This window comes from Cucumis melo, chromosome 5 (assembly GCF_025177605.1).
Source record: "Cucumis melo cultivar AY chromosome 5, USDA_Cmelo_AY_1.0, whole genome shotgun sequence".
Classification (NCBI taxonomy): Eukaryota; Viridiplantae; Streptophyta; class Magnoliopsida; order Cucurbitales; family Cucurbitaceae; genus Cucumis; species Cucumis melo.
In genome coordinates this window covers 22,892,574-22,959,132 of record NC_066861.1, presented here as the reverse complement: position 1 = coordinate 22,959,132, position 66,559 = coordinate 22,892,574, and the positions used below count along the sequence as shown (strand labels likewise).

The following is a 66,559-nucleotide window of genomic DNA, read 5'->3' as shown; positions in this document are numbered from 1 at the left end:
TTCTCTTTGCTATTTGTGAATCCTATCTCTCAATAATCTCAAGGTAACAAATAATGTTTTTTAAAAACTTAGGTAATATTTCTCCTATAAGCTATTTATACTGTGAAAGCTCTTCAGATAATTTGCATTATTATTATCATTAATATACGTTACAGCTAACACCCATTTCTCTCTATTATTGAACGTTCTTAAAAACAAAAAGGGTTAAAATTTGACTTTGTTTACCTTGTCTCTCAATTTTTTTTAATGAGATTAGTTATTTTTACTTTTTATTTCTAAATCAGAAGAATTTGTCAAAGTAAAAAGGATATCTCATATTTTCCATTTTGATAAAGGAAAAGTTAAGGTTATAAAGAAATGATTGTGTCAATGAGAAACCGACTTTTAAATGGTTACTATTTATTTAAAAGATCCTTCTTCTTTAACATTTATAAAAATATAAAGACCACCAAAGCTTAATAGAAATTAAAAATGGAGAACATACAATAAATTTCTATATAGTAAAATATATCAAATGTTTGCACAAAATCTAGGTTTAATTTCCACTCAACTATGAAAACTAAAATTGAAAGGTATCTTTGTGGCCATTAGGTTTGTTTAGTATCAATTAATATAGGTGAAAGTAAGTGGGAGTGAGAGATTCAAATCTTACTTATTTGTTAATCAATATACGTATCAAGAGGTCGGTAGATTAGTGTCATTAACATATTTATATTTATCTAGCTTGAAATGAGTTGAGGGGACTCTAAGAACTCTAAAATTTAAATAAAAACAAAACTTAAAATTTAAATTAAAAACAAAACAAAAAAAAGTAACATTGTAAAACCATTATAAGAACTATATATGAAAAATAAATTCAAAACTCAGAAGTTATAAATAAATTTAAAGATGAGAAAAAGTTAAGTAAGCATATTAGTTGAATATCAAAAGAATGAGAAATAGAGCTAGTAAATTCACTTTACTAAAAATATATTGAATAAATTGGATAATTAATAAGATTTTCTCTTATTCTTTCTTTCATATACAGTAAACAAATCAAAATGTATAAACGAACAATAAGTGGAATTTAATTTTGGAATGCAATCCTTCTTAATAAAATATAAATCAATTATCATTAAATTTTTCTATAATATTCTTAGGAGATTGATTTTGACGTTGCAACAACCGTCCTCCCAAATTATTTCCTTATAATATGGTCATCCCAAATCCCAAAGTTGGGTTGCAAAGTTTGCTGTTGCTACGGTTTATTAGACTAAAAAAATTAATTTAACCCCCCAATAGACACCCAAAGCCTTAGAAGGAAGTAATTGTAATCACAAATGATCAATATAATCTTCTTTACCCGGTACACGACTTCTTTACAATCCGTCCACGTTGGACGGTCAACAAGTCCAACCTGACGTGGAAGTCGTGTACGTCCTTCGAAATTTCCAAAATCACCCTATTTTTTACAATAGTTTTGTAACGACCCAACTTCTTATACTGAGCCGAAGCCATTACTAAATGTAAATAACATAATTAAAGTTATAAAGTTTGGCTAAAATGAATAAAACCTCAAAATTTTATTTATTTAAAAACCAAATCAGGGTAATGTGCGAAATGTAAACAAACATTAAAATCCTACTCGGGCTCTAGCTACTTTTAAAGAAACGAAATAGTAAATAAAGAATAATGAAAACTCAAGTACTAAAAGTTTAAACGGGGTGTAAAACGGAAGCAGAAATCCCTATGGCTCGCCACTGTCACTTCTGGTCGCCCGCCAGCTTGCCCTTGCCCTTACCCCTGCTTCTACCTGAAAAATACGACATGGAAAGAGTGAGTACAAATACGACATGGAAAGAGTGAGTACAAAATACTTAGTAAGGGACCCACTACTAGTCCCACTAGGTGTCTGTTAACTTTATATTAGAGTCCTAAAAATGGTACCCAAAACTGGCACGTTCTCGAACACGTGCAACATGCGCTCCCGTAAAAACGGAATTTGGTCTTCGGTGTCCCGAGGGAGCACCTAGGACATACTGGTCTGTAGTGAACCCGGAGGAAACACTAAGACAATCAGGCTGCAAGGATCCTGTCGAATCACTCGTATCATATCTATATCCATGCCAGACTGGTGGTCCCGTCGGACTATGCAGTCCTAAATAGGTGGTGATCCCGAAGGACACCCATGTAGGTACGACTCTAATAGGCTAAGCTAACAGGTACTCTAACCATAGCATACATACACATAGCATCATCACGTAATCATATCAGTCTAATCATCATATCACATCTCCTCACTATATCCAAACATAAAGCCATAACCGGCCACGTCATTACATTATACCATGTCATCACATCAAATCACATCATTAGTCACATCATGCCCTCATTAATTAACATATCGTTATGCAGTCTAGTCCTCAAGTGCATAACTAGGAATGCATGCGGTCTCATGATTCTAGTCGTAGAGCTAGTAGTAGAAATCTCTTATCTGGAGATTTGCTCGACGAGTCCTAACATCAAGAAAAATGTGCTTTCCAACCAGCGAGGTCCTAAATGTTTAATAACGCCAATTTTCATGATTAATTCACCAAACGACCCATGATCCAAAAATGTAGTTGAGATGACTTACCCTAGGTCGAGGTTGCAACGCTTGAGCCCTTACTGAAGAAATCCGACGCTCCAAAGTCAATTGGTTCAAGATGTTCCTTAAGAGAAATAATTTAATTTAATCCAAATTAAATTATCTAGGTTAAAAATTCAAGTCTTGGCTGGGTATGCTAAAAACCCATTTGACTTACCAAAAACTTACCAACAATAGGTGGGGGAAAGGACCAAAAAGCAAGGTCGCTCCAAAAAGGCTTGGCAGCTCGGCTGGAAGGAAGGAGACGCGGCGCGGCTCGGCTTAGGCGCAGGCGTGGCTCGACTTGGGCGCAGGCGCTACGCGCGTGCGGCTTGGCTGGCGGTGCAGACGCGGGTCACTCAGATCGCGGGGCGGAGACGCGACCGGGTCGGGTTTACGTGTGACGAGGCACAGCGCGGGTTTTCGGACTCGGGCGGATCAACGGGGTTCACGGGTCGGTGCGGATTCGACTAGGTTGTGGGTCGGTGCGGATCGACTGGGTTGGCTTCGCCGACTTCGACAGGTAGCGCTCGACGTGGCTGAGCAAGCGGCTTGGCGGTAAGGGGTTGGCTTCGCCGACTTCGACGGTTGGCGCGAGGGCGATCCGGCTAACTTCGCGGCTGGCGCTCAACGGCGTACGTGGCTGCAGGTCGATAGCTACCCTTGGCGAGACGACTCGACGCCTGCGGACGGCTGGAGACGAAAGCGACGCTCGACGTGCGGTGGCGCACGGTGCGGTCACGACAACAATTGCGGCACTTCGTAAGGGAGGCGGCGGCGGCTAGGGTTTCCAAAATATTTAGGTTGCTCTCTCTTTTTTTATTTTGAAAAAAGAAGATAGGTTTTACTTTTTGGTGCACGAGTCCCAAGGCTCATTTATAAAAAGAACCCAATAATAAATTCCCTTTTTCTTTTCCCTTCAATTAATTCAAAACCAACAAATCTTCTCTCTCTTCAACTAAAACTTCCAATATCTTAAATTTTCAAAATCATCCAATCACAACACTCCCTTTCGTAAATATATATATATTCTTTTCCAAATAAAATATCACATTAACTTAACTCAATTATTTTATCTTCAACAAACAACCTTACCAAATTTAATTATCCAATTAGAGAAATTATTTTATCCTCGGACTTAAATAATTACTCCACCAAAAATTTCATTAATAACAACGTCCAAGGTTTCAATAACTATGCTTAAGATGACAAAATTAAATTCCAAATTGTTGGGACATTACAAGTTTGCCCTACCACTCTACTTTTGCAATTTCTTTTCAACTCACCCTATTTTTGTCAATAATTTAAAAAATAACTATATTTCCTAACATAAGCCGGAAAACTAGGTTTGTTTTAAAAAAAAATTAAGTTTTTATTTTTTTTAATTATTTAGTAATTCTTGATGTTTTTAAAACGTCAAGAAAAAGTATCTTACTTGACGTTTAAAAACTGTCAAGAAATTTGAAAAATTACTCATCTCCGTCTTTTCATAAAAATTCTGGACGTTTTAAAACGTCAAGAATTTAATTGATATCACTTGACGATTTTAAAACGTCAACGATAAGTACATATCATTTAAAGTTTAAAAAACATCAAGAATGTCGAATTTATAAAAATTCTTGACGTTTTAAAAAGTCAAGAATTTAATAGATAATACTTGACGGTTTTAAAATGTCAAAAAAAAATGGTTTCAAAACCATCAAGAAAACTGAAAATTGACTACCCTCCGCCTTTTCATAAAACTTTTTTACGGTTTTTCTTTTAAATCATCCATTTCTTGAGGTTTTTTTAAAAAACCGTCGAGAAATTAAATTGCAACTGTCAAGAATGATCTTTTTTCTAGTAGTGATAAAAAAAAAAAAAACTTAACTCTTTACAATTTTAGATATATTATAATTCGTCTTTTAATACTTTAATGATATATTTAACATTGGCAACACAATTTTAAAAAAAAATGGTGTAAAATAATGAAGATAATAGCAAATAAATTTTTTTGCTATGATTTTTCTTTTTGTTCAAAGGGAGGATTCGAAATAAATTTCAAAATTCCGAAGTCACAATCACACTTTTTTTAAGCTCTCATTTGTTCTCTCTTTCAATTTTATCTTTGTTTTTGTTTTGATTTAAGAGGTGGCTTAAAGAAGATGTTATGGATCATTTTTCATTGCAATTACCTCTACTGCCTTCCTTCCGAGGCTTTGGGTATCTATTTGGGGTTAATTATGTTTTTTTTTTTAGTTTAATAAATCGATGCAACAGCAAACCGGATTTGGGATGGCCATATTAATAGAGAACAATTTGGGAGAAGGTTGCAACAGTAAAATCAATATCCTAAGAATATTAGAATTAAGGAAAAAATATTATAGGCAAATTTAGTGATAATTGATTTTTGTAATTGCATTCCTAAATTAAATTTCAAGATCTTTTCATTTGAATAAGTGGATTTTTCATTATAAATTATTAACTTGGTTTCTATGCTCATCTTCTTATTTTCTTCCTCATGGTGTTCTGAATCCAAGGTTTTTGTTCATTATTCCATTCTCTTTCACTAAAATCTTGTATTATCCTTTATTCTTTTTTTTTTCTCTCTCTTTTGATTTTGACATCTTGTTATATTTTTAAGGAATATTCTCTCGTCATTATATTCAATATAACGATCTTGATTGTTTTGTTCATTGCAAGTTTTAAACAATTTTAAAAAAATTTAACTCGAAACTTTTGGCCATAGAACTATATTTTTGGTATTGTCGACCACCAGTTATAAGTATCGTTTGGAGCAAGTCAGCGATTAGTGCTTACATGCCATGTGCCATTGACTCACTTGTGCTTTCTATTTCTCACATGCTTCTTCTAGCTCTATGTTTTATAATCTCATTTTTTTAAAAAATTATTTCAAATAAATATCAAAGACCTCAATTTAGCCTTGCGAAGATAACTGCAAACTAGCCATTCGCTTACAAGCTGTGGGAGCTCTAATGATTTGGCTGTAATTAGGAGATCTAATAATTTGGCTTAATTACAACAACTTTTGCAACTTTTGCATCCACCATGGGATTTCTAATTACAAATGTTTTAACTATTACTTCTTTGTTGACAGATGTACGCACAATTGGAAGTATGGTTTGTGAATAGCTTAAACCCGGTCTAGCACGTTGAGAGATATATAGATTTAGCTTCAGAAGCACCATCAATTATCGAGAGTAATCGGCCGCCCTCAGGATGGCCTTTGATTGGAGTTACAAAATTTGATAGTGTTGTGTTACACTATAGACCTAATCTCCCACCTGTCTTCTATGGGATCTCTTTTAGTGCTTTTTCTAACGAAAAGGTTGGAATAGTTGGACAGACTGGGTCTGAAAAATCAGCTTAATGCTTTATTTCGTATTGTTGAACTAGAAATAAGAAGAACATTCATTGATTGTTTGGATCCAGCAAAATTTGGATTGTGTGATTTTGAGAAAAGTTGTTGGGATTATACCACAATCACTTGTTCTTTTTTCAGGTAAAGAATATGATCATATTTAATCATCTTGGTTTCCAAGGTCCTCTTTGGTAAGTCTGATTGGGTTTTTATAAATTTAGTTTGTCTAAAAAACCTCCTTTCACCTAGGAATTGGCTTAGATATATTCTTTTTATTGATGTTTTTGAAAAATTAGGACAAGTTTTGAAAATTAAAATAGAAAGGTAATTTTTAAAACTTTGCTTATATGTTTAGAACTTGGCTAAGAATTCAATTCTTGGATAAAATTCATGGTAAGAAATGAAGAGGAAAGAGACTTAATTTTCAAAAACCAAACACTAAGGAAAGCTAGATGATTAAATATGATCACATCCTTTACCTGAAAAAAGAACAAGTGATTGTGGTTTAATCCCAACTTCTCTCAAATCCCACAATCCAAAATTTACTGTATCCAAACCATCAATGGAATATTATCCTGTTTCTATAGCTAGTTCAACAATATGAAATAAAGTATTAATTATGCTTGGATTTTCCAGCCCCAGTTCGTTCAAATTATTCATTAAAAGCGACCCTGTAACGCCCCAAAAATTCGAGGTAAAAATTTTCTCGTTTTATGTAAATTATTCGGAAATCTAAAATGTTGGTGTAAGTTGATATAATAATAATATAATATTAATTATATTATTATTATTAATATTTATTTTATTTATTATAATATTAATATTATAATAATTATTATTATTTAATATTATAGTAATATTATTATTTTAAAACAATAACATTATTATTACATAATATTAATTTATTTTTATTTAATATTAATATTATTATATATTATTATTTTACTTTATATTATTATTATTAATATTATATAAGTATTAAGAGTTATATATATATATAAAAAATTATTTTTAAACCTAACCCTAAACCGCGTGACACAGACCCCCCCATCCATTTTTTTCCTTCGTTTTTTAATTCCCCGCGCGCCGCCTTGTCTCTTCCTCTTCATTCTCTTCTCCTTCCGACCGTGTCCGCCACCACCTCTCTTCCATCCTCTCCGTCTCCGTCCTCTGTCCCTATCTCCATCTCCGTCGGCGTTCTTAGCTTCGCCGGACGTTCGCTGCAGCCACCATCCGCAAGTCGCGCCGCCTGCCGTCCACCTACAGCCGACGTTTCTCTCTCTCTCTCTTCGTTTCTGCCACCGCCGGCATCCTCTCCGTTCTCATCTCGTGTTTCCGACGCCGACAGAACACAGAGGGGAGCGCCGTCGTCGCCGGAAGGGGGAAGGAATACACGAGCCGTGAAGTGAAGCCGACCCGAGAACCCATTTCCAAGCTGACCTGACCCGAGACCATTTCCAGCCGAGCCGCGAGCCGCAAGCAAATCCAGCCGAGCCAAGTAGCGATCCGAGCCAAGCCGCGAGCCGCGAGTCGAGCCGCGAGCCGAGGCAAGCCGAAGACCAAGCCGAGTCAAGCCACGAGCCGAGCCGCGAGCCGAGACAAGCCGAAGACCGAGCCGAGCCGAGTTGAGCCGAGCCGAGCCGAGGCCAAGCCGAGCCGAGCCGAGTTGAGCCGAGTTGTGAGCCGAGGCCAAGCCGAGCCGAGCCGAGAGTGAGCCGAGCCGAGCCGAGCCACCTAAGCCTTCCTCCCTCCACTTCGGGTCACGGTGAGTCTTCGGTAAGGATTGTTTTGATGAATTCCCTAATGTTACCACATCCGATTCGAGTTTGAATGTTGGAATAAGATATGGCCCTACTTTTCTCCCTTGAAGGTAGTAAGGAGTTGACGCTTAAGTTCTCGGATCTCGCGGCAGGCTTGTTTGGAGATAGCTTTCCTTTCCTTGGGTAAGTCAACGGGTGTCGTTTCGGACCTTTTAAAAACGACTTCTACTAGAGTCATCAACTAAAACCTTTGTGTTTTCGTTTAGGTTGATCCGTTGAGCGTGGATTCGATCGAGGGGCATAACCGAGTATTCAAGTAAGGGTTTTCCTACTACTGGACCTCGGATCGAGGCTGAAAACGTAGTAATCCACAGGGGATTACACGTTAGTGACTGTACTGAATAACTGTATGTGTGTTGACTGCTAAGCACTGTTATTATATTTTGTCTGATGTAAAGGTACAGTGACTGCTAATTGTAGATTGGGATTTTATGTTGATGGACCTTGAAGTTACGGTTCAGTATGTAGTAATCATTGGTCTGGATGTTGATCATGGAGTTTGGACGGGGAAGGACAGTGAGTCCGGTTTTGGTTAGTTAGTTGATTGGGTCTAGGGTTTTCCCTAATGGTGTGCGAACTGGTGATGCGTATAGCAACTGAGGGTGTAATTATTTAAACCTTTACTATCTGACTGACAAGCCTATGGCGGAATTGTAATATGAATGTCGTTGGGGTGTGACTGTTGTAGACGGTTAGTGTGGACTAAGGGGTAACGGTTAGCTTCATCTATGGGGTAGTATGCCTTACTGAAATGTGCATCCTTCGGGAGCACTAGACTGATGTGTGCATCCTTCGGGAGCACTAGACTGATATGTGCATCCTTCGGGAGCACTAGACTGATGTGTGCATCCTTCGGGAGCACTAGACTGATGTGTGCATCCTTCGGGAGCACTAGACTGATGTGTGCATCCTTCGGGAGCACTAGACTGATGTGTGCATCCTTCGGGAGCACTAGACTGATGTGTGCATCCTTCGGGAGCACTAGACTGATGTGTGCATCCTTCGGGAGCACTAGACTGATATGTGCATCCTTCGGGAGCACTAGACTGATATGTGCGTTCTACGGAACCACTAGACTGTTATGTAGGGTACCCCCGAATAGGAAGTTAACTGTTGTCCCCTAACGGGCCCAGTAGTGGGTCCCTTACTGGGTATGTTTATACTCACCCTTTTCTCTTCTTTAACTTTTCAGGTAAGGGCACAGCGAGGGGCAGACCGACGAGAGGCAGGAAGGACGCGTGAAGGCCATATGGACGCGTCTGGTTTTCTTATCGCTTCCGCTATGTATTTTGTCAGAATATTTGACTTGTGGTTTTGAACTGATAACTTGAGTTTTTATTTGAGACTTTTATGATTGATTTAAAATAGGGCCCGAAACTGTCTTTTTGTAATGTTTCTAATGCTTTTAATGAATCGTAACTGGTCCGTTTTAAATTTTATGTTGAATGGTCGAGTTTTGGTATTTGGTAGTGACCTCAGCTTAGTCCGGAAAGTTGGGTCGTTACAGACCCCATGAATGACGGGTGGGAGCTCGGGTCTCTATAACGTAATACAAAACTATCAAATTTATTACTCCAAACGAAGGCCATCCCAAGGGCAACCAATTACTCTCGATAATTGATGGTGCTTTCGAAGCTAAATCTATATGCCTCCCAATGCGTCGACTGAGTTTAAACTATTTTCAACCATGTACTTCCAAGTGTGAGTATATCTATCAACAAAGAAGTAATAGTTAAAACATTTGTAATTAGAAGTCCCATGGTGGATGCAAATGCTTGTTGGTTTTTCTCTTTGCTATTCCCCATCACTGCAAAAGTTGATGTAAGCCAAATCATTAGAGCTCCCACAGTTTGTAAGTGAATGGCTAGCCGTTGGTTTCTAGTTATCATCACAAGGCTAAATCTAATGTTATTGTCTATAGATTTTCCCTTGGTTTCAACAATTTTCTATTATAAGCTTTTTATACATGAATGGTTGGCATATCGTTGAGAGCTTTGGTAACTTGTGCGTAAAAGAGAGAGATGATCGATCTACTTATCGAGTCTAGTTGTTGTACTTCTCGAGATGTCTTTACGTAAAAAAGAAAAACAGAAAATAGGTCTAAATTAACAGTTGTGAATTGACAAATAAATATAAGCAGAAAAGTGTAAATAATTAATAGAGAATCAACACAAAAAAGATTTGAAAACCGTACCAAAGTCTAGGCTTCTTTTAAAGTACTTAAAGTCCATCACTTTCTTGAATCTTTTCAATATGAGACAACTACGCTTCAAATATTTTATCAAAACTCAACAATGAGTACCACTAGGCACTACGGATTATCTAAAAAAAATGCATCAAAGAATGTAAGAATAATAATAAAATAGAAAATGCATATTATTTGCTTGGTAGTATAAATAGACTACATAAAAGCATAACATAAGAGGAAAGGTTGCCCACAACGATAAAGTGCTCAAAGTTCCAATCAAGATAAAAGTACAAGGGAACTGTGAAATTTGCTTCCAAAAAAAAAAAAAAAACACAGATGGAGATTATGGAACGATCCTATCAATTTCCCACCTATCCTTCAAAATGGATTGACGATCCTCACAAGAGGATTGGTGTTGAAGAACAACATTGGAGCTTCTATAATAGACAAAAGCATTTGGTCGTGCAATGTTTTTGTTACATGTAGACTCGACATGACAAACCGTATATAAGATACTAGTCTCCACAATTAAAAGTTGTTTAAGCTTACATATGTTATAAATTAGAAAGTGAAAAGGTATATAATGTATTGAGTAAGCTTTTGTGTTTGTGTTGGAAATGAAAAAAAAAAAAACAAATAGATAAAAAAAGAAAAAGAGTAGTTACTACGAGTAGTACTTTTAAAGCTAATAATTAAACGTCTCATAAAAGTATATACACGTACCAGACGAAATAACAAGACAACATATATCGCGTTTTTATATAAAGTTTGATTTCGTCCTAAGCTGCGTTGACCGATCCATTTCTTTAACCACATGTTCTCAAGAATTTCAAGAGTAATCGAAACAACCAAGTATAGGAGTATAATGAAAATCCATACACCTCCTAATGGCTTCATGTATATAAAAGGAACAAAAAAAAAAAAAGGAATTAGAGAAGGCAATAAATTGATGAATGTATATACACAAACTAAACTAGATAATGTGGAACCAAAAGAAAAGGAATTAGAGAAGGCAATAAATTGATGAATGTATATACACAAACTAAAACTAGATAATGTGGAACCAAAAGAAAAGGAATTACAAAAAGGCAATAAATTGATGAATGTATGCAAACTAAAATTGGATAATGTGTGATTGGTGATTTAAAAGAAAGTACGTACCTAAGTATAATATTCCAATCGAGAAGGCTTGTTTCTAATCTTGCACGATCAGAGTAGTTTTTTGTTGCGTAGTAAGGTATTATGATGGAATAACATCTGTAGAATCATTTTTGATATCGTTATTAGCATGTGGAAGTTCTGATGATGAATTTTAGTACCATTGGTTTCTCCGACTTGCAAAACTTCATTACTTTCTTTGGATAGTACTCCTACATTTTTCATTAGCGTTTGGAACAATTTTCCTTTTTCTCTTAGTTCTTCGTACGTTCCTTCCTCTCCATCATGCCTTCGCATGAAGGAGGATAATTTTGTCAAATTGAGATAGAAAAGGTAGTTAGTTGGTCACAACAACTCTAGTCTTCCCTCTTAATTCTCCATTAATGCATTTTTAAAAACCTGTCACAATCACACTGAATCATTTTTTTCCTTCTCTTATCTTATTAGGTTTTGTCACAATCCATTGGAGCAATGAAGCCATATTTACGCCAATTCATTGATGTATAGACTTTTTTGTAGGTTTGGTAGAATTTTTTTTTTTGTTTAAATGTAGTAAAAGTAAATCTTTTTTTTTTTTGCAAGTTAAATTAGTGAGTTTCTTACCCTTTTTCTTGGCTTGCAACTAGTATATTATTTTTTTCACTTTGACTTTTTTTGCTTTTTTCAACTTCTGCCAATCTATGAAGTATCGTAAGTTTCATTATTATCTAATTTTAACATTTACGAATAGTGATAGACTAAATTAAAAACTATAAGATGATAAGATACAAAACTAAAACTTCTCAATTTAAGCCATTAAAGATTTATTTATTTGTTGTATGTCAATGATGATGTTTTCTTGTGCTATTGTTTACAGTGAAAAACAAGGATTATTTGGATCAATATATTGTCTACTTGATTTTTTGGGTTGAATTTGATAGAAGATGAACTACAAAAGATCTTTGATAGCAACACTTCTCAATCCTCATGGTAACAAAGTTTTGAAACTTATTTATTTTGCAATTGCATTTTATATATTATTTGGATTTTTGTAGTCACTTTCTGATGTAAATTTTTAGATTGTTTGTTATTTGTTACATTGTTTGTTGTTTCTCAAAACATTGGTTGCAACTTTTGTTCTTTGAATAACTTTTAGAATAATATTAACTTAATTTATCATGAACTCTATTAAGGATCAAGTAATGAGTTAATATGTTGCATACAAAACAATAATTGTATAACCTATGTAGTTTGCTATTCATTATTAGGACTTCCAAACTGGCAAAAAAGAAGAAGCCTCTGTAGAGGGTAATCAAGATATGGGGTGAGGATTTAGTAAAAGAAAAAAGTGTGCTTTATATTTTGTAACGTAACTTAACTATTTTGTCTTAGGAATCATGTTAACATGTACTTTAGCATGCTTTGACTATCCTGTAGTGGTAGCCATTGAAAAGCTATTTTGTACGATCCGCTTAGACATATGTTTTAGGAATCATGTAGACATGTACTTAGGAACTAGATAATTTGGTGTTGACTATTCTGCAGTTATGCTAGTTATTGAAAAGCTATTTTATTCAATCCGCTTCGATATATGTTATAGGAATCACATTCACTTCATAATGAACACACTTCAACAACATAAAACACATACACACTTCAAGAATAATAACTTCTTAAGCTTAGCTAAATTCATCCCACAAACTAAGATAAATTACATACACACTTCAACAACACTTCATGATCAACAAAACACTTTAAGAACACTTCATAATCAACAACATTTTTTTATCAACACACTTCAACAACACTTCATGATGAACAACACACTTCAACATTTTTTTTTATCAACAACACACTTCAATAACATAAAGCACATACTTAGCTACATACACACTTCAAGATCAACAACACAAATCAACAACACACTTCAACAACATTATTGTATCTACAACACACATCAACAACACACTTCAACAACACTATTTTATCAACAACACACTTCAACAACACTTCATGATCAACAATACACTTTAACAACATAGAGCACATACTTAGCTAAATTACATACACACTTCAACATCAACAACACACTTTAACAACATAGAGCACATACTTAGCTAAATTACTTACACACTTCACATCAAAACACACATCAACAACATTTTTTTTATCAACACACTTCAACAACACTTCATGATCAACAACACGCTTCAACAACATAGAGCACATACTTAGCTAAATTACATACACACTTCACGATCAACAAAACACTTCAACAACATTTTTTTTATCAACAACACACTTAAATAACACTTCATGATCAACAACACACTTCAACAATATAGAGCACATACACACTTCAAGAATAATAACTTCCAAGCTTAGCTAAATTAAGCCCACAAACTTAGGTAAATTACATACACACTTGAATAACACTTCATGATCAACAACATTCATGATCAACAACACACTTCAACAATATTTTTTTTATCAACACACTTCAACAACACTTCATGATCAACAACACATATCAACCACACACTTCAACAACATAGAGCACATACTTAGCTAAATTACATACACACTTCAACAACACATCAGTGCAAATACCGAATTCAATCCATAAACTTACCTACATTACATACACACTTCAAGAACACATAATCGCAAACACCAAATTCAGCCCACATACTTAACAAAACTCAAAGCTAAAACACCTACAAGCATATTGATGGCTAAAAGTAAGAAAATTGATCGAACGATGCACTAGCACAAAGTACAAAAGGAGAGAAAACCAATATTTTGAATGAAAATAGATTATGAAGTGTTGGGATTTGAAGTAGAATGCTGAGAACAACTTTTAGCGTTTGGCAAGTAAAACAGAGTGTCTCATCTTAACAAAAAGTGTATTCAAGTTACATATACTAAATCAATAGAGATAATTTGATGAACTTCAAAAACTGCATTTTAGTAATTCTAAGATAACCTTACCTCATTGATATTGAACATGGCAACCGTATTTTCCTCCAGCACTGTATTTTCCATGGTAGCTCGAACACAAAAATATGTGACAAAAATATGTGACAAAATATGTGACAATGGCATTTGTCGATACAAATACTTTACTTTCTTGAGGATCGTAAAACAAACAACCTCTTGATTCCTTTGGATAACCTACAAATAGACATAATTTTGAACAATGTTCCAATTTTTTAGGATTTTGCACCAACACGTGTATCGGGCATCCCCAAATTCTAAAGTGACGTAAACTACCTTTACGCCCTTTCCGTAGCTCATAAGATGTTTCTGAAACACTTTTAGAGGTAATGTTATTCAAAATATAGATAGCTGTCTCAAAAGCATATCCCCAAAAAGAATCCGATAACTAAGCAAAACTCATTATAGAGCGAACCATGTCCAACAACGTTTGGTTTCTTCTTTCTGATACACTGTTCTGCTAAGGCGTACTAGGTGTAGAGAGTTGTGACTAGATTCCATATTATCAAATAGTCTTGGAATCGTAAATCCATATACTCTCAACCTCGATCTGATCGAAGTATCTTTATTGTTGTATTTAATCCATTCTCAACTACAACTTTATATTTTTTAAATCGTTGTCAGTCGGCTTCACGTCGTCTTTCGATCTAAGCTAGAAGGTAGTCCGGGAAGGGGTGTGACATTACATCCTCGAATCTCCTTGGACTAGACTAAAAATCCACTTTCAAACCTTTAAACTTCAAATTTAGATACTTAACCCCATGAGCTTCCAAGTTAGTTCAAATTCAACGCATCTTTTATGTAGATATGCTTTTTTAATCAATATTCATACCTTAGAGGTTTAGATTCATTAACAATCTCAATATGAAACTAACAAATAAATAACTTAGAAACTTACCCAAATTCATTTAAAATAACCTCAACCGTGTTGACCAATGACCCTAAATGCTTTAGTCTAGGCTAAACATTCCACCCTTGAACCTTAAACTTCACATTAAACTCTTAACAAGATGAGGATCCAAACTTAGTGTATACTTAATGGGTCTTGTATATTAATATGCTCTTAGTTGCAATATCAATAATATGAGAGATTTAGATCATTTAATAACAAACTCAACATCAAAGTAACAAGTCAATAACTTAAGAGATTACCTACACTTGTCCGAAACGAACTTTAAGTGCTGTGAACAATGCTTCGTAATTCTCTAAAGTCCCTAATTTTCCATTCAAACATTATGAGTAATATCTAGTTCATGCTAAAACTAAATGAGTATTTAAGGACTATGAGAGAACTCATTAAATTTACCCAAACCTTAATGATACCTTGTCGAAATAGCCTTAACCACACATTAACGACTTTCTAAATTCAAATTTAGTACCTAAAACCATTTTATGTTTCAAAGCTTATAGAAGTAATACCCAAGCGAACTCTAAAGTTAATGGAATGCCCATTTTCAACCCTTAACATTTAACTATAGGACTCGAGTATCATGGGTAATTCAATTTTAACACTTAAACTTAATGGACATTCAAGAACTCTAGGAAAACTCAACGTAATTACTCCAAACTTTCCAAGAACTTAACAACGTAATCTAAACTTCAATGTTCAATACCAAAACTGCCATCAAACTTCAAAATCTATCATCCAACACCATGGGTTATTCAATATTATCGCCAAAATTAGATGGGTACTCAAGACCCACTCCACAAAGCTTAAAATCCTACTCAAGTTGTGCCAAAACGCCTAATTTCGACCTTTCGAATAGCTGAACAATGACTCAAGCTTTTCTAAAACTTGAATCTAGCATCGAAAAGTAATGGGTAATGTTAAACTCAAGTTTAAACTTAATGGGTATTCAAAATCATCTAAAAAGATAACCCCGAACCATAAAGATCATACTTTAAATGGTTTATTTGAATTAAGAACAGATACGAAAAGTGGCTAAAATCTCCAAATACTCCACATCTAACAACAAAATGTAACGGGTATTGCAAAATCAAAGCCGGAACTTAATAGGTATATGAAAATCTTCAACAAACCCAACTAAAATAAAGAAAAATTACCCGAAATCTGAGATTCGACGAAAAAGAGTTGGAAGAAACAATGTTAGTGGCGATTCAGCTCGTGGAATGACAACAAAAGTTAATTACATGTTGAACATCTTCGAAGATGACGAAACCCATGGAGAACAAATAAAGCAACATCGATCAAGGTCGTCGGCTTCAAAACAACGTGAACAACGACGAAGCGAGTTACGTCGTTGTTGGCTAACGTTGCAACCCAAGTGCGAGGAAGATGGAAGAGTGTCGGTGTGTCAAGTTTTCTAGAGAAAAAATGGAGGGTGAGTTTGATGTAGAAGAAAGATGTAGAAGAAGGATGGAGAAGAAGAAGACAACTTCTGTTTTTTTTTTTTAAAAAAAAAGTAACACTAATAATATAAGAAAGACCATCTTGCCCCTCACTTCAAATTAAACTTACCTTTTTGCTCTTAGTTTCCTACTTTCAAACATTCAATTTCCAAACTAAATTTGTTCCAATTTCCTTATTAAAACAATTCAACCTTAAAGAATTGGCAATTAGATTTAAACTTGTTTTCACAACTTAGGAAATATTAATATAAATAAAAGAAGAATGGAACGAGGGTTTACAAGTTACTACCTCCTTTTTAAGAATTTCGTCCTCGAAATTCGATTGAAGTGATCAAATGAAAAGTTGTAGGCATCGAGTCCTCATTGCCTGATCACTTTCCCATGTTACTTCCTTAGCAGTATGGTTCCTCCAAAGAACCTTGACTAACGGTATGACTTGGTTTTCTTAGCACTTGTTTCTTCTTATCAAGAATTGGCTTAGGTTCCTCTTCGTAGGACAAGTTCTCTTTCAAAAGGACCAGTTGTGCCTCAAGAGTATGAGAGGGATCAAGAAAGTACTTATGCCACATTGACCATGAAACACATCATAGATCCTTGAAAGTTCCATAAGCAGCGCTAAACGATATGTGAATGGTCCAACACATTCCAATATCTCACAAGATCCAAGACCTTTTTCTACCAAGCAAAACTTCCCAAAGAAGATTAAGAGAAAACTTTAACACTGACTTCAAATTTATATAAATAACTCCTTTGGCAATAATGGGTTGTGTTTAGTATGTCTCTAATAACCTTTATTGTCTCTTTGGGGACTAGTATCAATTCTTAGACACTTCATTTCCTCACCCTTACTTAACACATAAAAATATTGTTACAATTTCCACTCTAGTAATTGAATTGGATTCAATAGTCCGGTTGCTTTTGTCTAAACAGTTTAACCTGTTGACAAAACAAACATCTTAAGACATACTCAGCTATCTTGCGCTTCCTTCCAAGACACCAATGGTGTTGTTTTAAACTTCGATACACCTTGGTGCTTCCAAATGCATAGCCTAAGCAAAAGTGGTAAGTTTTCTCTTATATTTCATTGTTTACCTATAATTTACCATAAACACATGATCAAATATATCTTATCATTGCTCCATGACCTCCTAAGTTATAGCCTAATTGGAAGTCTTGATTCACTAAGTCTCTTATTTGCTTAAACCTTCAGTATTCTTATCATGAGCCTTTACTCTTGTTAATAAGATTCAATCTTACTCGAACTATACATGCAACCTCTCTGAGAGTCGCTATCAACTGCGCATTACAATTATTAATTGCAAAACATAAAAAGTTGATGACATCCAAGAAGCTTGCAATGAACTATCTTTTAATTTAAAGCATCAGTTACTACATTTGTTTTTTCCTAGATGGTAATCCAATGCATAGTCCATAAACTTCAATAACTTTACCATCTTCATTGTCTTATACTTGAATCCTTTTGATCCAAAGGTACTTTAAACTCTTGTGATCTGTCAAGATACGACACTTCTCTACATATAAAATTGTGTTGCCACTTTTTTAATAATAACACTATTGAGGCTATTCTCACATCATGAGTTGCATAGTTACACTCATGCTTCTTCGATTATTTGGAAGCATAAGTTATCACCTTACCTTTGTACATTAGAGCACAAACTAAACCTTGATGAGAAGCATCACAATAAGATTTAAACACAACATAAGGTATCAGAAGTGTAAAATAGTCATGGGAAACAAGTCGTCTCCCCAATTCCTAAAAACTTTGCTCACAATCTTCATCCACTTAAATTATGAGTCCTACTTGGCCTTGGTTAATAAAAGAGCTAACTTTGAAATTCCTTTTATAAAATGCTGGTAACATCCAATTAAACCAAGAAAACCACATATTTTAGTAATTGTCATGGGTTGCTTCCACTTACATATTATTTTAGCTTCCCGAGGATCCACTAGGACACCTTCGGTTGTAGCAACATGACCAAGGAATGTTATTTGTCTACGGCAAAATCTACGTGGACTGAACTTTACATACTTTTTATTGTCTTGTAACGTCAACGACAATATTCTAAGATGTATTATCATGCTTTTCTTTCCCCTTAGAATAAGTAATACATCTATAATGAGCACAATTGACAATTTACTCTAGCTTGAAATACTCGGTTCATTAAGTCTACAAAGGCAGTTGGTGCATTAGTCAAACCAACCATATTTCAAGAAATTAACAATGCTCATATTTCATTTTAAACATCATCTTTGTTACTTGGCTCCTTACTCTTTAATTGATGATATCTTGCTCTCAACTATTTTAAAGAACACTAAGGTGTCCTTTAGCTGATCGAACAAATCATCAATACATGGCAAAATGTACTTAATAAAGACGGTTACCTTGTCCAACTATCATTAATTATTACTTACCCTTAGGATGCCGTTTTCTTCTTAACAACTCAAGACTAGTGCATCCAAAGAGAAACATTGGGCTACATAGAACCCTTAATCATAAGTTTCTACATTGAGCCTTTAACTTCCTCAGTTTCGTTGGAGTCCGCTTGTATGGTGCGAAGGGATTTGTGTTATACCAATACTAACTCCATGAAGAAATCGATTCTCTCTATAGATAGTAATCCTCGTATTCTGTTTGGAAATACATTCTCAATACCTTTGTACCATAGAAATGTTCTCAAATTTTAGCTCTTGATTTGGGTATTTATTACATAAGCCAAGTAGGCAATACAACCCTTTCTTAAACTACCTCGCTCTTACCACGGAAATAACATACGCGAGAAATCTTTCCATTGCCTTTAAACTCACTTCAACGTCACCTTGTTACTTAAACACTTGATCTTTTATGATATAAACCTATAGTGGTGTGATACATTGACAAGAAATCTATTCCAATAGACTCATCAAATTCCAGGGTTAACCAGCCATTAGCCCCTTCAGATGATAAGTTCGCAAGATTAGCTATTCAAGCACCCCTTGAGATTCATTTCTCTACCTTATTCTCAAACAAGTTCTTTGCAACTTGTATAGCCGTAGTTATAAGTTCAACAACATCATCCATTCAGTACTAACAGTAGCAGCATATGAACCTCCGTTCTTAAACTATACTTAAAACTTTTTCATTTGTTCACCTCGTCTTTTATAACTAAAATAGAATATTTGGACGATTAGATGTGCTTCTTTCCATATTTTGCCATAAACACAGTTTCCTGTTAAAGCTTCCAAAATTCATTTCGCTTCCTATTTTCGAATGACCACTGATCGGGTTCTTACGGATAACTCTTTAAGATTCTTTGTAACTAATTAATCTACCATCAGACATAACGTAGAGAAACGCCATCAGTTCTTCGCTCCTCTTTACAACAAGAGAGTGGCAGGTCAAGCCTTCATTTCATTTAGACAACTCATGGTTCCATGTTCTTTCCAACACACTAGTCTACCACTAAGGCTTAACTTAGTATAACGCCATCAACACTTTGCCCCTTTTTACAGTAAGAGAATGGCAAGTTCCACTCGCTTGTCTTATGTCGAATGTTGTTGTTCCTAGACTCTTTAAAAGCTCAAATCCTTAGTTTTTAAGACTGGCTCACATAATTCTCATGCCAACAACAATATTCTGAGTTAAATGAGATATCATCAGCTCACCAAAATTCTTTTTCCGCCTGAGGGTAACTAATGTCGCTTTAACTTCCTCAACTGCATGTCTAAACTATCAAGAGCATCACGAGTTTTCTTAGTAGGTTGCTTGGATCGTATGCCACAATTGTGTATGTTACAATGTAACTTACTTATTCGATTCAAACTCTTGCTAACTCTTGAATGCAAAGGCTCTTGATTTTCCTAACTCTTGCACATAACCCTTAGGTTTCCCAAAACCATGCTCTGATACCAAAATTGTCGCACCCTGTTCTAAATTTTCCCCTCTAACCTAGATCGTGGTGTGAATCTACTCCTTAAACTCATTCCTTTCATAAATAGGATTAAGAAAACCTATTTCAAGAAATTCTATAGAAATTTCGACACAGTCTCCTCTGAAAAACGAACTAACCATACCTGAAAATAGAAGAAAGACACACTTCTAACCTTTTCAAAAACTCAAATATCATCGAGTGTGTCTCACTATACACTCATCCAACATAATCCAGAGTCCCAAACAAAGTTTATATTCAACTACGAATTAGTTGCAAAGGAAATACAATCTAATAAGAGACATTACATACTCAAATTCTCATCGTGACTATCGCTTCTTCTAATCACCCGGTAATGCAATAGAATACATAAAGAATATACATACTACAAAATGAGATACTACAAACACTGACAGGAAAGCACAACCAATGCTTGGTCCTTGACCATTACCTGGAGGGGAGAAAACATTGAAAACATGAGTTGAAACTCAATGAATGACAATTTTGTTTATTTTTCTTAAAAACTTATAAAACATATATTTAACTATTTAGTTATAAAATCAACATCGAAATGATAATTAAAACATTAGAATCATATATTACCATAAACCATAAGTAAGGCCAACAAACCTATATCCAAACTAACTATGGCAAGGCATCTAAATATACGGCCAAAGATAGCTCGCACATGACCAAAAATCATACGACCAAAACTAGCTCAAGCATATTTAGTACCTGCCACGATAACCTCTATCCAATCCAATCCAACCAATCAAACCCAACCATAATAGCATACTAAGCATACGGCCCAGGGATAGCTCACACGTGCTCCATATCCACTAGGAAACGCGCGGCCAAATGGAGCTCACGCATACTCAGCACCTACCACGGTAACAACATCCCACTCCTATGTGCACATAGAGCCACCCAACATGGGTTAAGCTAGGCCTAAAGCCATATCACAATCCTCCATCCATATCCTCACTTAGGCTCAGGTTCTCGGATCTCCGATCACAGCCTCTTTCAACCCTGAAATCCTCTGAAAACCATAGGTGGCGCTACAGAAACACATTCTCGTAGCCTTAAGGGTAATCACCAACATTCATAATATCACATATTTTATGTTTAACAACCAAACATGGTCGGGAACACATTTCATAAAGCCATTTTAAATCCTTAGCAACTAAAAACGTGTTATAAGAATAACCTTTCATTCAAAACATCCACGTTTAATAACAGATCAAGTATTCCTTAAATCAGTTGCCGTATAAATCATGATTAATAAATTCGAGTTCAAACATGCTTTCGAAATATAAGAGTTCATGGAAAACAGAAAGACATATTTGAAAAAATTTCTAGCAGATGGTTCATAAAGTAATTATATTCGAAGTTCTCACAATCATGACATATTATAGGACATATATACATTGATAAGGAAATACTTGAAAATAAGCCACTCACAGTCAATAACTCGATCCCCTAAGATTATACGTTTTCCCCCATCAATTTGGCCTGAAACAACATTCAACGTCACATCATTGTTTTCACTTAGCAAGACAACACAATAATCTCTAAAAATACTTCTTTAAGAGCATTCAAGCTATTTTACATTTGTTGAGTCCTTACATGTAAACCCAATATTTTCTTGGTTTAATTTCTTTAAATGTGGAAAAAAAAGAGAGAAAAAAATGGAAATTAAGTGTGTTTGTATATATATAATTGTTTTATTAAGTAAAATAAAGAAAAAAGAAAAGAAAGGATAAAAGGAAAAAAAGAGAAGAAATTTTTCATTTTTCTTTTCTTCTTCTTCTCTTCCCTTGACCGCCAAACTTTTTCTTCAAAAAGTTCTCATCCATCTTCCATTTTTCCTTCTTCAATTTACAGGGAAAATTTAAGAGAGAGTTTGGAAGGAAGAAGAAGAGGAATTTTACTAGAGTTTTGAGGTTGAAGAAAAGAAGGAGAACTCAAGCAAAGTGTATCCATGGCAGAATCTTGGTTCATTCTGCACATCACTGTTTTTTAATTGAGTTTGAACTCTTCAAAAAGAATTAAGAGGCGAGGTTTACATTTACTGAAATTTAACTCATTTTCAAACGAATTGTATGAAGAAAGTTGGAGCAAATTCTGATATTCATTGGGTGCTTTTTGACAAAGAAAACAGGGTAGTTGGTTTTCACGTAAAATTAGGAGGTCTCTTGTTTTTCTTGTATTGTAGAGTGTACCGATGAAGTTAGGATCTCTATTTAGTATGGTTGTTATTCGATTTACTACAATGTTCATGAAGAAATCTTGAACCAAAAATGACTAAAAATAAGTTAAATCGTAGGGAAAAGTTAAAGAGGTCGTGTGCTCGTGATTCTGAAAGTTGTTCTGTTTCGAGGGTTATCTGAGTTTATTCACAAGGAATTAGATTTATATATCTTTAGGTAAGTTTTAGAGGACCTCAAAATGAAGATTTTGACATAAAGAACACTCATTTTGGTTAAGTATTGAGGGAGTTATAGTCATTTGAAGGTTATGTTAGAAATCTGGAAATTTCAGAGAGTTGTTGAAATAGGATTTTATTTCTTAAGCTTTGTTTTCGTGAGCGACATCTTTAGTGCGACATGTTATGTATATCTTTAGAAAACCAAAATGTTTAGAGTTCTAATACTCGGTTGGGTTGTTGGCAGGCCGAGAAGAACTAAACGAAGCTTATAGACCAAGGATCTAACCCAAGATTGTGAGTGACAAAACCAATTTTGAAATATTTTCCATAACTGTTATTTATGATTGAATGCGATGAATGTTTATTTCCGAAGCCATGAAAGGTATTTGAATTTCATGACTATTTTCAAGTATACGTTTGGAAACTAGATTTCTTAATGAAATTTATGCTAGCACGTGGATATTAAATGTTTGGAAAGTATTTAAACCACAATGTTTTAAGCAAAGCATGAATTAGTAAGAAGTTTTGTTTTAAGAACTACAGTTTTCCACGAAAGAGCTGAGTAAAGTTTGAGCTCTGTGTAAGATTTATAAGCAGGCATGTTTTAATATTTTTAGATGATTTATGAAATTTTCATTAACTACATGACTAAGATCTTAAGCATGAGGCTAGAGATTACCGTGTGCACACTGGTTAGATTCCGTTGTTGACACTGAGTGTACTCCGTAACAACATGCTGTCGTGACTGTTGGGCGGGCGCCACTACGACAAAGACAATGGGAGTGCTAGGTGGGTCCCACTACATCGTAGAGCTTGTAAGCCTTGTTGTACTAGGTGTACCCTACACAACGTAGATTTGTCATGTTAGTTAAAATATTTTGTTATACTTGATATGCCTTGCTAGATTTCAATGATGTATATGCTGAGTATTTGAGAAAGCTATTCTTACTACTATACATTTACATTTACGACTTGTATAAACAGATTTATATGTGTAAAGCTTTCACGTGTTCTTATCTTTAAATTTATAGTTTTAAACTGAGTCACTCACTAAGCTTTATAGTTCACCCTTTCCAAAATGTTTTACCCATTTTCCAGGTAGAGATCGAGTTTCTAGTGCCTGATAGACTGCCTTAGTCTGCCGAAGCTCCGTTATCGATTACCAGTACGTGTTTCGAGTTGGGCATAGAGTCTGTTGTGTTATGATGCATATACAACCTTGTATGTTATAGATACTCCACAGTTTGTATAAGCTTTAGGAGCTGCAGTTGTGTAAATTTATGTTGGTTATATTTTGATTAAGGTGTCTTTAGGTTTACTCGTGAAATCAGTAAATTTCGAGGTACACTTCATGTATGTGTATGATTAGTCTAGGATTCACTACGTTGTGTACATGTATAATAGTTTATATACTAGATTCGCAAGTTCATCTGATTAAAGTTTTAAGCAGAGTCGACAGATACAGGTAAAGAAAATCATTATCGATCGGCTTCACGCTGTCTTTCGGTCTAAGCTAGCAGGTAGTCCGAGAGGGGGTGTGACATTACATCCTCGAATCTCCTTGGACTAGACTAAAAATCCACTTTCAAACCTTTAAACTTCAAATTTAGATACTTAACCCCATGAGCTTCCAAGTTAGTTCAAATTCAACACATCTTTTATGTAGATATGATTTTTTAATCAATATTCATACTTTAGAGGTTTAGATCCATTAATAATCTCAATATGAAATTAACAAATAAATAACTTAGAAACTTACCTAAATTCATTTAAAATAACCTCAACCGTGTTGACCAATGCTTCCAAGTTTTGAATTGAACTTTCCCCTAAATGCTTTAGTCTAGGCTAAACATTCCACCCTTGAACCTTAAACTTCACATTAAACTCTTAACAAGATGAGGATCCAAACTTAGTGTATACTTAATTGGTCTTGTATATTAATATGCTCTTAGTTGCAATATCAATAATATGAGAGATTTAGATCATTTAATAACAAACTCAACATGAAAGTAACAAGTCAATAACTTAAGAGATTATCCCCACTTGTCCTAAACGATCTTAAGTGCTGTGAACAATGCTTCATAGTTCTCTAAAGTCCCCAATTTTCCATTCAAACATTATGGGTAATATCAAGTTCATGCTAAAACTAAATTGGTATTTAAGGACTATGAGAGAACTCATTAAATTTACCTAAACCTTAATGATACCTTGTCAAAATAGCCTTGACCGCACATTAACGGCTTTCTAAATTCAAATTTAGTACCTAAAACAATTTTATGTTTCAAAGCTTATAGAAGTAATGCCCAAGTGAACTCTAAAGTTAATGGAATGCCCATTTTCAACCCTTAACATTCAACTATAGGACTCGAGTATCATGGGTAATTCAATTTTAACATTTAAACTTAATGAGCATTCAAGAACTTTAAGAAAACTCAACGTAATTACTCCAAACTTTCCAAGAACTTAACAATGTAATCTAAACTTCAATGTTTAGTACCAAAACTACCATCAAACTTCAAAATCTATCATCCAACACCATGAGTTACTGAATATTATTGCCAAAATTAGATGGGTATTCAAGACCCACTCCATAAAGCTTAGAATCTTACACAAGTTGTGCCAAAATGCCTAATTTCGACCTTTCGAATAGCTGAACAGTGACTCAAGCTCTTCTAAAACTTGAATCTAGCATCGAAAAGTAATGGGTAATGTTAAACTCAAGTCTAAACATAATGGGTATTCAAAACCATCCAAAAAGATAACCCCGAACCATAAAGATCATACTCTAAGTGGTTTATTTGAATGAAGAACGGATACAAAAAGTGGCTAAAATCTCCCAATACTCCACATCTAACAACAAAATGTAATGGGTATTGCAAAATCAAAGTTGAAACTTAATGGGTATATGAAAATCTTCGACAAACCCAACTAAAATAAAGAAAAATTACCCAAAATCTTAGATCCGACGAGAAGGAGTTGGAAGAAACAATGTTAGTGGCGATTCAGCTCGTGGAATGACAACAAAAGTTAATTACATGTTGAACATCTTCGAAGATGACGAAACCCATGGAGAACAGACAGAACAACACCGATCAAGGTCGTCGGCTTCAAAACAATGTGAACAGTGACGATGCGGTATGCTGGTCGTCATCAGCAACGGAGGAGCTTTGTCAGCGCCAGCGAGTTATGTCGTTGTGGCTAGCATCGCAACCCACGTGCATGGAAGATGGAAGAGCGTTGATGTGTCATGTTTTATAGAGAAAAAATGGAGGGTGAGTTTGATTTAGAAGAAGGATGGAGAAGAAGAAGACAACTTTTTTTTAAAAAAAATAAAAGTAACACTAATAATATAAGAAAGACCATCTTTCCCCTCACTTCAAATTAAACTTACCTTTTTGCTCTTAGTTTCCTTCTTTCAACATTCAAATTTTTCCAGTCTTATTCCAAACTAAATTTGTTCCAATTTCCTTATTAAAACAATTCAACCTTAAAAAATTGGCAATTAGATTTAAACTTGTTTTCACAACTTTGGAAATATTAATATAAATAAAAGAAGAATGGAACGAGGGCTTACATAACTTATATAAGTTTTTTCGAGTATAGCAGAACAGATTTGAATACCTTTATAGAAAATGAACGCTTCATTAATTTTAAAAGATATTTTAGACATTTGTTCAAAAATATAAGAGATAGATATTAAACTTCTTCTCATTTGAGGTACATACAAGATATTCTTAAGTATGACATATCTATCTTCAAAATACAACTTAAGATCTCCCACTGCTTCAGCTGAGACCATCTCTCCTGTTCCAACCTTGAGAGTGATCTCACCTTCTGAAAGCTTTTTCCAAGAACTATTTTCCTAAAATGAGAAATAAATATGGTTAGTGGCTCCTAAATCTAGTATCCAAATTGAATTTTCATATTCCTTTAAACATGTTTCAACAATTAGTAAATCATATTTACCTTGCGTCTCCTTCTTTGTCTTTTTCTCTACAAGGTACTTTAGGCAGTTCCTTAACAAGTGCCCGTTTTGGCCACAATGGTAATACTTACCTTTTTCTACATCTTTCTTTCCCTTGTTCTATTTGGGAGTCTTTCCCTTTTCCTTCTTCTTTATTTAAGCATTAGGTTTTGAGGGTTCAACTTTGGTTTTAGAGGATGATCCTCTTGAAAACTTCCTTTTTACGGTAGCAATATTTGCTTCCACTTGCTACCTCTTACCCATGGTAAGGTTTTGGAATCGCAGGAGCTCGTTTAGAAGGGTTGTCAGATTAAACTCTATCTTGTTCAGAGACGCATTTGTCTGAAATGGTATGAAGCTCTTCGAAAGAGACTCTAAGATAAAGCAAACTTGATTAGCCTCATCAATGGCACCACTATTTACTTCGGCGATGTTAAACTGCATCATCATGTCTAGGACATGTTCTCTAATTGAGGTCCCCTCGTTTATACGCTTAATGTAAATGCATTTGATTCCTCGTTCTTAGGGACCATTCTGGTTACACAAACATTGCCTTTAATGAATCCATAATCTCTTTAGCCGTGGCTAAGGATTCATGTTTCTTTGCCAAAACTTCAAACATGCTGGTAAGAATGTAGACACGAGCTTTTTCATTAGCCTTTACCCATCGATCATATACTTTTCAACTAGTTCGGTTAGAATTAGAGGTGGGGGTTTGAGGACATTCCTCCATTAAGACAAATCTTAAATTGTCAACCACTAATATTATGTTAAGATTTGATTTCCATGCCACATAATTATCGCCATTAAGTTTTTCGGAAGCTAAAAGTTGGACTATTGAGTTATTCATGCTGAAGAAACAAACATATTCTCTTTAGAAGAAAAACTATAATTCTCTATAAATCAATCTATTTTAGCAATTATTAATAATGTACCCTTCACTATTATGTTTTGCAACCATATTTCAAACATTTAGAATAACCTCCACCGAAGGGTAGTTGTTTATTCCTCCCTTGAACCAAGACAATCTTGACTAGATGCTAACTCTAGAATAACTTTTTCTTCTTTATAGCATTTAGTCATCGCTTGTTTGGTCGAGAATGTACTAACAACTTAGTAATTCTTGTAAGTGTAACCCGCTATTTTTGGGTCTCAGAGATTAAAATCAATATGCTCCGAAAGTGGAAAGTCAATATGAAAACCAATCTAAGAAAACCTATCCATCTTTGGAATTTGCAGTGTTCCGAATTCTATACTAAAGGGAACGTCGCTCCAAGGCAGACTTGCAGACGCATTATAAGAATCTCACGGTGCGACCTAATGGAAAAGATCGTAGGATGTGTTGTCACATATCCCTCATCCACTTACTATGAACTATTTCCCCTATCCACCTTGTTATTGATCCATGCAAACACTCTTCGAAGGGAGTCCGCTCCTATGCACGGCCCAAAGCCCTGCATAGACCTCACGGTGTGAACTCTTAGGGACGCTAGAGTTAAAAATACATTATTTTTCTCTAGTTGAATTGTTCTATAACGGTTTTAAGGGTTTTCTATTACTTTAGGATTATGTTTAGGCTAACTTAAACAAATCCTAAGTTTAGGTGAAACATTCGAGCGTAACTATTATACTAGATTTTAACCTACGATGTCTAGGTGATAAACCAGTTTTATTACCTCTGAACTCTCACGAATGCTCATAAAACTAGGTTAACTAGGCTCAAGAACTGAATATGATCTCCAGGTAGCAGGTGTTCCGTAAATCGTCAACTTAAGAACCTTCAACCTTAGTCATCTTATATGACTTGTTGACAAGATCGAATCGGGTGAGCCTCTTGTAACCAGTTTTTCAAGATATCTACCTAATTCTATGAAAAAGATGGGTGGTATGTTTGACCTAGGTGAACATGCAACTTATCTTTGTTATAGATTTTAAGAGTACTTGATTTTGTAACACTTATAGGAAAATGCCGCCAAGAAGAGGTGCTCATAGGGGTGGTCAAGGAGGCCAAGGAAGAGGAGTAGGATGTGTCCAACCTGAAGTACAGCCTGTAGCTTAAGCTACCGACCCTGCTACACAAGTTACTCATGTGGACCTCGCTGCTATGGAACAGAGGTTCAGGGATTTGATTATCTAGATGCGGGAGCAGCAGCAGCCTGCCCCGCCATCTCCTGCTCCGGCTCTAATTGTACACCAGGGCTTATCGAATTAGTTGTCAACAGAGGCCAAACATTTGAGGGATGTCAGAAAGTACAACCCCACGATATTCGATAGGCCTTTGGAGGACCCCACCAAGGCTCAGATGTGGTTGTCTTCTTTGGAGACCATCGGTATATGAAGTACCCTGAGGATCAGAAAGTTCAGTGCGCCGTTTTCATGTTGACAGACAGAGGCATTGCCTGGTGGAAGACGGTAGAGAGGATGCTAGGGGGTGACGTGGGTCAGATCACTTGGGAACAGTTCATGGATAGTTTCTATGCGAAATTCTTCTATGCCAGTTTGCGAGATGCCAAGTGGCAAGAGTTCCTGAACTTGGAGCAGGATGATAGAACAGTGGAGCAGTATGATGCGGAGTTTGATATGTTGTCCCATTTCGCACCTGAGATGGTAGCGACCGAGGCTGCCAGAGTTGATAAGTTTGTCAAAGGTCTCCGGCTAGATATCCAGGGTCTTGTTCGAGCCTTATAACGACTAAGGAGACTGTTGATTAAACCTAAATTGTCTGACCAACTAAACTTAAAAACTGAGTTGTTAGCTTGGATGATATTGTGATGTGACTATTGTAGACGGTTTAGTATGGACTGGGGGGTAACAGTTAGCATTATCGATGGGGTAGTGTAGCTTGCAAGCAAGGTGTCCTTCGGGATTCCTTGACTGATATGTGCATCCTTCAGGATCACTCAACTGATATGTGCATCATTTGGGATCACTAGACTAATTGATGTATCTGATGGGATCACTAGACTGATTGATGTGTGCATCCTACGGAGCCACTAGATTGTTTATGTAGGGTACTCCTTAATAGGAAGCTAACTGTATTACCCTAACGGGCCCAATAGTGGGTCCCTTACTGGGTATACTTTTATACTCACCCTTTTACTCTTTAACATTTTTAGGTAAGGGTAACGCGAGGGGCAGACCGGCGAGAGGCAAGAAGGATGCGTGAAGGCCATATGAACATGTCTACTTTTTGATGCTTTCGCTGAACGTATTTGTTATGTCTATTTCTTTTTAATTATTAAATGGAGTCATGGTTAGAACATCTGTTTTGCTGTTTTGTTTTGACGATTTCATGTACTATGGTTTTGGAACTTTTGGAAAGTGATCTAAAATAGGGTCCGAAACTGATTTTGTTATATTTTGAATGTTCTTAATGAATCGTAAACAGGTCTTTTATGAGTTTGTGTGATTTAATGTCGAGTCTTAGCAGTAAGTAGTAACCTCGGCTTAGTCTAGAAAGTTGAGTCGTTACAACATCTCTTATACATGTAATGATTGTGCAAGACACGCGAAGTTTTGCTAGCATGTTATTGTTCAACACTCTGACACTTACAAAAAATGCGAAATGTAAGAATTTATCATTTGATGACAATTTATCATTCAACTTCAAGGATGGATAGTGGGTGAATTTTAACCATTTTTCTCCATTTCTTTAACCATTTCAATATTTAATTGAAAAATATTTATGACCCATGGTAGTGGAAGAATTTGTATAGGTATGATAATAAATTCAAAGAAGCCTTTTAGAATTCTCTAACTCACACTTTCACCAATTTATTCAATATAAATGTATGTCGCCCCTTGCTTCCTTATAGCAACAAAAATGGAGATGGAAGTGCAATGAGACAAGAAATATGAGAAGATAAGATAAATAGTGAATTTAGAAAATCACAACATCAATTAGGAGAAAAGGAAAATGCAAGAAGACAATTTTTTTTTCGGTGTTGGAGATCTATAAAAATATTTTCTTTCATTTCTTTGTAAATATTTTTTTTCTTTTGTTATCTTTTAGTTATATAGATGAGTAAATGAAAAATTTTCTTCCATATTATTTTCTATTTTTTTTCCTTTTATTTTTCTAACTAAAATGAGAAAGAAAAATGACATAAGAACTTATGTTTTCTAGATCAACATTTTAAAATTTCTCATTTTTTTTTGGAGAATGTGTTTTTAAATTTAAAAATTAGTATTATTATATTACTTAACTCTCTTTTTCTTCTTTTTGTTTTATAACTTCTACTTCGTTCAATAATCTTCAGTAATATTAATTTAAAATTATTCTATAATTTAGAGATAAAATATTAAATTTTAAAAAAAGTAAATTAAATATTATCACATTTTAATTCATAACTAACCTTGAAACAAAGAGACTAAAAATATAGTTTGCATTCACTGTTTAATAGAAATTAATTTTTAAAATATTTCTATCATTAATTATAATTATCAATAAAACATTAATTCTAAATAGAAGCAAAAAAGGATGAGATGTAACGTGCGTGTGCGCATATTTAAAAATAATATTGTTTGGAGAACTTATTAAAAAAATAGTGCACTTTTAGAAATAATTTTAAAAAAACCAGAAGATTGTTGAACACTTGAGCAATATTTAAGAAAAAAAATAAATTCAATGGTAAGAAATGGGCGAGTCAGCTCATTTATTTTTCAATGTCTTGGCTCTTTTTTAATCATTTTCTTTAATTTAAGAAAATGTTAATTTTAATATTTAATTATTATATATATGTTATAAAAAAACTTAATTATATTACAAATACTATTAATATAAATAGACGGTCATAGTCATGTGTCAATCTATTTATTATCTAACACTCATGCCATGTGTCAAATAAACATAAATTTTTAGTTGCTATGTAATACACTTCATTTGAGAGAAATTGTAAAATTTGTAAATATTGCTCTATAATAATATTAATGTCGAAAAGAAAAAGGAAAATTTGATTCGGATATTTGTATGTAACAAATAGTACAACCAATATTTGATTATATACCCATTTTTACCAAATATTGTAAATATATAAATCTTTTTATTTTAATTTTTATAAAAAGGAAAAAGGAAAACTGATTGGCCCATTAATTTGGAAAAGAAAACTGATTGGCCATTAATTTGGTAGGACATCCTTCTATTTGTTATACTAAATTAATTGACTTTTGTAATGAAATTTGGTAATAATTGATTTTTGTAATGACAAATTTAGTAATAACTGATTTTTGTGATTTCATTTCAAAAGTAATAATTAAAGAGGATGGTAATTTAGAAGGAAGTGCTATAAATGAACAACTTTCGGGGAGGAACAATGAAGAAGAAAGAAAAAAAGAAGAAAATTAAAACAAGAGGTCAGTAAAAGAAAGATTGTTATCTACAATCGGAGGATAGTTCATGCTTTGTTGTTCTTGAGTTGCCTGCAACTCTTGAAGTAGCATATCTTCACAACTCATTCTGTGGTAAGCTAAAGCCTGGGCGAGGTTCAATAGTGTTGGGCTTGAAGTAAGTCTTTGATAAACACTGGGTGGAAGAGGTATCTCATTTTGTCCCCTACGACCCTTTTCTGTTGTCCCCATCACCGGTGAAAAGTTCTTGAATAAAACATAGTTTTATCACTTTCTAGATCATCTTTGGCTAGAGGACTTACTTTTAAATGTTTTCTTTGAATAAAAACCATATACTGAGTTCTAATCCTTAATGTAAATTTATTATAATGTATTTATTTATTTTTCTTCTCATAGTTTGTGAATGTTTTAGGCATAGTATAATCTACTCCACAGTGATTGGAAGATTATGAAAGAAACAAATAAATTATTTTTAAAACTTAAATTCTTTGTTTGTGTAATTGTATCAAATTTGGTAATAAGATAAATTATATATATATAGTTATGGTGTATTTTTATGTATTTATTTTACATATTTTATTTAGTTAGTAATATTTTTGTGTATTTATTGCAGTTAATTATATAATATTTTGGTTTAATTATCATACATATTTTGTGTAACTAATAATACTAACTAACAAGAGCATAACTTAATTGTACTATTGATATTAAGATAAGAGATTCAATTATTTTCACTTAATATATCATAAAAAAAAACACCTAGCCTGAAAATGCATGAAAAAAAGAACTTACATCGCAATCTTTTGTTTTAATTTTGATGATATATATTTCAAATAGTACACAATTTGTAAGGATTATTTCAAAACGATGTCATAAAAGAATTCTTTTTTTAAATGGAAAGATTTGTTATTTTTCCTTTTTTTTTTCTTGGAAAGAATCTCATAATTAATTAATATAAAAGAGATGATGGTCCATAACATAGGAAAAATCAAGAATGATCACAATGTACTATTAATTAAGGATACAAATATTTTTTAAAAAATTACTGATGCTATAGAAAATAAAACCCGACTTTTTTTTTTTGTTCAGAGGAAGGATTCGAAATGAATTTCAAAATTACGAAGTCATAGTCATACTTATTTTTTTTTTCCTTATGCTCTTATTTGTTCTCTCATTCAATTTTATCTTTGTTTTTGTTTTGATTTAAGAGGTGGTTCAAAGAAGTTTGTCATTTCAATTACCCCTACTGCCTTCCTTTCCAAGATCTTTTTATTTTAATAAGTGGATTTTTCATTATAAATTATTAGTTCGGTTGTCTATGGTCGCCTTCTTAATTCCTTCCTTATGTTGTTCTCAATATGAGGTTTTTGTTAATTATTTCATTCTGTTTAACTAATTTTATATTATCCTTTATTCTTTTTTTTTTCTCCTTTGATTTTGGCATTTTGTTGTATTTTTAAGCAATATTCTCTTGTTATATTGTATTTAATATAATGATCTTGATTGTTTCGTTTATTGTAGGTGTGTCAAAAATAAAAATAAAAAAAAACTCGAAACTTATGACCATGAAGACTATATTTTTCTGGTATTGTCGACCACCAGTTATAGGTGGTGTTTGGAGCAAGTCTGCATTTGGCGTTTACACGCCATGTGCCATTGACTCACTTGTGCTCTCTATTTCTCACATGCTTCTTCTAGCTCTATGTATGTATAGAATTTGGCTCATCTTCTACAAATATAAATCACAAAGGTTTTGCTTCAAGTCTAACATCTTCAACTATTTCTTATCTTTTTTGGCTACTTACTTTGCCATTGAGCCTTTGTTTAAATTGATAGCCAAAATTCCAATCTTCAATTTAGATGCCCAACAACCTGGATTTGCCCCATTTGAGGTATACCTAATTTTCTTTTTCTTCTTATAATATTCTAATTTTTTTTCTTTTTTTTACTTCAATGAATAGGTTAAGATTTATTAGCTAAATTATTTTACACAGTTTGATGGAAAAAAGAAAAAACAAAGAATATGCTTCAAATATGAGAAAACGAAAGAGAAGACTTTCTGATTTTCTTTTTGATTGGGTTAATTAATAGAAACTTAAAAGGTTTTTGAGTTAGAATTCTGTCTTGATTGGTTTCTCCTTTTCTTTCTTTTTCTTTTTTTTTTTTTTTTTTGTTTTTTTGTTTTTTGTTTTTTCCTTTTCTTTTCTCTTCTTCTCTCTCTGGTTGGGTAGAGAATCAAATCTTTGACCTCAAGATTAACTATATAAGTTTTATGTCAGTCAAATATGTTCATATGGGTCGTTAAACATTCTACTAGCTTGATGGGTGAATTTTATGATACGGAATCGACCAATATTAATTAAGGCATTTCTTCTTTTTATTATCTCAGGTGGTTAACTCGATGATTCGAGCTCTTACATGGGGCTCCATGCTTGTAATGTTGGTTGTTGAAACCAAAGTTTACATATTTCAATTTCGATGGCCCATTAGGTTTGGGGTTGTTTACGTATTAGTGGCCAAGATTGTAATGCTCAATTTAATTCTTTCAGTCAGGGATATGTACAAGAGGTATTTTATTTTATTTTATCCTTTAACTTTTGATGGCATCGTCAGTAAATAACATATAAAATAAAATTAATATATTAATTAGAAATTGAATTGAAATGTTATATATATATGTACATATATATATACACATATATATATGTACATCTATAATACATATGTACATATATAGATGTATATATGTACATATATAATTTACATGTATATATGTACATATATACACACATATATGTATATCCTAGATAGATGTGAAAAATAAGTTTAATATTTGTAGACTCAACAAGATCATATATTCTATGTTTTTACATCATTGAAGTCTTATTCCAATCATGTTTGACCGTTAGTGTGTTTGTCTTTTGCAGATATATTCTATGTTTGTACATCATTGAAGTCTTCTTCCAGGCATGTTTGTCTTATATTACGCTCAAATTTAGGAAAAAAAAGAAAAAAAGCTTGAGTGTGGTATAGCCGATCAGGCAGCCCCCACATACAAATTTGACACATGGCTTTTAGAGTACATATTGTTAGATTTTATCTTGTTCCACCTCATTGCTAGCTAGCTCTTACAAAAGATTTTATTAATCGTGCAGGCTTTATTTGGTGTTCTCTTACTTGCATATTTTCCTAGCTTAGATGTTCTCAGTGATGAAGGTACAGATGTGATTACTAATAAACTTGTGGATACTTTAGAAAATGAAGAACTTGTCCAAGGAGAACATTTATGTCCCGAGCGACATGCAAACTTATATTCAAGTCAGTATCAATTTTACAACATCTTGTGATATTATTACCTTTAACGATACAGATCGATATTTTATGTTTTTTCCTTTTTGCACACCAAGACATGAAGACAACAGATAAACATTGTAGTACATATTAATATGCACATATTTACGAAGAATAAAAACTAGAAAAATAATGCAACTCGAATTGTACCTTTGAAAACAATAAATCTATAAAGATATAATAACAAAAATAGAAGAAATAAAAATGGAATTTTGAATATGGAACAAGTATGTGTTGTATTGAAATAATTGATGTATACAAACACGGTGAGTTTAATAAATGAAAAAAAATAGACTAAGGAAGTATTTGGGGCATTGAGTTGGTTGTTATAATTAATAAATATTGTAGCTTGTGAGTTTTAATATAATCCATGTTGGGAGTATAGGCTATTTTATCGTGCGGGCAGAAAATAGTAAAACTATGTAAGAAAGAGATAAATAGAGGACAAGTAGAAAAGAATAAACATTGTAACAAAAATTTGAATCGGTAAAACTACGTTTAATTGTAGGTTATAATAGTTGAAAATACCAATATATATATATAATTGGAGCTCAAATATAGAGTGGGTGATATATATTGACCCACTTAAAGTTTGTAATCCAAACACTTATCCTGTGGCAGATCATGTGATTAGCAGTTCGAGTCCGATAGTCTCCCTAATCAAAAGTGATGAATTTAATGTTTGTTCTTTTAATTGTGGCTACCATGACTTTACTAGAAATGACTTTCGCATGGATGAATCACATAATAAAGATAGGATACAAAAGACCTCTGACAGAGAAGGATGTATGGAAATTGGATACATGGGACCAAACTGAAACATTATTCAATTGGTGTGTTTACCTCTCTCTCTCAACATTATTATTTTTCTTTTTCTTTTTTTTTTTTTTTTGTGGTTTTTTTGCAAATATTATTAAACCGGTAGCCCATCTATCTTAAACGATGTTTCTTTTTTTTTTTTTTTTTCAATATATATGAGATCTTCAACACTTGTTTTAATAATCATTTTTTTGTAGCTTTCAAAGAACTTGGGAGGAAGAATGTAAAAAGTCCAAACCATATCTTCTTAGAGCGTTACATAGTAGCTTTGGAGGAAGGTAAGTAGTAAGGGCGGTATCACTATCTACACATCATATGAACAATGTTTGGATAAACTATTAAAGGAATAATAGGTTGTTTGTTTTTCCTTTGAATTTTTGATTTGATTGCATCCCAAATATAAATATAATAACGTACTTATTAACTTCCATGCGTTCCTTTTAAAATTTAGAGGTATAGCCTTCACTATACATATTTCACGAACGTGCTGCTTTTCATATATATTTCATTACTAAATTCTCTTAGTTTTAGGATAAAATTAACCGCATACTCAAATCTACCTTGGTTAATTTTTAAAATTCTAACTCTTTATTATAATGTTTTTTTTTTTTGTATTATATATACAATAATGTATCATTATATGCAATGAGTTTTTTTTTTTTTTTTGTATATATTATTTTTTGCAATATTTTTGTATGTAAATAGCTTTTTATAGTATATTTAACTACTTTTTAGTATGATATTATGTGGTTGTTTTTTTGTGATAACCTTTTTTAATTATAAAGTTTCTTATCTTGTAACTTTTTTGAATATATATTGTGTTATATTCACCGTAGATTTTTTTAATTACATAATTTCCCATCTTGTAACCTTTTTTTAATATAGACTGTGTTATATTCGGTATATATAGACCCTCGAGCTTTTGATTGAGCGTCTTCCTTAGTCGTCTATTTGAAAATAAATTATTAATGAAAATATATTTATTTTAGATGTGATTCTATATTATTTTTCAATTTTTTTAAACCCTCGTAATTATGACAAGGGTTTATGAGACCGTTCAGCATGACATTTATGAAAAATCTTAGCATATTAGGCTATTTATGAAAAAGTAGTGAATTTAGACTAGACTGTTGTAACATTCATTCTCAGGGGTATGATAAATTTAGCAATAAAATGATCCTCCAAATTTAATCTAGCTAATTAATAGGGTTTCATCATCATAATTAAACAACTTCTTCTTTGAAATTTTAGCCGCTGGAAATCAATTATGCGTATAGAGTAAATGAATTATTGAATGTGTTTCTATAGTTTTATTTAGCATATATATACTACAAAATACCACTAGTTTTAATCTGTTACCTCATTCTTTATATCGTCTTTCATTAATTTTTTTCATACACTTTTCTAATTGTAGGTTTTGGTTTGGTGGCCTGTGGAAGGTAATACACAATCTTATCTCGCGATATATAAATAAATATCACATTTAGGAAAACAATTTTTGGGAATAACAAATACTTAAAGAAATTGTAACTTTATTGATGTTTCTGTATTTCTCATATGAAATATTACAGCATACAAGTATATTTATACACAAAATTAAGGTTAAATAAGGGAAGAATAATAGTGTTAAATACAGCATAATCTCCTCCATGATATTTGAGCATAATCTCCTCCATGATATTTGAGCATAATCTACTCCATAATATTTGCTCTAATTTCATTAATACCCTCCCTCAAACTCAAGATGGGAGTGTCGAGACCACCTTGAGTTTGTGAATTAACTGAGTGAAACGAGGAGAATGGAGAGCTTTGGTGAATATATCCGCAGGTTGATCGGTGGTAGAGATGGGTTGGAGATGAAGTGTGTTGCTCTGTAGGTGGTGGCGAACAAAGTGACAGTCATTCTCAATATGCTTTGTTCGTTCATGGAATACATCATTGTGTGCAATCTGAATAGCACTGTGATTATCACAATGAAGAATAGTGGGTGATGTCTGTGGGGCCCCCATATCAGTAAGAAGCCAACGCAGCCAAATTAATTCTGAAGTAGCATCAGCCAGTGCACGATATTCAGACTCTGTGCTGGAACGGGAAACAACAGATTGTTTCTTACTTCGCCAGGAGATAAGAGCGTCACCTAGATAGAAGCAATAGCCAGTGGTAGACCGTCTATCAGTAGGATCACCCGCCCAATCAGCATCAGAGAAACCAGAGAGAACCAGGGAGGATTGGGAGGAGAACTGTAGACCATGACCCAAAGTACCTTTGATGTAGCGAAGAATGCGAAGGACGGCAGTGAAGTGAATTGTACGAGGGGCAGCCATGAACTGACTAACAATATGAACTGCATACGCAATATCTGGACGAGTCACAGTTAGGTAAATTAGGCTGCCAACTAGTTGCCTATACAAAGTGGGATCTTCAAGGGGAACACCATCAAAAGGAGTGAGACGCACATTCGGATCCAGAGGTGTTGAGAAAGTGGCAGAATCAGTAATACCAGATCGATTGAGGAGGTCAGACGCATATTTTGCTTGAGATAAATAGTAGCCACTAGATGATGAGGAGATCTCAAGACCAAGAAAATAGTTGAGATTTCCTAAGTCCTTCATCTCAAAATGCTTACCCAGGTAACATTGCAAATCAGATATGGCTTGAGGGTCATCACCTGTAATAATCATGTCATCCACATATAAGAGAAGGAGAACAATACCATTAGGCGTCTGACGAGTAAATAAGGCGGAATCATGAGAACTGGAGGTGAACCCGAGTTGTGTAATGGTTGAACTAAAGGTTGCAAACCAAGCTCGAGGAGCCTGTTTGAGGCCGTAGAGAGCACGACGAAGAAGGCATACTTTCTGTGGTGGTGGAGTAGTGCCAGGTGGTGGTTTCATATAGACTTCTTCAGATAGGGTTCCATTTAGAAACGCATTTTTAACATCCATTTGAAGAAGGGGCCATTGTTTTGCAGCTGCAATGGCTAGAAGACTACGGACAGATGTCATTCGAGCTACTGGAGCAAACGTTTCTTCATAATCAATCCCATATTCCTGAGAATATCCTTTAGCAACAAGACGTGCTTTGTATCGTTCAATAGAGCCATCAGAGTGCGTTTTTATTTTAAAAATCCACTTACAGCCAATAGGTTTCTTACCAGGAGGTAGGTCAACATAATCCCAGGTGTGAGTTTTGGCTAAGGCTTGAAGTTCATTATCCATTGCTTGCTGCCACAAAGGGTTAGTACTGGCTTCTTTATACGAGGAGGGTTCAACTAAAGACATGATAGTAGAAAAACAATGGTACTCTTTGAGATGAGAAGGAGTTTCTCTTACCCGGGTGGATCGTCGGACAGGTGCATGTTCAGGTTCCTCACAGGGGACAGATGGGAGTTCCGGGAGTGCGGAGGTAGTGTGCGATTCAGTGAGCTCAGATGTGAGTGGGGGACAAGATGTAGTGTTGGATGGTGAATCAGGAGTGGGAAATAGAGGGGTAGAGGGATCAGTAAAGAATGAGTGCGGACTAGATAGAGAGGCATGAAATGAAGAAAGACTAGAAAACATACGATGTTCCCAAAAGGTGACATGGCGAGAAATACGTAATCGTTGAGAGATAGGATCCCAACAACGAAAACCTTTATGTTCGGTGCCATAACCCAAGAAACAACAGAGACGAGCACGAGGTTCCAGTTTGGTATGTTCATGGGAATGTAATAACACAAAGCATGCACACCCAAAGACTTTGAGATGAGAGTAAGTTGGAGGAGTACCGTATAGTCGTTCAAATGGGGAAATATTGTGTATGACCTGAGATGGAAGGCGATTGATGACATAAACAGAGGTGAGGGCAGCCTCTCCCCAAAATTTTTCAGGACAGGATCCAGAAAGGAGTTGGGCACGAACAGAGTCTAAAATGTGACGGTGTTTGCGTTCCGCTCGTCCATTTTGCTGGGAAGTGTGAGGACATGAGCGTTGAATCAAAGTGCCTTGTTGTGCAAGGAAGGAAAGAAAACGAGAGTCCTTATATTCCATTGCATTATCTGTGCGAAGAATTTTGATTTTGCTAGAAAATTGTGTTTGAATCATATTTGCAAAATCAACATATATTTGATATAAGGAGGAACGGTTTCTGAGAAAGTAAATCCAAGTGAATCGAGAATAATCATCAATAAATAACACAAAATATCGATAACCATTAACAGTAGGACATGGAGCAGGTCCCCAAATATCAGAGTGAATTAGGCCAAAAGGTTTATCACATAAAGAAGCAGACTTAGGAAAGGACAAAGCAGGTTGTTTCGCCATTTTGCAATGTAAACAATCAAAAGTATTAAACTGAGAAACATTGTTTAAAAGACCAGTAGAAGTTAAACTACGAAGTTTATTAGAGGATGCATGACCTAAACGAAGATGCCACTGAAATAGAGTGTTATCAGTGACGGGAGCAGAGATGGCTGGAAACACAGGAGAATGTAGGGATGTGAGCTCAAATAATCGACCCACCTTCCGTCCCGTACCAATCACTTGTCCTGTCTGAGAATCCTGAACCTGACAACCATGAGAAGAAAAAATAATAGTAAGTCCGAGATCACATAATTGACCAACAGAAGCTAGGTTGAATGTGAGATTTGGGACATGATAGGTGTTGGAAAGTTTGATGGTGGGTGTATTAACGGTGCCAATGTGGGAAATAGACATGGAATTACCATCAGCAGAGTGGATCGGGGGAAGTGATTGAACAGGAATATGAGATGATAATAAGGAAATGTCAGAAGTCATGTGATTACAACAGGCAGAGTCAAGGAGCCAAGAGGTACCTGGGGTGACAGCAAGAGCAGTAGATTGGGAAGAGATCACCTGTTTCAGTAAATCATGAAGATCAGTCAACTGAAGACTCGAAGGTTCAGTGATGTCAGATGTAGCAGCAGCAACAACAGATGAAGAACCGGCTTTATGGGAAAATTTGGGTTTGTGTGAATGACCAGGAGGGCGGGGTGGGCGTGTTGGACAATTATCCAAAATATGACCTCGTTTGTGACAATACCTGCACTCAATAGTAGGACAGTTAGCAAACTTATGACCATGAAGTTTGCAATTCTTACAGAAGATGGTCTCATTAGCTTGTCGGAGATGAGTAGTTGCAAGGGCGACATCAGAGTGCAGGGAGGAGACAATGCCAAGTCTTTTCTCCTCAAATAAGATTTCTTGAATAGCAGCATCAAGAGATGGCAGAGGATTACGATGTAACAGAGCAGCACGAACGGATTCATATTCTGGTCGGAGACCCATTAATACTTTGATGAGACGAATATGATCAGGGCTAATTTTTGCCTGATCCAACTGAGTCCAAATAGGCTGAAGAGTGGCGAGATATTCATTCACAGATTGTCCCATTTCCTGATTGAGACTAACAAGTGTAGAGTGCAGCTGATAATAATGAGCCAGTCCTATAGACTGAAAACGTGTGTATAGAAAATCCCAGAGTTCTTTTGCACTATCAAAGGCATCAAACTGAGTGTGGATGGCTGGAATAGAAGTATTACCTAACCAAGTGATAATTTGGTGATTTTTGCTGTCCCAATCCTCAAGTCTTTCAATGTACTGAATATCCTCTGCACTGGTTTCATGGACAATAGGTTTGACAGGTTTGGTAATATCTCCCGTGACGATACGCCATAATTTTCGACCTATTAGAAAACTCCTCATTTGGTGGGCCCAGGTAATATAGTTTGTGCCATCAAGGATGGTGCTAATGGGGCGAGCTACGTCATTTTTCTCCATCTCGTCGGATAGAGGGGGCGGAATTAATTTCACGACTGATTGGACGAAGAGGTATACAGGAACACAGATTTCAAGTGGGCTAGTGGAGAGGAGTGGGCTAGTGGGCTAGTGGGGGTGATGTTTTATATGGTTTATATAGTGGGCTAGGAAGGCAGAAGTGGGCTAGTGGGCTAGTGGGGGTGATGTTTTATATGGTTTATATAGTGGGCTAGGAAGGCAGAAGTGGGCTAGTGGGCTAGTGGGCTAGTGGGGGTGATTTCATAAACACCTGGATCTGCAATGAAATCCTTCAGATCGGCGTGACAGCGGCAGAAGTGAGGGTTTTGAAATGGCGCCTAGTACGATCCGGAAGGCGGTCGGAGCTCTGAAGGACCAGACGAGTATTGAATAGACTAGTATTGGCGAAGGTGTCGGACCTTGAGGTGGTGATTGTGAAGGTAGTGGAATAGATCGATGCTTGGCGGCAGAGTCCAAACCAATAAGGCGTGTTGGTCGGCCGACGGATGAAGAGACAAAGAGTGAAGGTTGGGAGGACTCGGAGGCGAAGACAGAAACAGGAAGGCCGCGGGAGGACTCGGAGGCGGAAGCTTCGACTGGATCTGCTGACAGAAGTCGACCGGCAGACAGAAATCGGACGAGGACGGATTCGCGGATGAGGACGGATTCGCGGACGAGGACGACCGGCAGAAACTGATTCGCGGATGAGGACGGCGGCGGCGGCTAGGTTAGAAACTTGGCTCTGATACCATGTAACTTTATTGATGTTTCTGTATTTCTCATATGAAATATTACAGCATACAAGTATATTTATACACAAAATTAAGGTTAAATAAGGGAAGAATAATAGTGTTAAATACAGCATAATCTCCTCCATGATATTTGAGCATAATCTCCTCCATGATATTTGAGCATAATCTACTCCATAATATTTGCTCTAATTTCATTAATAGAAATATTTTGCTTTATATTTAGCGTTAATAATATATTTGTTATATTACTACTCCTATTTGACTAAGAAGTTGGTACTTGTAGACTGGCAGTGATGTTTCTCAATTTGTGGGACCTGTCCTTTTATGTAAACTTTTAGAGGTTGGTTAATTCCCATTTTTGTTTTTGTTTCTTTTCTCTCTTTTGAATGCTATCTTTTATATCATTAAAATTGATTTTGAATTATTAAAAAGGTTATTTCGAATGATTTTGAAATTAACAAAAATGATTTTTAACTATTTTAACGTCATTAAAAAAACATAGGTTAACTCTATTCCTAATATATTCACATATATACAAATATATATATATATATTTAAATAAATTTGTATATGCAGTGCATACAGCGTGGAGATCCACCTAGAATTGGTTACATTTATGCCTTCTCAATATTTGTAGGAGTGGTATGACCCAAATCCTTCTTTCTTATTTTAACCACATCCATGCATGTGAATCAATTTGTAGGTTGCCTTTTTCATTATATTCAGTTGTTTTAATTTATCACTCATGGTTTTTCTTGTTCAATCATAAACAAACTTTTTGTAACGCCCCGAAAATTTAAGGTAAAATTTTCTCGTTTTATGTAAATTGCAAGTCGATATAATAATAATATAATATTATTATATTATTATTATTAATATTTATTTTTATTTGTTATAATATTAATATTATAATAATTATTATTATTAATTAAAATTATAGAAATATTGTTTTTATAAAACAATAAAATAAATTATTATTTATTAATATTAATATTATTAATATATTATTATTATTACTTTATTATTATTATTTTATTTATATTTTAATATATATATTATTATTATTAAATTTAATTAAAACTATTAATATTTTTTTATAATTATTAACGTATATATATATATATATATATATTTTAAAAAAAAAAGAAAGGGAAGAAAACCCTAGGAGACGCGCGCGCCGCGCAGCCCCCCCCCCCCCCTCGATATTTCTTTTCTCTCCCGCAGCCGCCCGACGCCCGAACTCCTCCGTCTTCCTCTTCGTTCGTCTGCCGCGCGCCGCCATCCATTTCTCTTCTTCCTCCGTTCTTCGCCTGGCAGTCCGTCGGCCCTCACGAAACCAACGCCGCCACCATCTCCCTTCCGTTCCCTCCGTTTTCATTTTCTCTCCGCCGCGCCACCGCCACCCGAACTATCCATTTTCCTTTTCTTTCTCCAGCCTTCTCTCATCGTCCTACCACCGCCGGCGTACTCTCCGTCGTCAGCTCGTGTCTCCAACGCCAACCGAGCACGGAGGAAGCGCCGTCGTTCGCCGGAAAGAAAAGAAGCCGCGGAATCGTGATAGCCGTTCGACCCGACCCGGTTCCAGCCGACCCGAGCCCGTTTCCGATCCGAGCATCCCGACCCGAAACCGCTTCAAGCCGAGCCGAGATCGCTGCCCAGCCGAGCCGCAATCCTTGTTCGAGCCGAGCCGCCATCCTTGTCCAAGCCGAGCCGAGTGAGCCGCGAGCCGAGCCGCGAGCCGAGTGAGCCGAGCCGCGAGCCGAGTGAGCCGAGCCGCGAGCCGAGCCGCGAGCCGAACCAAGCCGAGCCGCGAGCCGAGTGAGCCGAGCCGCGAGCCGAGTGAGCCGAGCCGCGAGCCGAACCAAGCCGAGCCGAGCCGAGCCGAGCCGAGCCGAGCCACCTAAGCCTTCCTCCCTTCATTTCGGTTCACGGTGAGTCTTCGGTAAGGATTGTTCTGATGTTTTCCCTAATGTTACCTCGTCCGATTTGAGTTTGAATGTTGATTTAAGTTATGGCCCTACTTTTCTCCCTTGAAGGTAGTGCAGAGTTGACGCTTAAGTTCTCGGGTTCCGCGGCAGACCTGATTGGAGATAGCTTCCTTTCCTTGGGTAAGTCAACGGATGACCTTGTGAATCAACTGCTACTAAGGCCATCCACTAAAACCTTCGTGTTTCGTTTAGGTGGATCTGTGGAGCGTAGTTTTCAATCGAGGGGCATAACCGAATTTCAGGTAAGGGTTTTCCTACTACTGGACCCCGAGTCCAGGTTAAAACCGTAGTAATCCACAGGGGATTACACGTTAGTGACTGTACTGAATATCTGTATGCGTGTTGACTGTTAAGTACTGATATTATATTCTGTCTGATGAAATTATACTGTGACTGCTGTTTGTGGATTGAAATTATATGTTGATGGACCTTAACGTTACGGTCTAGTATGTATTAAACACTGATCTGGATGTGGTTCATGAAGTGTGGACGGGGAAGGACAGTGAGTCCGGCTTTGGTTGGTTAGTCGATTGGACCTAGGGTTTCCCTATTTGGCGTGCGAATCGGTAACGCATAAAGCAACTGAGGGTGTAGGTGTTTAAACCTATACTATCTGACTGACAAAGCCTATGGCGGGACTGTAATATGAATGTCGTTGAGATGTGACTGATGTAGACAGTTGGGTAAGGGCCGAGGGGTAACGGTTAGCTTCATCTATGGGGTAGTGTGCCTTACGGATATGTGCATCCTTCGGGAGCACTAGACTGATATGTGTATCCTCCGGGAACACTAGACTGATATGTGCATCCTTCGGGAGCACTAGACTGATATGTGTATCCTCCGGGAACACTAGACTGATATGTGCATCCTTAGGGAGCACTAGACTGATATGTGCATCCTTCGGGAGCACTAGACTGATATGTGTATCCTCCGGGAACACTAGACTGATTTGTGTATCCTTCGGGAGCACTAGACTGAGATGTGCGTTCTACGGAACCACTAGACTGCTATGTAGGGTACCCCCAAATAGGAAGTTAACTGTTGTTCCCTAACGGGCCCAGTAGTGGGTCCCTTACTGGGTATGTTTATACTCACCCTTTCCTTTCTTTAACTTTTCAGGTAGGGGTACAGCGAGGGGCAGACCGACGAGAGGCAGGAAGGAGGCGTGAAGGCCATATGGACGCGTCCGTTTTTCTTTCGCTTCCGCTATGTATTTTGTCAGAATATTTTGATTGTGATTTTTGGACTGGTGACTTGACATTTTATTTTGTGACTTTTTGAGGTATTAAAAATAGGGCCCGAAACTGTCTTTTGTAAGGTTTATAATGTTTTACTGAATCGTATCTGGTCTGTTTTAAATTTTATTTTGAATGGTCGAGTTTTGGTATTTGGTAGTGACCTCAGCTTAGTCCGGAAAAGTTGGGTCGTTACAGTTGGTATCAGAGCCTAAGTTTTAGGTTCTGTAGACTGACTTATAATGTGAGTCTGTGTTTTGTGTCCTTATGGCTGAAACGATCCTTGCCGCTCGTCAGGTACGCTCTCATGAAAGTATATGTATAACCCTACATGCATTACCTTACCTAAGTTAAACTGCAATTTCAATTACCAATTTATGACTTACGGAATTGTTGGTGGTTATTAGGAAAATGCCACCAAGGAGAGGTGCACGAAGGGGTGGCCGAGGAGGCCGAGGAAGGGGAGCAGGACGCGTTCAGCCTGAGGTGCAGCCTGTAGCCCCAGCCCCTGACCCGGCTGCGCCAGTTACTCATGCGGACCTAGTCGCCATGGAGCAGAGGTTTAGAGATATGATTATGCAAATGCGGGAGCAGCAGAAGCCTGCCTCGCCAGCTCCGGCGCCAGTTCCAGCGCCAGCTCCAGCACCAGTTCCTGCTCCAGCTCCGGCTCCGGTACCAGTTGCACCCCAGTTTGTGCCGGATCAGTTGTCGGCAGAGGCTAAGCACCTGAGGGATTTCAGGAAGTATAATCCCACGACGTTTGATGGGTCTTTGGAGGACCCCACCAGAGCTCAGATGTGGCTATCGTCCTTGGAGACCATATTCCGTTACATGAAATGCCCTGAGGATCAGAAAGTCCAGTGTGCTGTTTTTATGTTGACTGACAGAGGTACTGCCTGGTGGGAGACTACAGAGAGGATGCTAGGTGGTGATGTGAGTCAGATCACGTGGCAGCAGTTCAAGGAGAGTTTCTATGCGAAATTCTTCTCTGCCAGTTTGAGAGATGCCAAGCGGCAGGAGTTTCTGAACTTAGAGCAGGGTGACATGACAGTGGAGCAGTATGATGCGGAGTTTGACATGTTATCCCGCTTCGCTCCCGAGATGATAGCGACTGAGGCGGCCAGAGCTGACAAGTTTGTTAGAGGCCTCAGACTGGACATTCAGGGTTTGGTCCGAGCTTTCAGACCCGCTACTCATGCCGATGCACTGCGCCTGGCAGTGGATCTCAGTTTACAGGAGAGGGCCAACTCGTCTAAGACCGCTGGTAGAGGTTCGACGTCGGGACAGAAGAGGAAGGCTGAGCAGCAGCCTGTTCCAGTACCACAGCGGAATTTCAGACCAAGTGGTGAGTTTCGCAACTTCCAGCAGAAACCTTTTGAGGCAGGGGAGGCTGCCAGAGGGAAGCCGTTGTGTACCACTTGTGGGAAGCACCATCTGGGCCGTTGCTTATTCGGGACCAGGACCTGCTTTAAGTGCAGGCAAGAGGGTCATACAGCTGACAGATGCCCGTTGAGAGTCACGGGGATCGCGCAGAATCAGGGAGCAGGTGCTCCACATCAGGGTAGAGTCTTCGCTACCAACAGGACTGAGGCAGAGAAGGCGGGCACAGTAGTGACAGGTACGCTCCCAGTGTTGGGGCATTACGCCTTAGTTTTGTTTGATTCGGGTTCGTCACATTCTTTTATCTCTTCCGCATTTGTGTCGCATGCCCGCTTAGAGGTTGAGCCCTTACACCATGTTCTGTCAGTATCTACTCCTTCCGGGGAATGTATGTTGTCGAAGGAAAAGGTGAAGGCATGTCAGATTGAGTTAGCAGGCCATGTGATTGAGGTAACGCTGATAGTTCTGGATATGCTGGACTTTGATGTAATCCTGGGTATGGATTGGTTGGCCGCCAACCACGCCAGCATAGATTGTTCACGTAAGGAGGTAACGTTTAACCCTCCCTCGATGGCCAGTTTTAAATTTAAGGGAGGAGGGTCAAAGTCGTTGCCTCAGGTAATCTCAGCCATCAGGGCCAGTAAACTGCTCAGTCAGGGTACTTGGGGTATCTTAGCGAGTGTGGTGGATACTAGAGAGGCGGATGTATCCCTGTCGTCAGAACCAGTAGTGAGGGACTATCCGGACGTTTTTCCTGAGGAACTTCCAGGATTACCTCCGCACAGGGAGGTTGAGTTTGCCATAGAGTTGGAGCCGGGCACGGTTCCTATATCCAGAGCCCCTTACAGAATGGCCCCCGCAGAACTGAAAGAATTGAAGGTACAGTTGCAGGAATTGCTTGATAAGGGATTTATTCGACCGAGCGTGTCACCTTGGGGTGCGCCAGTCTTATTCGTTAAGAAGAAGGACGGATCGATGCGTCTGTGCATTGACTATAGGGAGTTGAACAAAGTAACGGTAAAGAACAGATATCCCTTGCCCAGGATTGACGATCTATTTGACCAGTTACAGGGAGCCACAGTGTTCTCTAAGATTGATCTTCGGTCGGGATACCATCAGCTGAGGATTAAGGATGAAGATATACCGAAGACAGCATTTCGATCCAGATATGGACACTACGAGTTTATTGTGATGTCTTTTGGTTTGACGAATGCTCCGGCAGTGTTTATGGACTTGATGAATAGAGTGTTTAGGGAGTTCCTAGATACTTTCGTGATTGTGTTTATCGACGATATCTTGATATACTCTAAGACGGAGGCCGAACACGAGGAGCATTTACGTATGGTTTTGCAAACACTTCGGGATAATAATTTATACGCAAAGTTCTCGAAGTGCGAGTTTTGGCTGAAGCAGGTGTCCTTTCTGGGCCACGTGGTTTCTAAGGCTGGAGTCTCTGTAGATCCAGCTAAAATAGAGGCAGTCACTGGTTGGACCCGACCTTCCACAGTCAGTGAGGTTCGCAGTTTTCTGGGTTTAGCGGGCTATTACCGACGGTTTGTGGAGAACTTTTCTCGTATAGCTACTCCTCTTACTCAGTTGACCAGAAAGGGAGCTCCTTTTGTTTGGAGCAAGGCATGTGAGGACAGTTTTCAGACCCTTAAACAGAAGTTAGTTACCGCACCGGTTCTTACGGTACCTGATGGTTCTGGCAATTTCGTGATTTATAGTGATGCTTCCAAGAAGGGTCTGGGTTGTGTTTTGATGCAGCAGGGTAAGGTGGTCGCTTATGCGTCTCGTCAGTTGAAGAGTCATGAGCAGAACTACCCTACACATGATCTGGAGTTGGCAGCAGTGGTTTTTGCTTTGAAGATATGGAGGCATTATTTATATGGTGAAAAGATACAGATATTCACAGATCATAAGAGCTTGAAATACTTCTTTACTCAGAAAGAATTGAATATGAGACAGCGAAGGTGGCTTGAGTTAGTGAAGGATTACGATTGTGAGATACTGTATCATCCAGGCAAGGCAAATGTGGTAGCCGATGCTCTTAGTAGGAAAGTGTCACATTCAGCAGCACTTATTACCCGGCAGGCCCCATTGCATCGGGATCTCGAGCGGGCTGAGATTGCAGTGTCAGTGGGGGCAGTTACTGTGCAGCTAGCCCAGTTGACGGTACAGCCGACTTTGAGGCAGAGGATCATCGATGCTCAGAGTAACGATCCTTATCTGTTTGAGAAACGTGGCCTAGCAGAGGCAGGGCAAACGGCTGAGTTCTCGTTATCCTCTGATGGTGGACTGTTGTTTGAGGGACGCCTCTGTGTTCCGTCAGATTGTGCGGTTAAGACAGAATTATTATCTGAGGCGCACAGTTCCCCATTTTCCATGCACCCAGGTAGTACGAAGATGTATCAGGACCTGAAGCGAGTTTTTTGGTGGCGTAACATGAAGAGGGAAGTAGCAGAATTTGTTAGTAAATGCTTGGTGTGCCAACAGGTTAAGGCACCAAGGCAGAAACCAGCGGGTTTATTACAACCCTTGAGCATACCGGAATGGAAGTGGGAGAACGTGTCCATGGATTTCATTACAGGGCTACCGAGAACTCTGAGGGGTTTTACAGTGATTTGGGTTGTGGTGGACAGACTTACTAAGTCAGCGCACTTTGTTCCGGGTAAATCCACCTATACTGCTAGTAAGTGGGCACAGTTGTACATGTCTGAGATAGTGAGATTACATGGAGTGCCAGTGTCGATTGTTTCTGATAGAGATGCCCGTTTCACTTCCAAATTTTGGAAGGGTTTGCAGACTGCTATGGGCACGAGGTTGGACTTTAGTACGGCTTTCCATCCACAGACTGACGGTCAGACTGAGCGTCTGAACCAGGTTTTAGAGGATATGTTGCGGGCGTGTGCATTGGAATTTCCAGGTAGCTGGGACTCCCACTTGCATTTGATGGAGTTTGCTTATAATAACAGTTATCAGGCTACTATTGGCATGGCACCGTTTGAGGCCCTGTACGGCAGATGTTGTAGATCCCCGGTTTGCTGGGGTGAGGTGGGTGAGCAGAGATTGATGGGTCCTGAGTTAGTTCAGTCTACTAACGAAGCAATTCAGAAGATTAGATCACGCATGCATACCGCTCAGAGTAGACAGAAGAGTTATGCAGATGTGAGGCGGAAGGACCTTGAGTTTGAGATAGGGGATAAGGTGTTCTTAAAGGTAGCACCTATGAAAGGTGTCTTGCGTTTTGAAAGGAGGGGAAAGTTGAGTCCCCGTTTTGTTGGGCCATTTGAGATTCTGGAGCGGATTGGCCCTGTAGCTTATCGCTTGGCGTTACCTCCATCACTCTCGGCAGTCCATGATGTGTTTCACATTTCTATGTTGAGGAAGTACGTGCCAGATCCATCCCATGTAGTGGATTACGAGCCACTAGAGATTGACGAGAACTTGAGTTATGTTGAACAACCTGTTGAGGTGCTTGCTAGAGAGGTGAAGACGTTGAGAAATAAACAAATTCCCCTAGTTAAAGTCTTATGGCGGAATCACCGGGTAGAAGAGGCTACATGGGAGCGTGAAGACGACATGAGATCCCGTTATCCCGAACTGTTCGAGGAATAAAACTTTCGAGGACGAAAGTTCCCTAAGGAGGGAAGAATGTAACGCCCCGAAAATTTAAGGTAAAATTTTCTCGTTTTATGTAAATTGCAAGTCGATATAATAATAATATAATATTATTATATTATTATTATTAATATTTATTTTTATTTGTTATAATATTAATATTATAATAATTATTATTATTAATTAAAATTATAGAAATATTGTTTTTATAAAACAATAAAATAAATTATTATTTATTAATATTAATATTATTAATATATTATTATTATTACTTTATTATTATTATTTTATTTATATTTTAATATATATATTATTATTATTAAATTTAATTAAAACTATTAATATTTTTTTATAATTATTAACGTATATATATATATATATATATATATATTTTAAAAAAAAAAGAAAGGGAAGAAAACCCTAGGAGACGCGCGCGCCGCGCAGCCCCCCCCCCCCCTCGATATTTCTTTTCTCTCCCGCAGCCGCCCGACGCCCGAACTCCTCCGTCTTCCTCTTCGTTCGTCTGCCGCGCGCCGCCATCCATTTCTCTTCTTCCTCCGTTCTTCGCCTGGCAGTCCGTCGGCCCTCACGAAACCAACGCCGCCACCATCTCCCTTCCGTTCCCTCCGTTTTCATTTTCTCTCCGCCGCGCCACCGCCACCCGAACTATCCATTTTCCTTTTCTTTCTCCAGCCTTCTCTCATCGTCCTACCACCGCCGGCGTACTCTCCGTCGTCAGCTCGTGTCTCCAACGCGAACCGAGCACGGAGGAAGCGCCGTCGTTCGCCGGAAAGAAAAGAAGCCGCGGAATCGTGATAGCCGTTCGACCCGACCCGGTTCCAGCCGACCCGAGCCCGTTTCCGATCCGAGCATCCCGACCCGAAACCGCTTCAAGCCGAGCCGAGATCGCTGCCCAGCCGAGCCGCAATCCTTGTTCGAGCCGAGCCGCCATCCTTGTCCAAGCCGAGCCGAGTGAGCCGCGAGCCGAGCCGCGAGCCGAGTGAGCCGAGCCGCGAGCCGAGCCGCGAGCCGAGTGAGCCGAGCCGCGAGCCGAGCCGCGAGCCGAACCAAGCCGAGCCGCGAGCCGAGTGAGCCGAGCCGCGAGCCGAGTGAGCCGAGCCGCGAGCCGAACCAAGCCGAGCCGAGCCGAGCCGAGCCGAGCCGAGCCACCTAAGCCTTCCTCCCTTCATTTCGGTTCACGGTGAGTCTTCGGTAAGGATTGTTCTGATGTTTTCCCTAATGTTACCTCGTCCGATTTGAGTTTGAATGTTGATTTAAGTTATGGCCCTACTTTTCTCCCTTGAAGGTAGTGCAGAGTTGACGCTTAAGTTCTCGGGTTCCGCGGCAGACCTGATTGGAGATAGCTTCCTTTCCTTGGGTAAGTCAACGGATGACCTTGTGAATCAACTGCTACTAAGGCCATCCACTAAAACCTTCGTGTTTCGTTTAGGTGGATCTGTGGAGCGTAGTTTTCAATCGAGGGGCATAACCGAATTTCAGGTAAGGGTTTTCCTACTACTGGACCCCGAGTCCAGGTTAAAACCGTAGTAATCCACAGGGGATTACACGTTAGTGACTGTACTGAATATCTGTATGCGTGTTGACTGTTAAGTACTGATATTATATTCTGTCTGATGAAATTATACTGTGACTGCTGTTTGTGGATTGAAATTATATGTTGATGGACCTTAACGTTACGGTCTAGTATGTATTAAACACTGATCTGGATGTGGTTCATGAAGTGTGGACGGGGAAGGACAGTGAGTCCGGCTTTGGTTGGTTAGTCGATTGGACCTAGGGTTTCCCTATTTGGCGTGCGAATCGGTAACGCATAAAGCAACTGAGGGTGTAGGTGTTTAAACCTATACTATCTGACTGACAAAGCCTATGGCGGGACTGTAATATGAATGTCGTTGAGATGTGACTGATGTAGACAGTTGGGTAAGGGCCGAGGGGTAACGGTTAGCTTCATCTATGAGGTAGTGTGCCTTACGGATATGTGCATCCTTCGGGAGCACTAGACTGATATGTGTATCCTCCGGGAACACTAGACTGATATGTGCATCCTTCGGGAGCACTAGACTGATATGTGTATCCTCCGGGAACACTAGACTGATATGTGCATCCTTAGGGAGCACTAGACTGATATGTGCATCCTTCGGGAGCACTAGACTGATATGTGTATCCTCCGGGAACACTAGACTGATTTGTGTATCCTTCGGGAGCACTAGACTGAGATGTGCGTTCTACGGAACCACTAGACTGCTATGTAGGGTACCCCCAAATAGGAAGTTAACTGTTGTTCCCTAACGGGCCCAGTAGTGGGTCCCTTACTGGGTATGTTTATACTCACCCTTTCCTTTCTTTAACTTTTCAGGTAGGGGTACAGCGAGGGGCAGACCGACGAGAGGCAGGAAGGAGGCGTGAAGGCCATATGGACGCGTCCGTTTTTCTTTCGCTTCCGCTATGTATTTTGTCAGAATATTTTGATTGTGATTTTTGGACTGGTGACTTGACATTTTATTTTGTGACTTTTTGAGGTATTAAAAATAGGGCCCGAAACTGTCTTTTGTAAGGTTTATAATGTTTTACTGAATCGTATCTGGTCTGTTTTAAATTTTATTTTGAATGGTCGAGTTTTGGTATTTGGTAGTGACCTCAGCTTAGTCCGGAAAAGTTGGGTCGTTACACTTTTTAATGATTAAACTTTTTAATGAATGATTTAAAAGGAAGTGGTATTTATATGAGACTACAACCTTTATAATTTGAAATGGAACTAATAGTTTTAAGAAGGTTTGTTAATTAAACAAATCCTAATATATGTGCCTTCAAACAGTTGCCAAAAGAGCTTGTTTTGAAGGCTTTGAAAACTCTAGCTTTGGGCATATACACATATACACATACACACATACATATGTATATAATTATATTAATAATATTATGTTTCTTTTTTGTTGCAGCTATTTGGAGTGTTATGTGAAGCACAATATCTTCATAATGTAATGCGTGTTGGTTTTCGATTGAGATCAGTCTTGGTAATTAATTTTTTTTCAATCATGCTTTATTTGATCTTTTAGTTAATTCAAATGCTTTGAATAGTTAATGTTTTTGTTTTCTTTGATTTAGTTTGATTGTAGTTTGAGCATTAGTCTGTTTTGATATACTTGTAGGTTGCGTCTATTTTTCGTAAATCAATGAGGTTAACCCATGAGGATAGCAACAAATTTGGTACAGGAAAGATAACCAACTTGATGACTTCCGATACTGCAGCACTTGAGGTACATTCCAATTTTTTAACTGAATTATAGTAATGCATTTTGCTTTAGTTACCTTAGGACAGGGTCATGCACATTATCCACTTTTCAAAATTTTCTGCACATTAATGCTTTCATAAAAGTAATTATGAGGAAAGTTTATGCTAAATCAAGTTATAAAGTCTAGAATTAATACGTTGGAATTAGAAAAGTTGATGCAGTGGTGCAGAGATTTTTAAGATAATTTATTTTTTGATAAATATAAAAAAGAGATAATCTCGGTAGTAAATCATTTTCATTTCTGTTAGTTTGAATCATGCACATGATATTGAAACAAGAGTTTGTGTAGTGAATGCTTTTGATGACAACAATAAATTATATTGTATATATGTGTGAGTTTTTCAATACTATTTTTCTATTATATTTGAACTTTTGTTTTTATCTTTTCTACTTTTATGTGAAGAGAATTGTTTGTGTAGAAACAACTTTTATTATCAAATTGTTTTTTCTTCGTGTTTCTTATTGAATAAATTTCTAACAAAACTAATGAGGGTAATTTTACGTACATCCAGAATATAACCAAGTCACTTCACGAATTATGGTCATCTATATTTCGTATAATAGTTGCAATGGTTCTCATATACCGCCAATTGGGGGTTTCATCACTTCTTGGTGCATCATTGCTTATTCTTTTGTTTCCCATCCAGGTATATGTGTATAACAATAATATTCTTTATCAATAATATTCATTATATAAGGACGTTTGGGATGCTTAGTTTGTTATTATAATCTATGGGTTATAATAGTCTGACTATTTTAGTATGAGTAGAAAATAATGAAAGGAGAAATAAAAAAGAATGAGTAGGAAATATTAAACATGAAAAACAAATAGTAAACATGGTAGCAAAGAGGGATTTGAAATAGGTAAGGTTGTAGTTAATTTGTTTTTTTTTTTTACAACAATTGGTGGGTGAAGAATAAAATCTCGTACCTATAGAATGGAGTGTCATATTAGACTGCTGAGCTAAGCTAACACTACAAGAATTTTGGGCTCTGTTGATAGTTTTTTCTAGCAACAAAAAAAATGTACGGACAATTCTCTTGTTCGTACATTGCAACCGCTCTTTAGATTTGAAATAGGTAACGTTTTAGTTAATTAGTTTTTTTATTTGTACAACAATTGGAGGGTAAAGGATCAAGCGTCGTACCTATAGGATGGAAGGTCATGTCAGTTACAGCTAAGCTCGTTGCAGTTAAATGGTAGGTTATAATAGTTAAGTTTTGGTCAGCAGCATTTATTATTGCTTGGCTTCCAACATTAAACTAAATCCAAACGTAATAGTTAAAATTTTATTATGTGTTTTTATTTACAGAAACTCGTGACCAATAGATTGCGGAAACAATCCAAAGAGCAGTTGCAATGTACAGACAAGAGAATTGGTCTTATCAATGAGATTTTAGCTGCAATGGAGACAGTGAAGTACGCAATAAGGAATAATATATATTTAGTCTTTTATAATTTAAAATAAAATTTGTTGATAATTTATTTGTCATTTATAAACGGATTAGATATTATGTTTGGGAGAGTAGTTTTCAATCCAAAGTACAAAGCATTCGAAAGTTGGAATTGTCATGGTTTCAGAAAGCAGCATTTCTCAAATCGGTAAGTTATATATACATTTATACTAGTTCTTGTAACGTTATTTTTTTTTTTTTTATGTTTATCGTCACATTGTGATTTTAAAAGGAAAATTAAACTTTGTTGTTAATTAGGTAGCTCTACATTTATATTTATTCAATATAATGTTCTAGAGTATATTGTTAGGAGTATAACAAAATTAATGGTACAAGTTGTCATTATATAGTTCATATACATATATAAAAAACATTTTTTAACGATGATCTCACATTTACAAAATATTTCTGTTGGAATTTTAATGATAATTTAATTGGTTTTGCAGATCAATAGTTTCATAGTTCATATCATTCCTTGTTTGGTGGTTGTGACTTCCTTTGGATTATTCACAGTTTTTGAAGGAAACTTGACTCCATCTAGAGCATATACATCCCTTTCACTGCTTTCAGTACTCATATTTTCTTTATGCATGTTTTTCGGTGCAATACCTCAGGTTCTATTACCTTCCTTAATTTAATGTCAAGCTTTTTTTTTTTCCTTTTTCCTTTGTAATACTTTAAGTCCTCTTATTATATTATATACTTGATCTTTGATCAGACTATGCCATTATTTTGGTTTTATTTCTATTATATACATGCCACTTAAAAATAGATGATGGCGTTGGATTGAGTACACAGGTGGTAAATGCGGTTGTATCGTTAAAGCGTGTGGAGGAGTTAGTTGTAGCTAAAGAGAGAATTGTACTTCCAAATCCACCATTAAATCCAGACCTTCCATCCATCTTAATAAAGAATGGAAACTTTGCTTGGGATATAAATCATGTAAGGTATCCTTTGGAGTTGAAATTGGTTAGTGAAAAAAGAAATAACATGATTTATTATAATAATAACGTTGATCACTTAATTAATTTAAGCAGAGTGAGAGGTTCACGTTGTCAAACATTAATTTGGAGATACCAATGGGTAGCTTAGTGGGAGTTGTTGGAAGTACAGGGGAAGGAAAGACATCACTACTATCAGCCATGCTTGGAGAACTTCCACCAGTACCTAGGGATGCGGATGCAAATGCTTCTGTTTTTATTCAAGGAGATGTTGCTTATGTTCCACAAGTTTCATGGATTTTTAATGCAACAGTAAGTATGAATATTATACAATAATTGATTACTAGCTTCTTCACTATTACTTTACTTTAATTGCATTGCTTATGCATTTTTAATTAATTTGTAGGTGCGTGAGAATATTTTATTTGGTTCTCCATTTGATTCTGCCAAATATGAAAAGACAATCGATATAACTGCATTACACCTTGACATTGACTTACTACCAGTAAGTTGTTTTCCATATTATTTATTTTTGAACAATACCTAGTTTTAATATATATACACATATTATCTATGTGACTATGATAGGAAATTAATTATTTATTTTGTTGTTAGGGTGGTGATCTTACTGAAATTGGAGAAAGAGGAGTGAATATCAGCGGTGGTCAAAAACAAAGAGTTTCATTGGCAAGGGCAGTCTACTCCAATTCTGATGTATACATTTTTGATGATCCTTTTAGTGCTCTTGATGCTCATGTCGCTACTCAGGTATCCATAGCTAGCTAATACACCATACTAATATCACTAACTAGGATCCTTACAGAAACTTAATTAAGGTAAAAAGATGGAAATTACACATTGCTTTGCTTTGAAGTTTCCTTCCCTCATTTAAATCAAGGGTTTATATTTGGATTACTGTATGTATATATCGCGTACCTATTCTTTCATGTATTCCTCCTCTGTTTTTGGAGAGAAATTTTTAGTGTAATTTTGGATTTTCTTGTACTATATCATCAATAGATGCCCAATTGTGACCAGGTTTTTGAAAAATGCATTAACGGAGAATTAAGAGGGAAGACTAGAGTTGTTGTGACCAACCAACTACACTTTCTACCTCAATTTGACAAAATTATCCTCCTTCATGAAGGCATGGTGAAGGAGGAAGGAACGTATGAAGAACTAAAAGAAAACGGGAAGTTGTTCCAAACGCTAATGAAAAATGCAGGAGTATCAAAAGAAAGTGATGAAGTTTGGGAAGACGGAGAAACCAATGGTACTAAAAAATCATCATCAGGACTTCCACTTGCTAATAACGAGATCGAAAATGATTCTGTAGATGCTACTACATCACAATACCTTACTAGGCAACAAAACACTACTCTGATCATGCAAGAAGAACGAGAAACGGGCCTACTTGGTTGGAATATTGTACTTAGGTACATTTTTCCTTCTAAATCACCAATTACATATTATCCGGTTTTAATTTGTGTATATACGATCATTAATTTATTGCCGTCTCTAATTCCTTTTCTTTTGATTCCTTTCAGATACATGAAGGCATTAGGAGGTGTTTGGGTTGTTATTATACTCCTCGTGTATTTGGTTTTGTCAATCACTCTTACAATTCTTGAGAACCTATGGTTGAAGAAATGGACTGGCCAACGTAGCTTAGGACGAACTCAAACTTTATACAACAACGCCATATATGCCGTCTTGTTATTTAGTCTGGTACGTGTATAATCGATTAATATTTTTATGAGACACTTAATTATTACTCATTAAAAAGTATTACTCGTTGCAATTTTTTTTATTTATTTGTTTTCTTCATTTCCCACACAAAAGCTGACTCAATCCTACATACCTTTTCACTTTCTAATTTATATCATATGTAAGCTTAAACAACTTTTGTTATCAGGTATTGTTGAGACTACTATATTCTATATGGTTCATCACGTCGAGCCTACATGCAGCTAGAACGTTGCACGACCAAATGCTTTTGTCTACTATAAAAGCTCCAATGTTGTTCTTCAACATCAATCCTCTTGGGAGGATCGTCAATCGATTTTCGAAGGATATAGGGGAGATTGATAGAATCATTCCACAACGTCTCCATGTGCTTTTGGAGCAAATTTCATCTATCCTTTGTACTTTCATCTTGATTGGAATTTTGAGCACTCTATCGTTGTGTGCAATCTTTCCTCTTATCTTATGCTTTTATGTAGTCTATTTATACTACCAGGTAACCAACATGCATTTTCTATTTTATTATTATTCTTACAAGTAAATTAAATAACTAGTTAATTATTGTATAATACATCATTGTTGAGTTTTGACAAAATATTTGAAGTGTAATTCTCCTAAATCGAAAAAATTCAAGAAAGTGATGAGCTCTAAGTACTTTAGAAGAAGCACATGACTTTTGTTTTCAAATTGTTTTTTGTGTCGATTCTCTATTAATTGTTTACACTTTTTTGCTTATATTTATGTGTCAATTTCACAAACCGTTAATTTAAACCTATTTTTTTATTGTTTTTTTATGTAGAGGACATCTCGCGAAGTACGACGACTAGACTCGATAAGTAGATCTCCTGTTTATGCACAATTTACTGAAGCTCTAAATGGGGTATCAACCATTCGTGCATACAAAGCTTATGATAGGATTGTTGAAACCAATGGAAAATCTATGGACAACAACATTAGATTTAGCCTTGCGATGATAAGTGGAAACCAATGGCTAGCCATTCGCTTACAAACTGTGGGAGCTCTAATGATTTGGCTTACAACAACTTTTGCAGTGATGAGGAATAGCAAAGAAAAAAACCAACAAGCATTTGCAACCACCATGGGACTTCTAATTACAAATGTTTTAACTATTACTTCTTTGTTGACAGATGTACTCACACTTGGAAGTATGGTTGAAAATAGTTTAAACTCGGTCGAGCGCGTTGGGAGGTATATAGATTTAGCTTCGGAAGCACCATCAATTATCGAGAGCAATCGACCGCCCTCGGGATGGCCTTCGTTTGGAGTTATAAAATTTGATAGTGTTGTTTTACGCTATAGACCCGAACTCCCACCCGTCTTGCATGGGATCTCTTTTAGTGTTCTTTCTAAGGAAAAGGTTGGAATAGTTGGACGGACTGGGGCTGGAAAATCAAGCATACTTAATGCTTTATTTCGTATTGTTGAACTAGATACAGGAAGAATATTCATTGATGGTTTGGACATTGCAAAATTTGGATTGTGGGATTTGAGAAAAGTTGTTGGGATTATACCACAGTCACCTGTTCTTTTTTCAGGTAAAGGATGTGATCATATTTAATCATCTTGGTTTCTTAGGTCCCGTTTGGGTAAGCCTGATTGGTTTTTGTAAATTTAGTTTTTTTAACACCTCTTTCACCCTGGTGTTTCTGGCTTAGATACGTTCTTTTTACTGATGTTTTAAAATATTAGCACAAGTATTCAAAATTAAAATAAATAGGTAGTTTTTAAAAGTTTGCTTTTGTTTTTAGAACTTTAGTTAAGAATAATTCAATTATTGTACTTAAGAAAGATAAAGGTCATAGTAAAAAATGAAGAGAAAATAGTCTTAGTTTTTAAAAACCAAAAACATAAGAAAGATAAAGAGTTAACAAATTGGGTTATAGTTACAGCGTATTCTTCCGTTTTTCTCATTGTATTGTTTTGTTTTATGTAGGAAGTGTTAGGTTTAATCTAGATCCATTCCAAGAACACGCTGACTTTGATCTTTGGGAAGTTCTTGAGAGGACACATTTAATGGATGTCATAAGGAGGAATACGTTGGGCTTGGATGCTGAGGTATGTTTCATTTCGATCGACTTTTGTGAGAAATAGTTTATGTGTGGAATTTGATAGTAGTTTAAGTCATATGATTCTTTATTTAAATTCTTTGTTCAATTTGATAGTCTTTTTTAGAAGATTTCCTTAGACTTTGGTTTGTTTTGTAATATGTGAAATTGATTTGCTGGAAACTTTGCTCCATTTTTTTGGATTCTTTGTATTGATTTCTTAATATTATGATATATGCATGCAACTTTGTAACTAAAAATATTAGAGCTGAGTTATAATTAATCTGGTTGAGAGGCTATTTCTTCCCCATTTTCTGCTCTCAAACTGTTGTATTGAATTAATGAATTGTTTGTAGCTCGGCCTTTGATAGCATTGTTGTTCGTAATCTTGCTAAGTGAAACACACTTCGGTCTTGTCAAATATATTTGAATAACTTCTTTAGATATTTATCAAGATTACAACTACCGTTCTTTAGGTTTAGACACTTTTAAATTAGAAACAAATTAAAAGAAAGTGTGCATACAAAATAAAATACGCATCCCTTATACCTGAAGTGATTGTGCACGACACCCAAGTTTTGCTGGCATGTTTTTGTTTAACACTCCGACACTTGTTGGAACACATATCAAACACTTGGTCTTTTTGTCAACAAAAAATACCTTCTCATTAATATAATAATAAATAGAAATATAAATACACAAAGGATACAAACTTCAAAGGAAAGAGAATAAGGAAAAAACACAAACAAACAAAATACAACCAAATAGATCATATTAGATTGGATGGACACGTTTTAGAACACAATAGAAGTTAGACAAAAATTATATAAAGTCAATATAGGTCCAATATAATGTTTATCCGACACATATTAATATACTAGTTAAGTATATTAAACAAACTCATTTTGTAGAGTTAGCATAGGATGGACACTTTTTAGAACACAATATAATGTTTATAACAAACTCATTTAGTATATTAAACATATTCATTTTGAAATGCTTGTATAAATATGATATATACTTTTAATAAATGTGTTCTTGGTATGGCGCCATATTCTAAAATATTTATTAAGAAAACGATCTGCATGTATCACACCATGTTCGTATCGGCCCATATCCATCTCTATTCAGAATTATATATGTTAAACTTATTTAAGTTTTTATAGGTTTTAGAGGGTGGACAGAATTTTAGTGTTGGGCAAAGGCAACTATTAAGCCTTGCTAGAGCACTTCTTCGACGATCAAAAATACTTGTTCTTGATGAAGCAACTGCGGCGGTTGATGTACAAACTGATGCCTTAATTCAGAAAAGTATTAAGGAAGAGTTTAAATCTTGTACAATGCTCACTATTGCACATAGATTAAATACCATCATAGACTGTGATCGAATTCTTCTACTTGAGTTTGGACAGGTAAAGGATGTTTTTTTTTTTTTACTTTCAATAATCATTCAAACGATCCACTTAATTACTCTTATTAATATTCTAGTTTTTTTCAACATGAGCTTAACTCAATTGGTATTTGTATGTACCACTTATTTTAATACCTGTTTAAAATTATAGATTCTAGTTTTGTTTGAGTTGTATTATATCTTTTTGTATCTTTGTACTACAAAAAAGCATTAGTTTCTTATTCTTTGCGTTTTTACATAATAGGTGTTGGAGTACGACACTCCAGAACAACTTTTATCGAATCAAGAAAGTGGTTTTTCAAAGATTGTTCAAAGTACAGGAGTTACCAATGCCCAATACTTGCACAAATTAGTATTTGAAGGTCAAGACAACATAGAAACAAGCAAGGAAATGTGAACATATATCATATATAATAATGTAATTAAATTCTTCTTAATTAGAATCGAATTATTGTATTGTGAACAAATATCATATATATTAATGTAATTAAATTCTTCTTAATTAGAATCAAATTTTTGTATTTCCCGACGGTTAAACGTTGTTATAAGTCTTTAATTAATTCATAGTATGAGTTACAAGTTTAATTATGTGTTGATGTAACGACCCAATTTTCCGAACTAAGCTGAGGTCACTACTTACTGCTAAGACTCGACAGTAAAACCCACAAACTCATAAAGACCTGTTTACGATTCATTAAAATATTCAAAATGTAACAAAAACAGTTTCGGGCCCTATTTTAGATCACTTTCCAAAAGTTCCAAAACATAGTCCATGAAGTCATCAAAACAAAACAGCAAAACAGATGTTCTAACCATGACTCCATTTAATAATTAAAAAGAAATAGAAATAACAAATACATTAAGCGGAAGCATAAAAAAACTAGACATGTTCATATGACCTTCAAGCATCCTTCTTGCCTCTCGTCGGTCTGCCCCTCGCGTTACCTTTACCTGAAAAAAAAAATTAAAGAGGAAAGGGTGAGTATAGAATATACCCAGTAAGGGACCCACTACTGGGCCTGTTAGGGTAATAACAGTTAGCTTCCTATTAAGGGGTACCCTATATAAACAGTCAAGTGGTTCTGTAGAACGCACACATCAAACAGACTAGTGATCCCGTTGGATACACATATCAGTCTAGTGATTCCGAAGGATACAAGTATCAATCTAGTGATCCCGAAGGATGCACATATCAGTCGAGTGATCTCGAAGGATGGACATATCAGTCGAGGAATCCCGAAGGATGTCGTACCTGCAAGGTACACTACCCCATAGATAAAGCTAACTGTTACCCCTCAGTCCATACTAAACCGTCTACAACAGTCACATCACAATATCGTTCAAGCTAATGGCTCAGTTTATAAGCTTAGTCAGTCAAACAGTTTAGGTTTAGTCAACAGTCTCATCAGTCGCTATACATATATCTAACCCACACGATACTGTCATCTTATCTAAGCCCTGTCAACGAATCAATCATCGCTAAGTAAATACACCTGACAATCATTTCGTCTCAGTCCAAATGCTACCATATCTACAAGTAAACTATATTATGCATAACGTCTATATAATGCTTAACGTTCCTATTCAGTCTACAGCACAGTCCATCAGCAAATACACAAATTTACACATGAGGTTGCCGAACCCTTAGTCCATCAACGACATAACTCGATAATAAGCAGCCCAACAACATACTTCAACTATATATATAACATCAAGATTTTCATAATCCATCGACATTATTATTTCAGTTAACAGCACGACCCATCAACATAACTAAATTACAAAGAACATACGAGCATCTGTACTCCATCGGCAGAAGATCCCATTCACATATATATGTATATAAGCTACTATTAACAATCATGTCACCAAGAGTGCATACTAGTGATGTTTTCTAAGCATACATGCAACAGTCAATTCAGTACAGATGCTATTGTATAATCTTCATATGGGTTACTATGTTTCTAGTCTCGGTCTGGGGTCCAGTAGTAAGAAATCTCTTACCTGAGATGTAGCTAAAATTCTTGTTCAAGTTAGTGTCCAAATGAATCCACATAAACACAAATATAAGGATTTAAATGATGACACCATCAAAATCTATATTTAAAACGCTCAAGGCAACATCCACAGACTTACCCAAGTAGAGGAGAGTTGACTCCAAACTACTAGGGGTGTACATAAGCCGGGTTGGGCTGGGTTGGAGAAAAAATGTGGACCAACCCAAAGTGACCGGGTTGGCAAAATTTGAACCCTATCGGTTCAATATTCAAGGGTCAACCCAACCCAACCCAACCCTAAAAATTCGGGTTGGGTCGGGTTGGTCTTTTTTTTTAATTATATTGTATTTTAAAATTTTATATTGGTAAGAATTTAATTTTCACCATTTTCATAGTCTTTCAACCCAAATTTTCATATTCTTTTCAAATTTGAAGTCTACAATAATATTCATTCAAAAGTTCACAATCATTAAAAAAAATTAATCACACAAAATAGCAATGTCCATTAAAATTTAAAAATACATTCAAAAATTCAAAATCATACAAAAATTAATAATCACATGAAATAGGAATATCAATAATGTCTAATAATGTCCATTCAAATTGAAAAATGATTCAAAAGTTCAAAATTAAATAATGTCTACTAAAAATACATTAATATGTTCAAGGTTCAATAAAAAACTATTCCAATTTGGCCTCCACAATGTGCCACGACAATGATGATTTTGGGTGATGGTTCTTCTGAAAAAATTATTTCAATTTTTTCTTCTCTTCAAGATATAGTTGATATATATCTCTAGCTATTGTCACTCTCGATGGAACATCAAACTTAGGACATGCAATACTACAAAAGTGTCTAAAACCCTTACTCTCAACAAATCTGAATGACAACTCATTCATAATTATCATCTTAGCACATGCTAGTCTACATGATGATTGGCTAAACAATGTAGTCACAAAATTACTAGCATTGGCTCCCTTCCCATCATTTTTAGGTACAAGAGTTAAGGTGGTTTGTTCTTTACTTTCTTCTCTGTATAGGTACTTTTTACATTGATTTCTTAAATGCTTCCACAAAGTGCTAGTTCCACAACTATTACTATCACATGCATAATCCTTGCTACAATAGTTACACTTGCACCTAGCTCCGTCTTTAGCACTTGCTTCCATTTTTGTGAAATGATCCCACACGGAAGAAGTTTGTTGATTAGGTCTCTTTCTTTTAGACTTGGGAGGTAGAGGTGGTACATGTTGTGTAGTTTGGCTTGTATTAGGAGGGGGAGGAGGAAGGGGAGAAGGCATTTCATTGTTACCAGTAGCACTCGCATTCTCACTACTGCTATCCATCTATATAAAAATAAATGAAATCAGCATCTAATTAACATTCCAATTAAACTTTAAACATCAACATACACCAATTAAATATATACATATGTAATTCCAACACCAACATATAATGAAAAGAAAGTGTTAACCATCAAAATATTTAACTTACCGTAAAGTTAAACAAGGGTGATTCCGCAGTATCTGAAACCGTGTCCGTGGTGACGAGTTTTAAAGAAACTCAAATATAAATATTTGAGACACTGTTAAAAGAAAGTGAAAAAAAAAGTATTATAGCTAGGATCAATCAAATATAAAAACCTCGAGTTATAAGAAAGTCATAGCTTAAGACAAAGTTCCTAATTTAGGGACCAAAATGATTAATATACACAATAATCAATATAACCATGGACCAAAATGACTCCTCAAATTTATATAAGCATTAGAACTTAAAACTTACATGATTGTATAACTATCCAACTAAACCCGTAATTTTTAGATGAATTTATAATGACACACAACCTTTTGGCACCTCTCCAATTGATAAAATACAGTACTTTAGTTAATTTAATAATGATGTTCTGCATTTAGAAGGTGACCAAAATTAGTGTTTCCGAGATGCATACAGGCAGGCCTTCTCATCACTCACTCAGCAACAAACAGCAATGTAACAATACAAGAATGGGACTTTGGACTATATATCAATTAACCCAAAATCTTACTCTTTAATTGAAAAGAAAAATAGAGTCAAAGACAGTAAATCTTCTACCTTCGTTATCCCCCAAACCACTATTTTATAAACACTTCTAAATATTCAATTCCACACAGTACTCTCATAAGTCATAAGCCACCCCTCAAATAAAATCATCTACAAAGGATTTTTCTATGTGTGATTAGAATTAATAAGCTGAAAATAATAATAATAATACAGACTGAGGTTTGGACAAAATATTGCAGTATTTTTCAAAGCAAAAAAAAAACAATTAGAAAAAAAAAATGAAAGTTAGGTCAGATGGGAACAATGAACAAACCTTGTACAAAACAAGATGAAGAACCCGACAAAGCAAGATGAAGAACCCAGAATGTGAAGTCCGTATAACTTGCGATCTGAATGTGCAGTTGAACTTGCAATTGGAAAGCCGTCGGAATGTGTCGTGCCGTCGAACTTAAATGTGCAAAGGCTGCCGGAATGTAAGGGTCGCCGAAATCTTAACGGCTATCGCCGAAGGGATTACGAAATGTGTCGA

The 66,559-nt window shown here is 36.1% G+C and overlaps 1 protein-coding gene and 2 long non-coding RNA genes across 4 annotated transcripts; all 3 read left to right on the top strand.

The window, feature by feature from the left end:
• The first annotated feature begins 7,549 nt into the window (after window positions 1-7,549).
• LOC127149458 (uncharacterized) lies at window positions 7,550-8,855 on the top strand. 2 transcript variants are annotated; one of them, XR_007821068.1, is made up of 4 exons: window positions 7,550-7,731; window positions 7,837-7,909; window positions 7,993-8,042; window positions 8,207-8,855. It is a non-coding gene; the product is annotated as an uncharacterized LOC127149458 (long non-coding RNA). The 2 variants fall into 2 exon arrangements; XR_007821067.1 differs by having other exon boundaries at window positions 7,550-7,909.
• A 3,163-nt stretch (window positions 8,856-12,018) lies between these two features.
• LOC127149524 (uncharacterized) lies at window positions 12,019-30,038 on the top strand. The gene is made up of 4 exons (XR_007821221.1): window positions 12,019-12,101; window positions 23,077-23,126; window positions 23,931-23,997; window positions 29,913-30,038. It is a non-coding gene; the product is annotated as an uncharacterized LOC127149524 (long non-coding RNA).
• A 3,663-nt stretch (window positions 30,039-33,701) lies between these two features.
• LOC107991212 (ABC transporter C family member 2-like) lies at window positions 33,702-62,499 on the top strand. Its single transcript, XM_051084577.1, has 26 exons — window positions 33,702-34,034; window positions 34,532-34,710; window positions 35,070-35,109; window positions 35,298-35,460; window positions 36,212-36,326; window positions 36,510-36,590; window positions 37,727-37,751; window positions 43,122-43,178; window positions 43,415-43,480; window positions 54,023-54,097; window positions 54,233-54,340; window positions 54,889-55,023; window positions 55,690-55,796; window positions 55,886-55,979; window positions 56,278-56,445; window positions 56,630-56,778; window positions 56,877-57,084; window positions 57,179-57,277; window positions 57,388-57,540; window positions 57,811-58,208; window positions 58,320-58,500; window positions 58,688-59,011; window positions 59,315-60,071; window positions 60,470-60,591; window positions 61,748-61,993; window positions 62,237-62,499. Exons 1-26 carry the CDS (start codon window positions 33,702-33,704, stop codon window positions 62,387-62,389), a joined length of 4,536 nt encoding a protein of 1,511 aa, XP_050940534.1. The 3' UTR covers window positions 62,390-62,499.
• The last annotated feature ends 4,060 nt before the right edge of the window (window positions 62,500-66,559 follow it).

Excerpts from the sequence above, each read along its gene's own strand:
- LOC107991212 (XM_051084577.1), top strand. The coding sequence starts at position 33,702 with ATGACCATGAAGACTATATTTTTCTGGTATTGTCGACCACCAGTTATA. Across the intron at positions 55,980-56,277 it reads AAGCAGCATTTCTCAAATCG|ATCAATAGTTTCATAGTTCA; the intron begins GTAAGTTATATA and ends TTGGTTTTGCAG. Across the intron at positions 57,278-57,387 it reads TTGACATTGACTTACTACCA|GGTGGTGATCTTACTGAAAT; the intron begins GTAAGTTGTTTT and ends TTTTGTTGTTAG.